Genomic DNA, 72,089 nt, shown 5'->3' with positions numbered 1-72,089 from the left:
CAGATTACCAGTGTCCTCCTCTCACCCTTATATTTTTCTTTTTAAAGATTTTATTTATTTGAGAGGGAGAGAGCACGAGTGGGGGTGGTGGGGGGGGGAGAGGCAGAGGGAGAGGGACAAGCAGACTCCTCGCCAAGCAGGGAGTCCCACACAGGGCTGGATCCCAGGACCCCAAGATCATGACCCGAGCCGAAGGCAGATGCTTAACTGACTGAGCCACCCAGATGTCCCTCCTCTTACCCTTATAAATGAAACGTATCCTTCCATAAATTAGAATGATGCCCAGACACGACAATTTCCAGGAATATATACTATACCTGCGTGAATCGGTCGCAGTCAACAATGCGGAAAGTTTTGCCATAAATTGTTATGTTTATTCCTCGATTCAGGTCTTTCCAATGGTAATGGTCTCCCTGGTTGTTCTTGGGTAGCCGCTGGCGTTTGATTAACTTGCCTTGAAGGATCCCAGAGTTTTCCACAACAGGCTCCACGACAGACATGCTGTCATCTTCCAGGTAGTAGTAAATGTTCACTTGGCGAATCCGATAATGTTCCTCAGTTGACATAGGAACATCTTCTTGGAAATAGGCATCAAATTTCAGCACCTATGACACACAAGGCAGGGAGAAATGGCATTGTATTAGTCTCTCATGCAAAAAACATCCAGTACCCTCCTCTAAAGAGAGCCGCTCGGGGAGAACTAAATACTCATCACTCCTATTTTCTAAATCGAAGGCTGCTAAACTACGGTCCGTGGGACCCATCTATCCCTGCCAGCTGAGTCTGTATCACCTCCAAGCTAAGAATGTTTTATTTACGTATTTAAATGGTTAAAAAAATCAAAAGGATAAAATCTCACAACACATGGAAATGATACAAAATTCAAATTTCAGTATCCATAAATAATTATGTAAATAATTAGCAGGTATTTGTCATGGCTGCTTTCCCATTACAAGGGCAGGATTGAGTAGCTGTGATAGAGACCACGTGGGCTGCTACTATGGACTGAATTTTGTCTCTTCCCCCCCCCCAAAAAAAAATTTGTATGTAAAAGCCCTAACCCTTAATATGACTGTATTTGGAGACAGAGTCTTTAGGAAGTAATTAAGTTTAAGTGAGGTCCCAACAGTGGGGCCCTGATCCAACTGAATTGGTGACTTTGTAAGGAGAGGAAGACCTCTCTCTCAGCAAACCCACCCTGAGGAAAGGCCACGTGAGGAAATAGCAAAAAGGCAGCTATCTAAAGCCAGGAAGAGAGCCCTCACCAGAAACTGAAGCAGCAGGACCCTTGATCTTAGACTTCCAGCCTCCAGAACAGTGAGAAAATTAATTTCTATTATGTAAGACAGCACCAGTATATGGTATCTTGTTATGGCAGCTCAAGTAGACTAAGACACCTGCAAAGCCCCAAATATTTACGATTTGGCCCTTTACAGAAAACGTTTGCTGACCTTTGCTCTAGATACTCAAACTACACATAGACTACTTAGTAATGTGGTCCTTGATCAGATGGCTTAAAGACCTTAACTGTACTAGCTTCACTTCTGTGTCAAAAATCTCTCTTAGAATTTCTGCAAAGAGGGCGCCTGGGTGGCTCAGTTGGTTAAGCGACTGCCTTCGGCTCAGGTCATGATCCTGGAGTCCCTGGATCGAGTCCCGCATCGGGCTCCCTGCTCGGCAGGGAGTCTGCTTCTCCCTCTCACCCTCCCCCCTCTCATGCTCTCTCTATCTCATTCTCTCTCAAATGAATAAATTAAAAAAAAAAATCTTTAAAAAAAAAAAGAATTTCTGCAAAGAGTCAAAAATTTGGGCAAGACTATAACCTTTGGTTTCAAAATGAAAACGAAGCCTCAAGTCCATTTCTTTAGAAGGAGAGTCCCCTGTAAATGCATATTAATGACATTTTCATCCTTAGAGAATTCATATGAATGAGACTCAAATCATCAATCCAGCACAGAATCTTTGGGTGGCATGTAAACACACCCTCACTGTACTCAGAAACATACATGATAGATGGAGCAAACCCTAGGTCCTCTGGGGAGCATCAGAGGGAAGCCAAAATGGCACATTCTGTTGCACGTTTAAAAAACATTTAAAAATACTAAAAGCTTGTGTTGACAAGCTTTGGGATTAATTTTAAAACTTTCTTTTATCCCATCTTTATTTTTAATATTTCCTCCCATGAAGAGAAAATATTAGAATGGTGTTGTAGGTAGACAAGAGTGTGAACCTAAACCTCCACTGGAACTAGAGGAACAAACCAAGAAGACCGTTTAGCGAAGACACAGATATGGCTTGATGAATGGGAAGATGCATAATTTTATACATGAGTGCTGTTGCTAAAAAGGTGTAGTGTCTACTGTGGAAAAACAAGATTAAAAACCAAAGAGATCGGGCAATTGCTTATGTGAAATAAGCATATAATGGAATAAAACCTTAAAACTCTTAATAAAAAGATGAAATGCATGAATGGAATAGAATGTTTAAAGGAGAAAGATAATACAGTAAAAACCAAAGACAAAAGATCGTTTTCAAGTAACATTGTAGATCCACTACAAAGAACTGAAATGGAGACATGATCACTATAAGTGGGGGCATGATCACTAATTCATGCATGAAATGGTCTGTAATTTGAGCCACAGATATATAAATACACAAAATGTGAGAGCCAGAAATAATCAGCTAATTGAACCTCCCTCATTTTACAAATGGAGACTCAGGGTGGTAGAGTGACTTGCCTGAGGCCAAACTCAGGGTTAGGGGCACAGCTGGGGCTGAAACTATCTGTAGACTCATAGAGAAACAAGAAAAATGTAGAGAAATAGCCAACCATATATCTGATACTGCTTAGGTTCAGCTTCTGAATGGATATATGAATATGTTCCTATTGGATGAGTTCAATGAGATGGGGAAAGGGGGATGGTATGGGTTCTGGCTGAGACATTTAAAAAATTTTTTAAACTAAGTGATTAATGAATGTAAATGGTATAATTCCACCATCAGGTTATTTTCTATTTTCCAGCCTCTATTTTCAATAGGTACTCAATTAGGGGTGCCTGGGTGGCTCAGTCGTTAAGTGTCTGCCTTCAGCTCAGGTCATGATCCCAGGGTCCTGGGATCGAGCCCCGTATCAAGCTCCCCGCTCCGCGGGAAGCCTGCTTCTCCCTCTCCCACTCCCCCTGCTTGTATTCCCTCTCTCGCTGTGTCTCTCTCTGTCAAATAAATAAATAAAATCTTAAAAAAAAAATAGGTACACAATTAAAGTTGACTAGCTAGATGAACACTATAGACATTTAACAAAAAGAATAAAATGAAAAGAAAGACAAAAAAAAAAGACAGAAAGAAAATAGGCTAGGAGTAAATTAGGAAAGCTAACTTGTAAAAACTGGTCAATGGTTCTCAGACTCAGTTATACATAAAAATCATCTGGAAATTAAGATCGATGAGGGTTAGGGTGACATCTCAGTTTCGTAAAAGTCCCACTAGGGATTCTGTTGCATGGCCAGAGTTAGGACAACCTCACCTTAAAGAGGAGGCCCACTGACAAGGAGAATCAAGGATGATATGGAAATGTCAACAGATGGAACTAAAATAGCTCACATTACAAAAGCATAAGGGTAAATGAGACAGAAATGAAAATGTTACATATCCTTTGGTTATATTATGCCAAACCTGAAACATTCCCTGAAAAATGAAAACTTATGAAGACAGCCTGGAGAAAACTGACAAAAGATGGAGTTGTTGTCGTGATGCATTTCACAAAGACTAAGGGTTTGCCATCAGTACAGATAAGACTTCCAAAAAGTAGGGGCACCTGGGTGGCTCAGTCGGTTAAGCGACTGCCTTCGGCTCAGGTCATGATCCTGGAGTCCCTGGATTGAGTCCCACATCAGGCTCCCTGCTCGGCAGGGAGTCTGCTTCTCCCTCTGACCCTCCTCCCTCTCATGTGCTCTCTCTCATTCTCTCTCTCTCAAATAAATAAATAAAATCTTTAAAAAAAAAAAAAAAAAGGCTTCCAAAAAGTAGACAGCACAGAGCAGGTAAACATGGAGCAATATGAATTCAAGAATTCAGAATTCACCCAACTTTTCTTTAACTGTATTTGGAAAATATTTCAGTGAAGTCTACAGGGAATTATTTTCTGTAATAAGCTTCCTGACTAAAGAAAGCCTCTTTCAATCCTGAGTTCAGCTGTCTATGACTAAAGGTTGAGGCATTTGAACAATTTTCTCCTCAGAGCCCTCTGGAAAACCTGTGGTTTGCTGTTGACTTTTCTGCAAACAGTTGGCTCTCAGAAATCTGAATTCAAGGGGTACCCGGAAATCCCAGATGATACCTTTTTGTCAAAAGCCACATGTGCAGGAATAAATTCTGCAGGTGGGGCCTGCTTAGGTTGGCCATAAGTTAAAATCGGTGCCTTGTTGGCCAACTCATCCAGCTCAGCCTGGGACAGCTGGTTGACCTGGAGCCGCTCCCCGCCTATACCAACTGTTGGACGTCGAACAACTGCATAGCCATTCCTGTAGCCCAGAGTCTGGCTTCTATGAAATGCTGTTTTCTGAAGAACAAAAGAAGTGTTTCATTAATAATATTTTATAAATATGTGTTAGGTAAAAGAGCTAACTTTCAAAAACATCATAACTTAAACCTGCACTTAAAAACATCACAAACCTTGTATCAAAATGCTTACCTGTATTAGAAGGTTCTTATATTTTAAGCTAAAATACCTGGTCAGGAACAGGGAGAAGAGCAGCAGTCTGAGCTTAAAATAAAACTTAAAGCCCTGCTCCAGAATGCCCAATATAATTACCAGCTCACTTTTCATGAGAAACTAATATATTATCTTATCTATACTCAATCTTTCACTTAATTCTTTCTGTGTTTTTAATCTTATCCAGTGTTCATAAACCATGGAACCTAGAAGATCTGACTCTGAGAAATGAATTTTTGCCTAAAATAAAAGGCCTTTCTTGTTATAATAATACTGATACATTCATACAACTCTTTGGAAAGCAAGTGAGTATTATACGTTTAAAGTCTTGAACACAATAAATTCTACCCTAGATACTTTATTTTAAAAATATAATCCAAAATTATGAGAAAGAACAATATGCCTAAAGCTGACCATTGTAATGTTAATTACAATAGTAAAACATTGGAAACAATATAAAAGACAAACATATGAGTTAATGATGGAAAACTCACTTAATGGACTGTGATGCAGCCATTAAAATATTGGTTTTAAAGACCATGTGGCAATCTGCAAAAAATGTTTATGATTTAATAAGCCCAAAAAAGCAGTATATAAAATTATATGTACACCATAGGGCACCTGGGTGGCTTAGTTGGTTAAGTGTCTGCCTTCGGCTCAGGTCATAATCTCAGGGTCCTGGGGTCGAGCCCCACATCGGGCTTCCCACTCAGCTGGGAGTCTGCTTCTCCCTCTCCCTCTGATCCTCCTCCCCACTTGTGCTCTCTGTCTCAAATAAACAAAATCTTAAAAAAAAATTAAAAAAAATAAAATTATATGTGTACTATAATTAGAAGCATGCAAATACGTGCACAAAAAGAAAGTGGATTTGGATAATGTTCTCTGTATTCTTTCTGAATTAAGTTGATTTTTTTTATAATGAACATATTTTTTTTTTTTCGGAAATTGAAAAAAACAAAAGATTAAATAAAAAAAGAAAAAAGTGGAAAGGAAATATTTTTGAAGGCAGAGGAGAGACCAAAATGGTAACATAGGACACCCCAGCCTCCCTACCCTTCCACAAAGATCAACAATTAGTTATCCAAGGACAAAAACAGCTCTGGAAGAGCTTTGGAGTCCAGTGAGGAGGTTTTAGGAACACAGTGGAACAAAAAACCTGAGAATAACTACAGAAGGAGAAGGAAAACGTCATTTTGCTGCATCATCTCATCCCCAAGCCAGCACTGCTCAGTGTCAAGAGGGAACTTCCTGGCCAGAAAGAGATCCCCTGGCCAGGAAGGAAGAGCAACCAGCTTCTCCAGTCTTTTGGGGCAGTCCACAAAGGTCCCACTTCAGTTTCCTCCCACCCAGACCAGCAGAGCTGAAGTGTATAAGGCCAGCTAGGAACACGGATGCAAAGCAGGGGCTATTGGCAGCAGCCCCTCAGTCGGAGTGACTGTGGTATGTAGACACCTGCTCTGCAGACAAACCCGGCAGATCTTACCACTGAGCCAAAGCCAAGGGCCAGGATGGCTACGGCCACTGGGTACCCCCTGCAGATTTCATCAGTGTTCATCCCACAGGCACTCATGATGCCAAGCATCAGAGCCCCTTGCCCAGCCTCCCCTCCTCACATCCTCGCCAGAGCCTGGGAACCACGCCGGCAGCCAGCTCGGGCCTCTGCAGCTGCTGGAGTGCAAGAGGCCAGCACAGACACCCTCTGGCTGACCCCTCCCCCGTTCATGCACTTGGAACTAGCCCCTCCAGCTGTGCATCTGCACACGGCCCAACCCTCATCACAGGCCTCCACTGCAGTGTGCATGCTGGGGGGGAGAGTGTGCAGCCACAGGAGGACACACCAACAACCAGGGCCTCGTGCAGCTGCCAGTGAGCCCATAGTTGGCCCTGGCCCTTGCCTTCTCTGCTTCCCACCACCATGTGTGTGTCTGCAAACGGCCCCTGCCACTACACAGGCACCCACAGTTGGCACCCGACAGCCAATTATGTGTCCCAGCTCCAGTCACCACTGCTGTTTGCCCTGCTCCCTGGACCTGGAGGTCGCTAAAGACCCCCAAAGCCCTTGCAGCCACTATGGACCCCCTGTAGCACCTGTCAAGGACTACACAGTTGTCAGTGCCAAAGACCCCAGTGGCCTGGGCCAAAGAGACATCATGTCCCCTAAACCTAAACCCAGTGCCGCCACAAAGCCCTGCACTTGGTGCCCTACACCACCAGGCCCAGGATCACAGCAAGCTGCAGCATACCTCCACCCACAGGTGAAAGTCATCCCTTACCAAAATCAGTCCATAAAGTCTGGAAGAGGTAGCTGCTTCTTGATGTGAAGATACCTAGGCAAGATACAGGGATCATGAAGAATCAGGGAAACATGATTCCACCACCTATAGTAACTGGCCCCAAAGAAATGGGGAACCAGGAATTGCCTAATGAAAAAAATTCAGAATTGTCCTAAAGATGCTCAGAGACCTACAAAAGAACAGAGATGGGCAATTTAATGATGTCAGGAAAACAACAAAGGAACAAAGTGAGAAGTTCAACAAAGACATAGAAAACATAAAAAAGAACCAAACAAATTTTGGAGCTGAAGAACACAATGACTGAACTGAAGAATTCAACTATAGCTTCAAAAGAAGATCTGAACAAGCAGAAGAAAGAATCTGTAAGCTTGAAGACAAATAACTTGAAGTTAACCCACAAAGGAGCAAAAAGAAAAAAGAATGAAAAGGAATGAAGAAAGCCCATGGAACTTATGGGATACCAACAAGAAAAATCATGTATGTATCACTGGATCCTTCTCTAGAAGGAGAATACAGAAAGGGGTAGAAAGCTTTTTATTTAAAGAAATAATGGCTGAGAATTACTCAAACCTGGGGAGAGATTTGGACATTCAAGTTCATGAAGCTATTGGTACTCAAAACTTCAATCTAAAATAATCTTCTCCAAGACACATAATAATAAAATCAAAGACAAAGAGAGAATTTTAAGAGCAGTGAAAGAAAAAACCTCTCTCATACAAGGGAACTTCCATAAACGATCAGCAGATTTTTCAGCAGAGATCTTGCAGGCCAGTGTTAAAAGAAAGAAACTGCCAACACAGGATACTTTATCCAAAAAAAATGTGCTTCAGAAAGGAAGGCAAGATAAAGACCTTCCCTAATAAACAAAGATGAGAAGATTTATTACCACTAAACCTGCCTTATAAGAATGCTGAAAGAAGTTCAAAGCTGAAACAAAAAGGCGTTAATTAGTAACATGAAAATATACAACACATGGATAAAGTGAGCATATAGTCGGATTTAGAATACCCTAATACTGTAACATGGTGATGTGGTCACTTCTTAATTCTAGTACAAAGATTAAAGGACAAAAGTACTGAAAACCTCTGTAGCTCCAACAATTTGTTAGTGGACACAAAATATAAAAAGATATAAATGGTGACATCAAAAAACCTATAGCGAGGAGGGTAAATAAGGATAGGGTGTTTATATGTGATCAAAGTTGAGCTGCTATCAGTGTAAAATAGACTGCTACATATATGTTTCATGTGAGTTTCATGGTAACCACAAAGCAAAAGCCTACAGCAGCTTCACAAAAAATAAAGATAAAAAAATCAAAGATACTACTATGACCACTCATCAATCCACAAAGGAAGACAAGACAGGAACGAGGGAACTACAAAACAGCCAGAAAACATTAAATGGCATTAGTAAGTCCTTACCTATCAGTAGTTACTCTAAACATAAATGAACTGAATTTTCTAATCAAAAGACAAAAAGCTGGATGATTTAAAAAAAAAAAAAACCCACAAGATCAACTATATGCTGCCTATGCTGTAAGGGACTTGCTGTGGCTTGAAGCACGTACATAAGCTGAAAGTGAAGGAATGGAAAAAGATAATCCATGCAAGTGGGAACCAAAAGAGAGCATGGGTAACTATGCTTACAACAAACAAAAGAGACTTTAAGCCAAAAATGGTAACAAGAAACACAGATGGTCATTATATAACGGTAAAGGGATCAATTAATCAAGATATAACAACCACCTGAAACTAATATAACACTATGTTAATTATGCTGGAATTAAAATAAAACAGAGGGGAAAAAAGATATGATCATAAATATACATGCACCCCACATCAAAGCAGATACTAACAGATCTGAAGGGAGAAATAGACAACAAGACAGTAATAGTAAGGGATTTCAATAGATGACTAAATCAGATAGGAAATGAACAAGGAAAGGTTGGATTTGAACCATTCTTTAGACCAAACAGACCTAACAGACATAAAAAGAAAAATCCATCTAACAACAGCAAAATACACATTCTTCTAAAGTATATCAACATTCTCCAGGATAGGTTATATGATAGGTGACAAAACAAGTCTTAGCAGATTGAAATCATACCTAGTATGCTTTTGCACCACAATGGTATGAAACCAGAAATCAGTAACAGGAAGAAAACTGAAAAACTCCCAAATATGTGGAAATTAAGCAACACACCCTTGTACAACCAGTGGGTCAGAGAAGAAATCAAAAGGGAAATCAGGGCGCCTGGGTGGCTCAGTCGTTAAGCGTCTGCCTTCGGCTCAGGTCATGGTCCCAGGGTCCTGGGATCGAGTCCCACATCGGGCTCCCTGCTCAGCGGGAAGCCTGCTTCTCCCTCTCCCATTCCCCCTGCTTGTGTTCCTGCTCTCGCTATGTCTCTCTCTGTCAAATAAATAAATAAATAAATAAAATCTTTAAAAAAAAAAAGGGAAATCAAAAAGTATCTTAAAACAAATGAAAATAGAAGCACAACATATGTAAACCTTTGGGAACCTGCAAAAGGAGTTTAATAGGGTTTTTTTTGGTTTTGTTTTGTTTTAGACAGCAAGAGAGAGAGAGCAGTGGGGGTAGGGATGGGGGTGCTGAGGGAGAGAGAGAATCCCAAGCAGGCTCCCCGCCCAGGGCAGCACCCAACACGGAGCTCCATCCCACAACCCTGAGATTATGACCTGAACCAAAACCAAAAGTCGGATACCCAACCAACTGAGCCACCCAGGTGCCCCAATAGAGGATTTTATAGTGATAAATGCATGCATTAAGAAACAAGAAAGATCTCCCTGATATCAACACCAGATAAGGATACTATAAAAAAAAGGAAGTTACAGAGCAACATCCTTGATGAATATAGATGCAAAAATTATCAAAAAATATTAGCGAACCAAATTCAACAGCTCATTAAAAGGATCATACATCATGACCAAGTGGGATTTATTCCTGAGATGTAAGGATGGCTCAACATACACACATCAGTACTTGTTATACAACACATTAAGAGAATGAAAGATAAAAATCATATGATCATCTCAAGAGATGAAGAAAAAGACAAAACATCCATTCATAATAAAAATTTGACAAACTGAGTATAGAAAGAACATACCTTAACATAGTAAAGGCCATATGTGACAAGACCATAGCTAACATCAAACTCGATGGTGAAGGGTTGAAAACTTTTCCTCTAAGATCAGGAACAAGACAAGGGTGTCCACTCTTACCATTCCTATTCACCATAGAACTAGAAGTCTTGGCCAGAGCAATCAGGCAACAACAAGAAGTAAGAGGCATCCAAATAGGAAAGGAAGAAGTAAAACCCTCTTTGTATGCAGATGACATGATCTTACATTCAGAAAACCCTAAAGACTCCACCAAAAAACTGTTAGAACCAATGAATTCAGTAAAGTTGCAGGATACAAAGTCAACGTACAGAGAAAAATTGTGTTTCTATATACTAACAATGAACTATCTGAAATTGAAATTAAGAAAATAATTCTGTTTACAATTCTATACAATTCTGTATAGCATAAAAACAATAAAATACTTAGGAATAAATTTCAGTACATGAAAAACCTATACACTGAAAACTATAAGACACTGATGAAAGAAATTAAAGAAGGCACAACCAAATGGAAAGATACCTTGTGTTCTTGGATTGGAAGAATTAATACTGCTTAAATGTTCACACTATCCAAAGTGATCTACAAATTCAATGCAATCCTTATCAAAATTGCAATGGCATGTTTCACAGAAATAGAAAAAACAATCCTAAAATTTGCATGGAACCACAAAAACCCCCAATAGCCAAAGCAGTCTTGAGAAAGAAGAACAAAGCTGGAGGCGTCACACTTCCTGATTTCAGACTATCATTACAAAGCTACCGTAATCAAAACTACGTGGTACTGGCATAAAAAGAGACACATAAGCCAATGGAACAGAATAGAGCCCAGAAATAAGCTCATGCATATATGGTCAACTGTCTTTGACTGGGTGCCAAGAATACACAATGGGGAAAGGACAGTCTCTTCAATAAATGGTGCTGGGAAAACTGGGTACCCAGGCAAAAGAAAGAAACTGGATCCCTATTTTATAGAACTCACAAAAATTAACTCAAAATGATTGAAGACTTAAACATAAGACCTGTAACTGTAAAACCCCTTGAAGAAAAAAAGGGAAAAAGCTCCCTGACATTGGTTTTGATATAATACCAAAAGCACAGTCAGCGGAAGTAAAAATAAACAAGTGGAACTGCATAAAATTAAAAAGCTTCTGTACGGCAAAGGAAATAATCAACAAAATGACAAGGCAACCTAGGGAATGGGAGAAAATATTTACAAACTGTCTTAGTCTGTTCAGGCTAGTCTAACAAAATACCAGAGACTGGGCAGCCTCCCCGCCCCTCTTAGTCATTATGGTTCACCTTCTGAATGCTTTGAGTGTTATACACACCTAGTTCTTCAGTGCTGAGTAAAGATAGTGACCAAATAGGCAAATAGGTTGACACTTGGACCGTGTATTTAAAATAGAAAATATGTCCAGGGCACAGTTCTTCTTATATGAAGTACAGCAATGTATATTCTCAGAGCCTGGGACCTACAGTCTGCACATTTGTAATCCCCCAAATCGACTCAACCCTGCCTTGTGGGTAACCCACACTCACCAACACCAAATGCTTAGGCTGCTCCTGCACGGGACAGGAATGTGCCTACATTTTCTAACTTACATAGAATGAAAAAGCCCACTGAAGGAAAAGCTCTATGATGCTGTGTCTTAATGCAGGGATAATTATGAAGAAGAGGCTCAGAATCCACACTCCCTCACCAAAATTTCAATTTCAGTTCATTCTCCCAAAGAAAATAAATGGACTACGTATTTTATCTTACCTTTATATACATGGAAAGGAGCTTACAGCTTAAATTACTAAGCTATACAAATACAATTTATTATTGTCTCATCTATGATAGTTTACTAAATAATTCTGTCAAGGGCTAAGCTATGTCAGGAGGAAAAAAAAAAAACAAGCTTTTTTTTTTTTTTCTACAGAATACAACTAAAAACAGTTACAGTAGGGAAGGAGCAAAATCATCTAATCAGGAATCTTTCATTAAAATGTTAGAAAAGAATAGGACCGGGGGAAGAAAAAAAAAACCAGCTAATCAATTGTGGATGAAAGGACTGGAATGGAATTATCTCCTACAAAGCAGGGAGGGATGGCTTGGGAGGAAGATAGGCAAGTGTTGAAAGTCTAACTTTTGGAGAAACAGCAATTGAGAAAGAAGATAAAACAGGACTGGGGAGAAGGTGGGACTACGCTGTAGACAAGTCAGAAGTGCTGAACGGAAAAGGGACGGGGCTAGGTAGAAGCATAAATGAGGAGGGCGGAGACTGCGTAAAAGAACCTGGAGGAAAGAGGAGAATGAGCATAAATGATTTATATAAGACAGGAGACGGAGCTGGGAGGGGGTAAGATTAGTGGGTCCAGAATAAGGAAGCGGAAGGAGGCGAGAGGGAATGATAGGCCTGGGGAGACGGGCAGGATGGGGCTGTGGGAAGGAGGACGAAGATGCAGGGAGGCTGATTGGGAGAAGGGGCTAGGCTGGGGGGCTGAGGGCGGTTAAGAAGGGGGCTGGGCAGAAAGGGGTACGGTGTGGGAGAATGAGCTCGGAGAGGACCTAGCCAGAGCTTGGGAGGAAAGTGGGGGAAAACAGAGATCCAGAGGGAGGAGAGGCCCGGGCTAAAGGAGCAGGGCAGGAGGAAGAAAGCAGCTAGGACGACGAGAACGAAGGAGGCCAACAGACTGCCAGGATGGAGTGAAAAAACTAGAGAGGATGGAGCGGAGGGCAAAGGCTGGGAGAGAGAGGGCGAGGCTGGAGGGGAGGACGCAGGAATTGTGGTGGCGGACAGAGAAAAGGCGAGGACAGAGGACGGGGTCTGAAGGGAGAGGGCGATCTTGGGAGGAGGAGGCAGGTGCACCAAGGGGCGAGCCCTCCGAGGCCGCCCGGGGGTGGGGCCGAGAAGTCCTCACCGTGAAGTCCTTAAAGGACGTGCCCGGGAGAAAGGGCAGGCCGTGCACAGGGTTGGACACCATCGCCGCCGCTTTCGCCGCCGCCACCTGGGTCGGGGCTTGGCCTCCCGGGTTGCCCGGGCGACAAGCCGCGGACGCCGGCCTCGCGGAGCTCCATGGTAATGCCAAACATCCGGAGCGCCGCGCGCGGGGGCGGGGCCTGAGGCGCGGGCGCGACGGGTCTGCGCGTGCGCCGCCCGCGGGCCCGGCGTTCTGACTGAGGTGGGGGCTGGTGGGCGTGGTGGCAGGAGGTGACTGCGAGGAGGCTCCCCTCGTCGCCTTGAGGTGCAGGGGTGGGGGCCAGGCTTTAGAGGGGTTACAGTGGAGGGAAGGTGCTTCCTTCCGTCCACCCAGCCCTCACCGCTCCCCGCCCGCGCCGTGAGCTCGGGCCCCGCCCTCTCCCAGCCCCGGGAAAAGGGCTCTTGTCCCGGTTCACACTGAAGTGTCAATGGTTGGTTCCGGCTGAAAGTGGCACCTCGTGCCCGTGCTTGTTGGGGGCAGGGGCTGCGGATTACTCAGGGTTGTATCTCTTGCTCAAGGATGTTCAGTGAACTAATGCAACCGTCTCGTCCCTGATCTTCCCATTGCTGCATTATCATTTTCCATCTTCGCCTCTCCTTATTCTACGGGTCAACACCTGCCGCTCTGCAGCCTCTCAATTCTTGAAGGCCTGGGCCTTGCCTATTCACCCCGGGACACTCAGTATGCGTTGACTGTAGGGCTATAGGGTGCTTATCTCAATTCTCTTGATCTCTATACCTATCTGCCGCTGCAGTGCAAAGATACGACCCACAGGGGGAAATGCGTCTCCTTCGAAGAGAAAACTAAGTCATAAAGACGCAAACAAGCGGGGTGAAATAGTGTCAGGATCGTAGGTATTCTCGCCTTTGGTGATTTTTATAAAACTTGTTTAAATTATTATGCCTTTAAAGAAATATAATCTCGTTCATGAAGCATCTTCAGGAAAGAAAGAAAAAACCTATCCATCAGCACTGAGGAGTTTAAAAATAAAAACAAAAAACAAACAAAACCCTGGTGCCCAGACATGGGATTCATTAGGTCTGAAATAGAGTTCAGGAATCTGATTTTTCTAACAGCTGTTCCTGATAATGAGCCAGTTTAGGAACATGATAGAGTAGCAAGCCTGCCACAGGAAGCATAGCTCCACGTCATGGGTAGTTTAGTGCTAATGCAGACAGCAGCTTTAGTTTTATTGCTGCTTGTCAGAGCAAATCCCCCTATTGGGCTTCACTAATGGGCATGAAGCTCAGGGGGCGAAGGACATGAATCCACTGATGGCACCTGAAGCAGTTATGTGGCTGTCTACCACATCCTGCCCAGTTTATTTTCCGCTAACCTCTCCTCTCTCACTACTTCTGTTTTCCTGTTCTTGTCCCCTCCCCCCCCCTTTTTTAAGATTTTATTTATTTATTTGACAGAGAGAGACACACCGAGAGAGGGAACACAAGCAGGGGAATGGGAGAGGGAGAAGCAGGCTTCCCGCGGAGCAGGGAGCCCGATGCGGGGCTCGATCCCAGGACCCTGGGATCACGACCTGAGCCGAAGGCAGACGCTTAACGACTGAGCCACCCAGGCGCCCCCTCCCCTTTTTTTACCTTTAAATTTTTTTTAATTTTCGATTAATCTATTACTTTAATGCAGGCATTTAATGCTTTAAAAATCGATGAATTACCATTGTTGAATTTACTGAAAACTTTAAAAGCATCTGTCCATTGCATTATATCTTAGCCACTGACCTAGGATACAAGCCAGCTACTGGAAGAATACTTCAAAATGGTAAGTTAAAAAAAAAAAAAGGTAAGTTCAACCTTTAAAGAGGTTGAAGATGCCTCTCTCACTTCTCTCCACCTCATCGATGCTGAGTATCCAGAAACACTGGTAGCTATAATCCTTGCTGACTCTTGATAATAACCTTTAACTCTTACCAGTTATATAATCCTGCCCTCCCCTCTATCTTAATAAAAGTAAATCCATGGCATTAGGATACACTTGAAAGAGCCCTTCTGGACTAACTGCATGGTTGCACTTGGGTCTATATTCCCTAGATTGGGTAGGGAAGGAGTCCATGGGGGCTGGAAAGGGTAAGTCATGCCTAAGCCTATTGTCCATTGTGTCATCTGTTTCTATTTGAGGAGTGGCCTCTGCTCAAATGCCTTTCTGTTCCAGAAGAACACAATAGTTAAATGGCTAACCAAGTGTGTTTTAATACTTTCAGACCCTAGAAGTGCATGGTGAGGAAAACTTTTCTTGGTCTATATTCTCCTAAAAATGCCATCACCCCTGAGGAGAGGAAGCTGGTCCGTGTTGCATCAATGCTAAAAAGCACAGGGACAAGTGTGTAAAGAAGGGTGGGAGGGATAAAAAAAAAATAAAGGTAGGGCTTCGGAAAACTGCTTGAACCCTGAAGTTTGGTATGATTAGGAGTTTATATCACAGGGCGCCTGGGTGGCTCAGTCGGTTAAGCTGCTGCCTTTGGCTCAGGTCATGATCCCAGGGTCCTGGGATCAAGCCTCTCATGGGGCTCCCTGCTCAGCGGGAAGCCTGCTTCTCCCTCTCCCTCTCCCCCCACCGCCTGGCTTGTGCTCTCTCTCTTGTTCACTCTCTCAAATAAGTAAATGAAATCTTTTTTTAAAGAGTTTATATCCCGTTTCTCCCAAACATGACTACTCAGCATGGAGCAGGCTTCAGTCTGCACTCACCATTTTCCACTTGGTACAATATACAGGAGAGAGCAGGAAACTGACCATCCCTGACAGCTCAAGTAAAAAGTGCCACGGTCTGAAGGCTGTGCATAAAGCCTGGACTCAGAAGACCACAGAAATATCACATGACTTTAGCAGGTGTTTCACAACGTGGGGAAAGGAAAATATGGAAAGAGCAGTCTGCCAGCAGACCAAACCCGAAAGAGGGCCTCATGCTGGTTGATGACTCCCAGGAACTGATGGGAGATAGCAGACTGGCAGAGGTTAAAATAAAGCAGTTGCCTAAATTAGGCATCTCCTTTTTCAGGATTTTGCCCAGAGCGCTGGCTTTATCCAGAATTTGTTTGCAATCCTGTGATATTATTCTTCAGTACCTAAAGTCACAGGACATATATCAAGCAGGCGTGTGTGTGTGTGTGTGTGTGTGTGTGTCTCATAGATATTTATGCAATGATTTTGGGTGCTCTACTTCCCTCTGCTGGATAAAAACGGTACAGCATGCTTTCTGAGAAACTCAATTCTACACCTGTAAGTTTGAAGTGCTGGGGGTGTGGCTAGTGTGTGACCATAGTGATTAAGACCTTGCAGGGGAGTGTCCCTCAGTCAGAGTGCTATCCAGCGTTCCTTTCCACTGCTCACTCCTTAATTTCTGGAACCTCGTATCCAAGAATGCCCAGTCAAGCCACCTCGATCTTTGCAAAGTATGGCAGAAGGAGAAACATCATCAGGGATTTCCAAGTAGTTATAGGGGCACTTTAGGTCCTAGATTTAGGACCCACAGGAAATCTTCATTTGACACAAACTCATGCAATTTGGGTTTAGTTTTGGCCTTTCAGTGGTTTCCTGCCAGGGGTTCCGAAAAACTTGTGTTTCTGCTGCTTTTTTCTTCCTTAAGTCAGACACATTCTATGACTTTAGTTGATTCAGATGGCATTCCCTTCTCTCTGAAAAAGCCTATCACACATCACCTCACAGAATCAGAGATTTCACAGGCTATAAGCATCATAAAGATAGGTTCTTTGTTTTGCTCACTGCCATTTTCCTGGATCCCAACACAGTGCTGACACCTCATAAATACTCAATAAGCAGTTGTACAATGATTGACCAACTAAGTGAGTGAATGACTTTTGAGTCACTGGAATGACCCAGTATTTTTAACTGCCGGTCTCCATTAGGAGGCGGTAAAATCAACTTAATGGATTGTGACAACAGTCAGAATTTTTCATTAAAAAAGGGAAGAAATAGGATATAAATTATCAGGATGTATCCCATATTATATGGGTAAGAATAATTTACTGAAAAAGTTTTCAAACAATGTACATACACATTCATATTCCGGGTATTTTTTTCATGGTCACAATCAAAAAACTTGGAAATCGATCGACACTATCCAGCCCACTCATTTTACTGATGAGAAATCCCCAGCCCAAAAGAGATTAAGAAACCATCAGCTAATGACTGGTTCGCAGCTGAATATTTCTTACACTCCACCTCATCTTCTCTCAGATGGAAAAGATACTCCTCCTTCATTGACCTTGCAATCCTGCTTGTCAGTCATCTCTGATCTAAGAAGGCTTTTAACAGTATGGACAAAGAGAAATATAAGAGTGATGTGGCAGTAATATCCACTATAGTTGTGGATTCCAAATGTGGGCAGGCAGGTGGAGTCCATTAATTCAGGTAAATGGTAACCTTGAAACAATGGGGAAATGCCTTTGATACCCCCTCTCCCATTGCACACCTCAAACAGTCTTCCTTTTCTCCTTTTATATATGCAGCATGGAACAGAAAATGAAACACCAGGTTGGGGTCTTAAGAACCATAGTCGTGTCCTCACTGTGTTATGAATATTTGTGTGAGCTCAAACAACTTACCTACCTGCGATTCTGTTTTTTTCATCTCTAAAATGAGAAGCCTGAACCAGAATTAATGATCACTAATTGTTTGGGGGTCATAGGGTCATCTTGAAAACCAAGTGAAAGCTATGGATGAAAAATATGCAGAACCTTAGGAAAATAAAACATGTATTAATTTGTTATGAGTAGAGAGAAATCCTTCCCGAGGACAGAGAGCTCCCATTCTTGGAGATACCTCCGAGAGCCCATGGAAAGGGTGGACACTTCTGTACAGAACCCACAGCACCCTGCTCTGCATAAAGTGATAGAAATAATAATAATTATGACAATGATTGCCACTAGTACTTATTGAATGCGAACTTTGTGCTGAGGTATTTTTACCACAGTAAAATTAGATTCCAAAATGACTTGTTCTTGCTGGAAAAAAAAAACAAACACTGAGTGGAGATGCTTTGCATGTTTCCATAGTTGTCTTTGAGAAAAAGAAATTGCGTTAGCCCAGAATAGTGCTCAAGTTCACTTTAATGAATAATAGGATATATTTAACAGGTCCTGAAGATAAGGAAGGATTCACTAGAGAAGTGTAGGGAAATAATCAGGATAGTCGGTGGTTCTTAAAGCTGGTTTGAGTCCTCGAAGTTCTTCCAGACGGTCACAGATGGCTTCTGAGACTGACATTTGTCATGTGACTAGGTCTGCATTGGATTCTAGCACAAAAATACATTTAAGAATTTTACTATCGGTCCTGCTTCAGCAGTAACAGCCTGAGGACTTATGCTTGGCTCAAGTGTCTAGAAATGAAACAAGAACTGCGTCTTTAGGTTTATTTCATTTATGAGGGCACACACACACACACAAATCCGTATTACCTTTCCTTCCCAATTCTACACTTCTATTTCACACAATTGGCAGTGGGGAAGTTAGACCAAAAGACCTTCTACATTCACTTTGTTTTGGTTGTTACGAATACGGACTCTGGATTCAAAGTCCCAAGTCTCTGTGAGATTGCATTACTTACTAGCCAGGTAGCCCAGGACAAACTTACCCAATCTATCAGTTTCCTCATTTGTAACATGGAGGCAACAATAACATCTATCTCATAGGGTTGTATGAAGGGTTAAATGAAAGAATCTAAGAAAACAGCTCGGCTAAGGACTTGACAAGGAGTGAGCACTAGCTAATGTAAACTGTTAATGTTATCATTATTCCTAGTTTATAGACTTTGCCCTGGGTGTTTCATTGCATTTTTGCCCAGAGGATTACCTAGAGTACAAACCAGTGTCGGGAGAACAAGGAAACATTCAAAGCCTATCTGGGAAGTGGAGGTCAGTGTTCTGAGCACTTAAAAAAAAAAAAAAATGCTAAGAAGAATCTGGGAAGAATCCTCCAGGCACCAGAATGTGTCCACGGGAACCGAGTCCATGTGGCCAGGACCACAGATGGAATTACTTAATGATAACCTGGTTTTGTGTAGATTGAAGGCAACAAGATTTACTCTGTTTTCTATGGGCAAGGTAATGTGTAATTAGTAATTAGTCCATGTAGGTAAACAATGACCCTGAATTTTCTCGAACAGAATTCTTCCCCAGCATACCCTGTCCTGAAGTCACAGTAAGAGCCAAAGTGCTTACAAGGCTCTCACAATCTGCATCTCCTACTGCCCTCCCTCTCTCCATTCATGCTGGCCTCCTGCTATTCCTAGTGTACTCTGGCCTCAGGGCCCTTGCACTTCTTCCCTCTGCCTGGGAGAGAAACAGAGCCAACTCTCTCACCTCTTTCTGGAGTCTTCCCTGATCCTGCCCACCCTGCCCCTCTGGCCTATTCTTCCTTGCTTTCTGTTTCTTGGCACCATCGCCTTCTAATATTCTATATAACTTACTTATTTGGTTCATTGTCTGTCTTACCCCTACCTCCAGCCCCTGAATGTAAGCTCCCCAAGGGCAAGGATTTGTGTGTTTTGTCCATTGCTGTATTCCTAGAACAGGGCTTGGCACCGAGTGGTGGTCAGAGTTTGTGGAGTGGCTGCCAGTGAATCCGGATACTCACCAGTTCAGCAGGTGAGGCCTCCCCTCCAGTGAAGGTCTTTCTAGCAGGGCACTCTCAGAGGGCTTGAGTCAGGAGAAGCGTTTCAAAGAATTCTTTCAACACAAGATAACGTATCAACGGCTTTGTCGTGAGCCAATATCTCAGCCACAGCATCATCAAATTACCGACATAGTGTAATGTCAGAAGGGGGTGTAATGTAACTATCTTGGTATTCCCGTAAATCGAGCCAGAGACCGTTGATTTTGTACTTTATAGAACGAAAGTATTAGGTTGCTTAAAATTTCTCGTTCCCAATTTGTTTTTCTTCAGGAAGCATAATTTTATGTGACACTAGCTAATTTACCTATCACTGATGACATTTCACCATAGCCTTATTTTTCCCCTGGAGAGATTTATTTTCATGATGGGCCCGTGGATTATCTTTTTCCCCCCATTTTTCTGCATTTTCTTTAATTAGCACATATTACTTGAAAATGAGAAATTAGGACTTTTGGGGGACTTTCTGCTAAGTCTGTATAACTCTTTTATAAGGCAGAGAAGAATTTTTTTTTTAAATCCCATATTCAAAGTCAAACCACTGTCAAAGTCCCTGGGAGAACGGATTGTTTGAATAACTGACAATCCCTAGGGAAAGAGGAGAGGGAGGGTTTGCATAACCCTGGCAAGATTATCAATACCAGATGAATTTCTTATCCAAGGAATCAAAGTATTTTCAAGAATCTGTGACTGGAGAGTGAGATTTGATGTTATACTCTAGGCCAGCAAGGGCCTGTCGCCAATTGGGCCTGTCGCCTTTGGGCTCTAAGAAAACTGTGAGGTGCAAAGAATGCTTTATTTGGCATCCAAGGACACAGTGTGAAGTAGGTCACTTCAACCTGCAAAGAAACAATACAACCCCCGCTATTCGTGAGGTATTTAGGAACAAAAGTTAAAATGAGATTAGGTTAAAGTATGCACAATAGTAAAAGTGCTTACTTTTACTATTTACACACTGTAAAGGGCTCTGCAAATATTTGGGTGTTGATGTTTCTGATTAGCTGACCCTTGGATTTATCTGAAGGAAAAATGCGTTTGAGTTTAAACATTACAACGAGTTATGTGACTTTGAACCAATCATTCCACTTTCCTAGGGTGTTTCCTAGTTTAGTGGAGATCTTTTTAGCTTTGCTTCACATGATTATTTAGAAGCTTGAATGGATGTGGAAATGTTTTGGAAAGCATAATGCACGATGAGATCTGAGGTGTTACTCTGTAGCCTTTGAGTTGGTCAAGGCCTCTTAGAGTGTGAAATACAGTGCGTACCTCTTCCTATGAGATCCTGTTAGGTAAGAAAAGCCCTTACTTTAGATAGATATGCTCTCAAAATTAATGTTTAAATGAATTTTCCTTTTATTGCAAAGCTTTTCCTTCCATATTATTTTAGTAAAAGTTCCTTAAGGGATAAGATGATTATTTTTGTTAAAGGAGACAGCCAGAGTGTAACATGCTGTTTCCAATTTACTAAATCAGGAACTTGTACTCAGGTTGAAACCTTACATTCCCTGAAGGATGGCGCTTTAATTACCTGGGACTTTAACTACTGCCTGTGGAAATATAGGGCTACTCTGTGTCCAGATGGTGAGAAGTGTGTCTGAGACTGAATTAAACACTAGAGGACAGTGTAAAGGGCTAGAGAAGCAATGGGAGTAACAAGGGTTGAGGTCTGACCATAGGTGACAGCCTTGCTGGTGGGAGAGATATTTCTAGTCTCTGGGGGGCAAAGGGAGAGATCTCAATCCTTTTAAAAATGTTCTGGTACAGAGCAAGTCCCAGCCTCCCCTGGGTCTGGCTGGCCATCTGGCCCTCCGGTTGTGACTAGGAGACCAAGACCTAGAGGGAGATCCTGTGATGGCCCAACGTGGGAAGATGCTGGTTCAGTTAGCGGTCTGAAAACTCTGTGGAAGGGTCCCTGCTTTCTCTTCCTCACTGTGGTATCTCCAGAGCCAACATGGGTACCTGCCACCAATAGGTGCTCATAAATACTTGATGAATCAGTAACTGAAGAGTGGTTAAACTATTAATAGTGACAACAGAAGCATTTGCAAGCTGCCTACGGCCCCCATGGGTCATAAAAAGGGTTAGGGCAAGAGGGATATCCATAATCCTATCAGTGGTGCCTCCAGCCAGACAAATGTTGTCTTCTCACTGTGGTGACAGTACCGTGGCTTGAAGCTGGAGCAGTCTGGAGAATGACTTTTTTTTCACAGCTATTAAATATAACAGGCTACAAAATCCTTTGGTAGATAGGTGCCACATTTCACAACACATTCATTATGGTAGCTATTATAGTACAATTATAATTCATAAGTTTTGTATTTTAAAAATGTAGTCCATCAATTCAAAATTTTGAAAACATTTAACACTATTTCCCATGAAACTAGAAGTATTTATTCAATTAGATGGAAATCCTCAGAGAAATCAACTCCATACCTTTTGTGGGGTCGGGGTGGCAATATGATCTTTTCACAAGTGGGGATTTAGGGTATGTGTGTATATTTGGGGGGCTGGGGTATGGAGATTTTTAAAGATTTTGTACTTTCCTACTTCTAGGTGGATATAAAGTGTCCTGACCTCCTCCTCCTGGCAATGTTTGTCTAGATAAAACCTTTCTTTAAGGTAGGCCTTGTCAAAGAAACAAGATAGTTGTTGACAGTACAACAATCCATATATACAAAATCTGTTTAATGGTCACTCGTGTAAGTAGATTTATATTAACAGAAAATAGTTCCATTTTTTCTTTGCCAAGCAATCAAGCAAAACACTAGGACCCATACAATTAATAGCCCAAAGACTTGGATACAATAGCCACGCCGAGTAAGACATGAGCGCCATCTGGAGGGTCCACTTGAACCTACAGTGCAGCATCTGAAGAACCTGCTAAGTATTAAGGTACCATTTGTGGATAGGAGTCAGGAATGAGCGACCTTCGTTCCACAACCTCAGCTCCTACTATTTCAGGCTTCCAACAGAGGACTGAGAATATTGTTATTCAGTGAAGTGCTTTCAGCAGAGGTGGGAAATGAAACTAACATCTGAGGAGTACTGACATTAGCTCATTAGTAAATATAAGTCAGAAAGTACTAGGCAAGAGGGAAATAGGCAAATATGTCCCCAGTCGGCTGTGTCCAGATGCCCCATCTCCTTACCTTGAGTAGGGCCTCATACAACTCCATCAGAATTTTTATTCACAAGATGTAAATGACTGATAGTTTAGGTTTTCCAGAGGCATTTACGTTTTAATATAGAGAGAGAACTGGCAGAATTTCCAGATGTCAACTGTAGGGGAGGCTATGGGGGAGTAAAACAATCATCTCCTTTATCAAATACTTAATTATTTCTTTTAATAAATTAGGTCTGTTCCTTGCTGATACACTCATTTTAATGAAAATGTTCTAAAAGGAGTATTTAGTCCCTCAAAAGTCTGAGTAACTTAAAACATTTGCATTTCCTATGCTTATATATTTCTAATGAGACACTGATTATTTTATTTGTTTGTTTTTTATGACACTGGCATTTTAATTCGATACCTAGTCCCCAATGCTCTCAAATATCTCTGGTAAAAAACTATTTTTAAAAAATTTCCCATCACGGGCGCCTGGGTGGCTCAGTCGGTTAAGCCACTGCCTTCGGCTCAGGTCATGATCCTGGAGTCCCTGGATCGAGTCCCGCATCGGGCTCCCTGCTCGGCAGGGAGTCTGCTTCTCCCTCTCCCACTCCTCGTTTGTGTTCCCTCTCTCTCTGTGTCTTTCTCTGTCAAATAAATAAATAAAATCTTAAAAAAAAAATTTCCTATCACTTGAGGGACCAATACCTGTGTAAATTAGAGTAATAATTTCATGGCAATATCTTAAAGAGTTTCATCTATCTGAACTTGTCACAGACCGTTTAGAGTGGGTCAGCTGACCTCGGTCTGTCGACTACATTTAAAGATTGCTGTTGCTGCCCTATTTCTTATTTTCTAAAAAATACCTGCATCTGGCCTGAAGATCTCTGTCCAGCAGGACCACCGCCATATTCAAGAGCCTGACTTACACTTTCCTCCCAACTTTTAGAAGAATATGGTCTTTGAATCCATAAAAATGAACATTTCAAACATTTTCTAGTCCCCATTTTAAACTGACCCTCTTCTTGCAATGTGTTTGTACAACTCCCCCACTCCCTTGTTTAGTTCACCTGGCTTCAGTTCTGCCAACTTTATTTGTGATGAATTTGGCCTAGACACCAGAAGCTTAGGTAAGACACTTGGGTAGCACAGAAGTTCAGGTATTTAAGGATTAACAGAGAAATCCATCTAGGAAATCCATGTAGCAGACAAGACATATGCTTTCTTGATATGAAGATTATAGGAAAGCTTCAGTTGAGGCTGTGTTTTTTGTTTTGCTTTGTTTTGCCAAATGCAGACTGACAGTGTCTTCTTTTTTTTTGTTTTTTTTTTTTTTGGTTGACAGTGCCTTTTGATTTATAAGTAATCCTGGTTTTCTGACGTTTCTTTCATCCACTGGCTCAAAAGCAATGCATTCTTTTTTTCTTATCCCAATAACCCAAAACTGAAAATTCCACATGGCCATCTATTAAGTGTTCGTATGTTTCCATTTATAAGGCACAAAATCCACAAATCGCTCAGAGAAAGGAAGAAAACAAAGACCTGAAGATAAAATAACCTATTAATAGAAGAGATTCATCAAACTGGAGTGAAAACAAAGTACTTCTCTTTGTAGTAAAAGGGACCTTATACTGATAGGAAACATAGCCTCTGAGAAGACTTCCATGGCTCCTCCATCAACACAGCCCCCTTCACTGGATTAGTACATAAATCGGTCCTCAGAGAGGGCTGTGTGACCAGAATACATCAATCACAAGTACCACTTATTCCACAGAAGCTACTGGGCAACAGAAAATTCTAGCTACAGGGTATCTGGTTCACCATTCTTACCCAAAGGAGCCTTCAGGGACCAACCCACAATGATCACACATGCTCATCTGTCCTGGGGTTTGATTATTTTAAGGATTCAGCTCTATGTTGGGGCATAACCTCCAGCCTGAGGACCCTGAACTAGGGTAGTTATGTGGGTCCTTTACATGGCAGCATCTAGTTAAGAGGCTGGACCTTGGGTTCCTCTTGAAATAATCAGATCCCTAGAAGGACCAGAACCAATTCACTCTATTAGGGGTTTTTTTTGTTTGTTTTGTTTTTTGTTTTTTAAACATGCTGGTCCGAATCTGGAGAAAACTCCCTAGCACAAGCCCCAGATTTTCTGGCCTGTAAGGCAGCCCTGATAGATCTCAAGTACTGCAGTCCACAGGTATAAAACAGAAGGGTCTCATGACACAAAACAGTACCCACGCTTGTTGGCTGGGCCTCCTGCTGGCTCTTGGCACTGTACTTTCTAGTACCATTTAGTAGTATATGAAAATAAACTTCCTGAATGTCCACATGGATCCAAGCATTTCCTGGAAATATGACGACTTCATAGTCCTCTATATTACCATGCAAGGTACAGATGGGAGTACACTGTAGAGAAAACAGCCAGGCAGACGTCATCCTGAGAAAAGGGTCAGTGTCAGAGTGGGCAAGACAGGAGGGACCAGAACTCAGATGAACCGAGTAATTCATTATGTCTAAGGGTTTCATTGAATCATCTTGAAGATTCTGACTTCTCCACCCTGGATCATCTGAAATCCAAATGAAACCAAGTTCTTGGGTCAGTTTACTCAATTACCAAAAACCAATATAGTAGGATGGCCATTCCAATACGGTGTGGACCAGCCACGTACTTACTTTCCAGTCCAACTTTGTTCTCCCTTTAGCTCCAGGACTTGCCCCTGCAGGCCAAAGTCAGAATTCCACTAAATTTTCAGGCAGAAAGATTGTCCTTAATTCAGTGTCCCATGAATCCTAGCCAACGTCCCTTCCTTTCCTGTATCTTGTAAGGCTATGACACGGAGGGAAAAGTAATACTCCTTTTATTAGCAACAACTATTAACAACAAAATTCTTGAATCCTTTGGCTTTCCCATTCCATAGCATACCCTTGGAAACTTGTGTTAATTGAAAAGCAACTCTTAAAAACAAAAAGTCAGCTCCTCTTGTTGCACTGAGTTTTCCCCAAATCAGACAGCCTGCCTCCACACCTCACCGCACCTGCCAGTCTCAGGAATCTTTCTTTGTCAGTCTGGCCTTGACTTTGTGTCTCAGGAGGGCTGCGGTGGCAGCGCTGCAGGCCGCCAAGAAGAAGAACGAAAGACAGGCCGTGTAGACAGACAGGGGGCCATGGCGCTGCAGAAAGATCTCCTGCCGCCCCTGGTAGTCCAGAAGGATGGCCTCCAGCTGGGAGAGCGTACAGACAGACAGAAAGGCGTGGAAGATCTGATGCCCATGGCCCACAATGTCACAGGAACCCGGGAAGTACTTCTCAGGAACCGGGCAGGAGAAGAAGTAGGCGCTGACCAGGAAGAAGAGGATCTGGAGGGTGTGGTACCAGGCCGCCTGCTCCTGGCAGCCAGCCAGGTGGCACAGGGCCACGCGGTGGGCCACGGGGCTGATGTCTAGGACGAAGGCCAGCCCTGCCGGCACCACTTGACAGATCTTCCTCATGACCGGGTAAGGCCTGCGGTAGCGGTACTTGGCATAGCAACAGCCAGCGCAAGACAGCCAGCCGCAGAAGGCAGCTGCGGGCAAGAAGAAGAGCCAGAACAGCTCGTACCAGGCCTGGTCGGAGCTGTAGAAGAAGTGCGCTAAGGCACTGCCGTACTGGTAGACGCTCACGCCCACGTAGTCCACGAAGTAGAAGGTGTAGTGCGAGAGCTCCGACTTGGACTGCAGCAGGTGGGCCAGAAGGCTGCACGTGAGGTAAGTGATCGACGACAGGATGAAGAGGAGCAGCGGCAGCGAGCGCGCGGAGGCCCACGGCAAGGCCTCGGCCTCGGCGAAGGCCCAGAATCGCAGGAGCACGGCCAGGGCGGCCAGCAAGTGCGTCCACACGTTGACCACCTCGTTGTGCTTCTGAAAGAGGCTGAAGAAGTAGTAGCGCCACTCGCGGCCCGTGGGGCGGTAGCCGGTGTGGATGTAGGGCTCCCGGAAGAGCTGCGGCACGTCGGTCTCGGGGACGGTGCAGGGCATCTTGGGAAGGCCGTCCTCCAGGAGCTTGGGCAGGCGGCGCAGCTGCTGCCCGCTCACCGACAGCGTGCTCAGGCGCTCCAGGATGGCGGTCGTCATGGCGGCCGGCGGGGCGACCTGCAGAGAACACAGGAGAATCGGCACCCCGGCGGACGGGCGCTGGAGGCGCGGCGGCGAGGGCTGTGGGGCTGCTCGGTGCTTCCAGGGGCGCCGCGGCGCCGCAGACAGCGGCTTCTGCGAGCCTCTCTGTCCCACCGGGGCGCCATCGAGTTGCGCCAAGACCCCTTCCCACCCGAAGGTTCCGGTTTCGTCTCCGCTACCCAGGGCGGTGTGACGCGAAGTCCTATCTGGTGAGATGTTGCAATGGCAGCCACGGGGTAAGTAGGGTGCCTTTAGAGGCTTTGCAGTCTCCTAGGTGTTATTACAATGTAGTCGTCAGGCTCTAATCGTATGAGGTCTTATTATGTGGAAATATAAAAATTATAAATATTGATGTTACTGACGATAGCCTACGTTGCTTGAGCACCCAGTCTTAAAATAGCCACTAAGTTCACCAGTAACTTGAAATGCTGATAAGCAAGAGTTAACTTGAACTTCAAAGTAACGACAGGCAAATGAGTCATGAATTTGGTTGGTAAAGACCAGTACGTATTCTGGGAAATACTTTAACAGTTAAAATGAACACATGGCCTAAACTTAACATAAAATCTAATTGTAAAGATTGATTTTCTTTTCAAATTATGCTCTGGAAGATAAGTAGTTTTGGATTTGTCTCTCCTGGGTACCTAAGTCAGTACTCAATGAATTTCAGACCTCAAAAATGCTTACTTACCCTACACTTGGAATTTTTCCATGACACAGATGAACCAGAGCACAGAAACTATTTCATAAAAAATTTCACAAAACAGCTGCAAATTTTCATGTGAATTTCTTGGGTAAAGAAATGGATTTTCAGCATATATACAGCTACCTTCTGTACTTCGTATTTCCCAGGCTCTTTTCTTCAGAGAAGTTCAAAACTTGATTGACTTATCTAAATGGCCCCCTCGCTTCAGAGACCTTCTGCTGGGAGAGATACAGCAAGTGCTTCTCAAGGCACTACTAATTTTAGTGAAGAAAATTTAATCTTCCTGCTCACATTTCTTAATCAATATTGAAAAGCAAAAAATATCAGGTCTAAAATGTAGGGCATGAAAATTAGTAAGATGGAAAAAAAAGTTCAGGGAGACGTGGACTCAGTCCTTGGTCTGGGGCCATTTCCTGGGTAACCTTGGGCAAGTTATAGAGCTATCTAGGCTTCAGTTTCTTCATCTGTAAAATGGGAGTAATAATTCTACATACTGTATGAGTGGTTGTGATAGTTAAATGCGAGACTCTAAAGTATAACATGCTTATTAAGGATTATGGAGTCAGAAGGACAAAAAGAGAGGGGGAGTGAGAGAAAGAAAACAGTCATCAGAATACCTTAATTTATTAAAACAGAAAAAGAGAAAAAGTTAAGCAGTGCTTCCGCCGTCAGCCAGCAGGGGGAATCCAAGAACCTGGGAGTTAAGTTCTAGATGGAGACTCCTCCAACTGACCTCCTGTGGCTGTTCCTGACAGAGCACAGCAGGGGTAAGGGTAAGGGAAAGGGACGGGAAGGTGGGAACAGGTGGAATATGCTGGCCCCAGAATCAAGTGGACCCACTGCATGACTGGGCCTGGGACATGGGACGATGTTTCAAGTTTCCCGTGGCTACTGGCTGAGAAGCATGTGGCTTGGGGGAGCTGGGCTTTGTTGGAGCTCTGGGGAATTAAAGAGCTGTATTCTTTGGATATAGGCACATCTCTTGTGAAGTGGAGAGGAAATCAGATAGAAATATTGGTGTGATTGGGAGAAACAGGTGAGTAACTGGGGGATATGAACTGTAGAGGAAGGAATCCCTAATGATGCTCCCCGGTAGGCCCCACCATAGCATTGCCATCTAAGATCAAGGGTGTTTCCATCATCTCTGGGTGACCAAACCAGTTAGAGACAATTCCACATCCAAAGTTAAATAACACATGACTGCACGATTTCTGCTCATGTTTGTCTCCTCAAAATAGGGTGTCTAGGACAATAGCTGGTTCTTATAAACCAGTAACACAAGCTCATTTCTAAGGACTGAAAACTTGGGTTTTGGTTGTCTAATGGTTGGAACCGAGCACAGTGCAGACCTGGGAATCAACTGGCATCTGTCTGTTCTGAGGGAGAAAGGACAGATCATGATGCTACTTTATTGTCATTTTCCAGAAAGCTCCATCTGCAGAGCTCTGACCCCAAGAGTTCCTCCAGTCTTCATATCACCAACTTCACCTCATGGCTTTATGTTGACAAGTTCTTTTCAGAAAATGATTTCTACATCTCTCATACTTACGGAAAATAAACTAGGAGAGGTTCCTTCAAAGGAAAGGATGCACAGGAAAAAAAATTGGCAGAATCATTATTTCTCTTGCAAATGAGGCTTTCTTTTCCAAGGATCTTTAAAATGCCGCCACACCAGGGCGCCTGGGTGGCTCAGTTGGTTGGGCGACTGCCTTCGGCTCAGGTCATGATCCTGGAGTCACAGGATCGAGTCCCGCATCGGGCTCCCTGCTCGGCAGGGAGTCTGCTTCTCCCTCTGACCCTCCTCCCTCTCATGTGCTCTCTCTCTCATTCTCTCTCTCTCAAATAAATAAATAAAATCTTTAAAAATAAATAAATAAATAAATAAATAAATAAAATGCCGCCACACCAGCCTCAGGGTCTCCTTAATTACTCCATCCTCTGGAGTGTGCAGCCCAACACCCACAGAGAGACCGGTTGTTGCTGGGACACTACGGTAATGGCCTCTGACTCAAGATATGATCCCTTATCTCTGTCAGTGATGAGAATGCTACCAAGATCTAGGTCATCTATCTGTGGGTGAAAAGGATCTAAATTCCTCTTTGGAAGTGCAGGTCATGAAAAATTCTAAACTAATGGTCAGAAAGAGAGGGGATTATTTCTTTGTCCTGTGCTTAGCAACTGCCCCTTCCCCTGCCATAAACTCTTCCCTTCATCTGAGAGCAGCCACCACAGCCACAGCAGTGGTGATAGGGTGTAATTTTTGTATCATTAACTTCAGAAGCTCCTGTCCAGTGGCTATCCCCATAGACAACACTACTGTCACTGGGCCAGAGTGTGCTGTGCTTCTAGAAATAGGCTTCAAAGGCCCAGCTGTAAAGTTTGAGAGCCTGTCTGGAAGGAAACCACATACTGGCCTCATGATGTTGGTGCAGGCACACATCTCCAGCCTTCCTGGTGCTGGCTCTGAGTAAGGGTCTCCCCTTCATTCCTGGCCTCTGTCCCCATGCACTCCTCCCTGAGCTGATGTGGCCATCAGTCAACCAAGATGTTACCTTAGAATGATCTCTTGTGCACAGGGTATGCCCCAGCTCCTCTGCTGAGACAGCCAAAATGTCATCTTCCTGAAGAATTCTCATGAACTGGCTAAGCTCAAGTCATATTTGGATCAACCAGAGAGCTCTTCCAGAGCCAAGACAGTCTGCTCAACAATACCGCAGACTACAAAGGCCACGAAGGAAGAATAAAAATAAGACCCTTACCTCAAACAGCCTACAAGAAGATTCACACTTCATGAATCTGTAGCCAGTACCATCAGACTGCATATAATTGGGTGTTAAGTAGAGTGAAATAGAAACAAGTCTCCAGAGCAGAGCACTCGGGGCATGCTGGGGCTGAGACACGTGACGGGGTGAGGAGCAGGGCATTCTGGGAGAGGGGTGAATATGAGTGAGGGAATGCAGGGGCTGCTTTGTGGGTCCATGGGCAGAGGGGCTATTGGGGAGTAATAAGGCCGCGAGTGGGGTAGGTGCCATGGCATTAGTGAAAGTTTAGATTTGATGTTGCAGAAAGCTGCTAGCTTGATCAATCCTTGTCTCACCTGAGCTGTGGCGATTCATACTGCTGACCAATGCCCCCTCTCTTGGCTTAAGTGATACAATGCTCTCTGGTCTTGCCTGTTTTTTTTTGTCCCACCACCCCTGTCAACTGTGGTGTTCCCAGGGGTCCACCATCTGCTCCCTTTTCCATATCCACAGTCCCTCTCATGCGGGTACTTCTCCCACAGCCTTGGCTTCAGCTAGCACCTGTATCAGATGATTCCCACACATACATCTGCAGCCAGATCTTCCCTGAAATCTGGATTCAATTATCCAGTGGCTCTGAATTTCCAACTGAATATTCCCCAGGCACTTCAAATTCAACATCTTCAACTTCTTCAACCCAGATTTGACCTTTCGCCTACATCCAGTCAGTCATTTAGGGTCGGTTGATTTTATCTGAACATTTCTGGAATCCATTCATTCTTTCTATTTCTACTGCTCTCTATTCAGGCCTTCAAAATGAACTTATGCAGAGGATAACAGCAGTGTCATAACTGACCTTTTTTTCTCAAGTTCCCCTGCCTCATGTCCCCCAGACCCTCTCTTCTCCAAAGCACTTCAGGGTGATAGTTTAAAAATGGAAATCTGATCACCACTCCCCTCCACCTATCCCCTAGCAGCTCAGCATTGCTTGTTTACAACACAAACTCTAAGCCCTTAACAGGCCTACTTCTGTTGACTTCCTTCCACTCCCAGCTTCCTCTCCCAGAGAGGATCCACACCCCCAGGCCACAGTTGATAGCCTGGATGATAATACTGGGAGTTTTTCAAAAGTGCCACACTCGGGGCACCTGAGTGGCTCAGTCGTTAAGCGTCTGCCTTCAGCTCAGGTCACGATCCCAGGGTCCTGGGATCGAGCCCCACATCGGGCTCCCTGCTCCGCAGGAAGCCTGCTTCTCCCTCTCCCACTCCCCCTGCTTGTGTTCCCTCTCTCGCTCTGTCTCTGTCAAATAAATAAATAAAATCTTAAAAAAAAAAAAAAAGTGCCACACTCATTATCTCCAGTGCCTACTTCTGCACACAATGACAACCCTCCAGTCCAGCAACCCCAGCTCATCAACGTTCTGCCCAGAAGCTCGCCAGGAAGTCTTTCCTAACCCCTAGGCCAGGTTTAAGACTCTCCCCAGCAACCATCTACCCTGGCCTCCTCCCCTAGCACAATTCTGTCCTGGGGTCCTGATCGTTGGTTTACTCCACTCACTCCCCCATTCGTGTCCAGCTCCGTTCTGTGTAGTGTACAGGTTCCCATGTCTAAAATGATACGCAGCATATAAAATATTTATGCACCTAATCATTATTTACTGAATGAGCAGTTCTTTAGGCCCAGATGTATGGCACCAATTTCCTTCTGTTCAGCAAGGTTAAGGGAAAAGAGAATGGTCTGGGAGTCAGGGGGTCTGGCTGTTCCATATTTGCTCTCCTCAATTAGCTGTGTGGCCATGCCTGATGAGGGAACAGAAGGCTGGCTGAAGACAAAGCATAAGCTGACACCCTGCAACCTCCCCCCAACCCCCACTCCTGGGTGGGACATGTGTGACATTCTTCCAGGAAGTTCCCAACTATCGAAATGTTAATGCCTTACTAGAGGGGTAAACAACCTTGACGATGGCAAGGCCTCCGGTATCCTGTGAGTCTTCTTTAACATACAAAAATCCTTTTGAAACCTCCCTTTTCCTAACCTTCCCCAACCCCATGGTATATAATCAGCCACCCCTCATGACCCTGGGCCAGCCCTTCTTTCTGCCCACAGGTCCTGTCCCTGTGCTTTAATAAACCACCATTTTGCACCAAAGATATCTCAAGAATAGGGCTTCTGTCATGAGTGGCACACGTAGGGCAGCTCCATTGCTCTTCGTGTGGAATCGACATCAAGAATTCTTTCTTAGGGCACCTGGGTGGCTCAGATGGTTAAGCGTCTGCCTTCGGCTCAGGTCATGATCCCAGGGTCGTGGGATCGAGTCCCGCATCGGGCTCCCTGCTCCTTGGGAGCCTGCTTCTCCCTCTGCCTCTCTCTCTCTGTCTCTCATGAATACATAAAGAAAATCTTTAAAAAAAAAAAAAAAAAGAATTCTTTCTTAGTCGTCGGCTCTGGACTCCACCCCGTTGAACCTCACCTATATCCCAAAACCCCATCATGCCCAAGACATTAAACTACTCATTGTAATTTTCTTCATGAAAAAAGGTGGATGGGAGGTGATTTCCTGACTTTCCATCTCTCAATTTAAAAAGGATAAATACAAAAATGGACAGTAGTTGGACAGCGCTTTGAAGAGAAAAAACATGGACATTAAAGTACTAGTAATATTTTAAAAACTCACAAAAGGATTCTAACTTAGTAATATATATTTTTTCTACCTTATATTTGATTTTAATGCAGACTTTGAAAACTGAAACGGAATTTAAGATTTTTGGTTCATTTCTGGGAATCCTCATAATACCTTTCCCAACTGCTTTACAAAGTTTTAATTAGATTACAATGGAATTGGAATTTAAAGTTCTATCTTAATATGAACTATTATTTAACTCTATTTTAATAATATGAGTATGATATCTGTACCATGAATTCAGGTAATGTTTATATAAGAAAGCGTTAAAAATGTTACATCGTGTTTTGGACTATTTAGGGGTCCAATCTTAAAGTTTTATTTCAGATGCTCCTTTAAGATGATTTAGAAAAATTAAAGATAATTACTGTAAGAAAAAATAGAGAAGAACAGGTAAAACCTACATTATAGCAATAATTTGACATTTTAGTAAAAAAATGTATATTTACATTTTCTTTTTAAAAAGAAATCACAACCAAAGTATGCATTTTTAAGGTTTGGTTTTGGTTACCTAGTTTTGAGGGGTGAAGACTACCCAGAATGCATCTCCTTTTCGGTAATGTTAAATAAAATAACGAAATGACCTGTTTCTGTGAGTGTTGTGGTCCCCTGAAGCATACTGCAAACAATGTCAAGTGTCCATAAGTAACCATTTCACTTTCGGAGAGGAGCTGTATGGATGGATGAGCAGTGCGGTGCCTGGGCCAGTCTCCCATCTCCTAGTACCAGATGTAACTGCTTATACCAGGTATGCCCACTGCCCTTCTTGCTCCTTGCAACCTCCTCCACCTGCTGGGTTCCCTCTCTGTTGGGGCTCAGGAGTGGCCTGGCCACTTCCTACTCTGGGTGCTCATTATCTCCTACAGGCACCTTTGTAGGATACGGGAGACCTTTCCTCTGGTCCCTACCTGTGTGTCTCCATCACTATTCCCAACCACCGCCTAACCCTGCCACTTTTTATGTATTCCATTAATTCTGCCATTCTTTCAGGCCTTTGTGCTTGTGTACATGCCTGGAATGCCCACCACTGATGCCACTGGCCAGCTCCTCTTCATCCTTCATGCCCCAGTTCAGATTTCCCCTGGGGAGCCTTTCCTTTCAGGCGCTTCTTTACCTATTTTTTTTTCTCCAGATTTTTATTTATTTATTTGACAGAGAGAGAGATAGCGAGAGCAGGAACACAAGCAGGGGGGGTGGGAGAGGGAGAAGCAGGCTTCCTGCCGAGCCGGGAGCCCGATGTGGGACTCGATCCCAGGACCCTGGAATCATGACCTGAGCCGAAGGCAGACGCTTAACGACTGAGCCACCCAGGCACCCCGCTTCTTTACCTATTACACCACTGCACTACCCCCCACCATAGCACTCTCCTTTCTGTACAATTACAGTGTCCTGGTTTGCATTACAGCCATACCTTGTTTCACTGTGTTTTGCTTTATTGTGCTTTGCAGACACTGCATTTTTTAAAAGATTTTATTTTTAAGTAATCTCTGCACGCAACTTGGGGCTCAAACTCACAACCCCAAGATCAAGAGTTGCATACTCTACTGACTGGGCCAGCCAGGCACCCCCAGATACTGCATTTCGACAAATGAAGGTCTGTGGCAGCACTGTATCTAGCAAGTCCATCAGTGCCATTTTTCCAACAGTGTTTGCTCACTTTGTGTCACATTGTGGTAATTCTTGTAATATTTCCAACTTTCTCATTATTATCACATTTGTTATGGTGATCTTTGATCAGTGATCTTTGCTGTTACTATGGTATTTGTTTTGGTACCATGTACTGTGCCCATATAAGACTGCAAACTTAATAAATGTGTCTGTTGATTGCTCCACAGACTGGCCAGTCGCTGGTCTCTCTTCCCCTCCTTAGGCCTCCCTGTCCCCTGAGACATGACAATATTGAAATTAGGCCAATTAATAAATCTACAGTGGCCTCTGAGTATTCTGGTGAAACATCTCTCACTTTAAGTCAAAAGCTAGAAATAATTAAGCTTTATGCAGAAGGCATGTTGAAAGCCAAGACAGGCCCAGAGCTAGGCCTCCTGCACCAGACAGCCAAGTTGTGAATGCAGAGGAGAAGTTCTTAAAGGAAATCAAAGTACTACTTCAGTGAACACACAAATGAAAAGAAAGTGAAACAGCCTTATTGTCAATGTAGAGAAAGTTTCAGCAGTCTGGATAGAAGATCAAACCAGCCACAACATTTCCTTAAGCCAAAGCCTAATCCAGAGCAACGCCTTAACTCTCTTCAGTTCTATGAAAGCTGAGAGAGGTAAGGAAGCTGGAGAAGAAAAGTTTGGAGAAGAGGCTGGTTTTGAGGTTTCAGGAAAGAAGCCATCTCTGTAACATAAAAGTAAAAGGCGAAGCAGCAGGTGCTGATATAGAAGCTGCAACAGGTTACACAGAAGGTCTAACTGAGAGAACTAATGAAGGTGGCTACACTAAATAACTAAATAAATTTTCAGTGTAGATGACACAGCCTCTTGGAAGGAGATGCCATCTAGGACTTTCGTAGCTACAGAGAAGTCAGTGCCTGGCCTCAAAGCTTTCAAGGACAGTCTCATTCTCTTGTTAGAAGCTAATGCAGCTGGTGATTTTAAGTTGAAGCCAGTGCTCATTGACCACTCTGAAAAACCTAGGTCCCTTAAGAATTATGCTCAGTCTACTTTCCCTGTACTCTCTAAATGGAATAGCAAAGCCTGGATGATAGCACATCTGTTTATAACATGGTTTACTGAATATTTTAAGCCCACTATTGAGACCTACTACTCAAAAAAAAAGATTCCTTTCAAAATATTACTGCTCATTGACAGTGCACCTGATCACCCAAGAACTCTGATGGAGATGGTTAATGTTCTCATGCTGGCTAACACAAGATCCATTCTGCACCCCTTGGATCAAGGAGTAATTTCAACTCTCAAGTCTTATTATTTAATTCTTAATTAAATTCCATAATTTAGGGGCACCTGGGTGGGCATCTGATGGTTGGGCATCTGCCTTCGGCTCAGGTCATGATTGATCTCCAGGTCCTGGGATAGAGCCCCATGTTGGGCTCCCAACTCAGTGGGGAGTCTGCTTCTTCCTCTCTCTCTGACTCTCCCCCTGCTTGTGCTCTGTCTCTGCCTCTCTCAAATGAATAAATAAAAAATCTTAAATAAATTCCATAATTTATAAATTAAATTATAAAATTTATAACATAAATTAAATTAGATGTTATTTAATTCACATTTCACAAGGCCATAGATAGTGATTCCTCTCATGGCTCTGGGCAAAGTAAACTGAAAACCTCCTGGAAATGATTCATGATTCTAGATGTCATTAAGAACATTCATGGGAAGAGGTCAAAATATCAACACTATCAAACAGAATCACATACTACAGAGAAATCCTTCATGAATAGAAGAGTCCATTGATGAGGCAAACTTCATTGTTATCTTATTTTAAGAAACTACCTTTAAGAAACCCCAGCCTTCAGCAACCACCACCCTGATCAGTCAGCAGCCATCAACACGGAGGCAAGACCCTCCACCAGCAAAAAGATTACGACTCACTGAAAGCTCAGATGATGATTAGCATTTTTTAGCAACAAAGATTTTTTTTAAAATAAAGGTATATACTTTGTTTTTTTAAAGACATAATGCTATTGTATACTTAATAGACTACAATATAGTATAAATACAACTTTTATATGTGCTAGGAAACAAAAGAAGTCATTTGACTCATCTGATTGCAGTATTCACTTTACTTGGTTGTGTGGAACCAAACCTACAGTATCTTTGAGGTGTGCCTGTTATATTCTCTGCCCACTAAACTATAAGATCCTTTGAGGGCTTGAGAATCTTTTATCACCTACCACTGTGCCTAGCACATAGGAGATGTTCCAATAAATTGTTGAATAAATGACTGAATGGAATGAAAATGTCAGAATAATAACAAACACTTACATGGTGTTTATCACATGCCCAACAGTATTCTAGGTACTTTGCAAATATTAGCTCATTTAAACTTCCTAACAACTATCTGGCATTAGTACTATTATCATTATTCCCATTTTACAGTTGAGGAAATAGAAGCACAGAGACATTAAGTAACTTGCCTAAGGCTACACAATAAGTCCCAGAGCCAGCAGGTAACCCAAAGCAGTTGGCCCTAGAGTCTGGGGCTCTTAACCATTATGTCCTCAAAAACTGCGCTCTAGGGTGCCTGGGTGGCTCAGATGGTTAAGCGTCTGCCTTTGGCTCAGGTCATGATCCCAGGGTCCTGGGATCGAGTCCCACATCGGGCTCCCTGCTAGGCGGGGAGCCTGCTTCTCCCTCTGCCTCTGCCTCTCTCTCTCTCTCTGTCTCTGACTCTCATGAATAAATAAATAAAACATTTAAAAAAATAAATAATTAAAAAACCTGAGCTCTAAGTCCAAACCCAAAAATGATGATATGCAACTTCAGATACACTGCTATAAAACTGCTCTGCTCCATTAACAAAGATAATTTGCAGTTGGCCTTACAAAAGCCCTCAGTATCACAAAGCTCATTTCTTTGCCACTGAGTTTATTTGTAAATCAGATTCCAAGAGAAGAAAATGTGACTTCCAGAAAATCTGATTGAAATCTATCAGACAATCCAAGTGGGTCTATAACCCAGGTGAAGTGATCATAAACCCAGTGGGCCTGTTTCATCTTAGAGACATACCATTTGTTATGGCTGGCTTTGCAGAACTGGTGTGGTGAGACATTCCAATCATAAACCTAAAGACCAAGGTCATTTATCAGCCTGTTGGAGGAAAGCACACCAACATTGAGAATAGTCACCGAATTCTGCTCTGTCTGTAGCATGCTATTTAAAAAGTCTTTCCCTGATTAACAAAGTAGAGAATTAAATGAAAAGCTCCATATTTGGCAAACAGAGTTTGGTACTGATGATACTGTATCTGGAGGCCAAAGAGAAGTGCTTCAAAGCAATGATGTTCCCTGGTCTATTACCTACTTTAATGGAACACAATCTTGGAATAGCTGATTCCCTAGAAAAGCACCAAATGAGGATGCAGAAATCCCAACTTCTAGGGGTGCCTGGGTTGCTCAGTCAGTCAAGCGTCTGATTTTTTATTTCTGCTCAGGTCATGATCTCAGGGTTATGGGGTAGAGCCCTGTGATGAGCTCTGTGCTTAGCATGGAGTCTGCTTGAGATTCTTTCTCTCCCTCCCTTTGCCCCTCTCCCCACTCATGCATGTGCTCTCTCTTTCTCTTTCAAATGAATGAATGAATGAATGAATGAAATCCCACTGCTTGTTCCAGCTCTATCACTAACTATGGAACTTTAGGCAAATCACGCAACGTCTCTATACTTGGTGTCCTTGTTCATAAAATAGGGTTGTAATCTCTAGAAGCTATAAAATTCTGCACTTCATCTGGGCTATGTTTTGCTTTGTATGGAAGATCAAGCAGTGTGCTGAAACCACCAACAAACAGATCCTATGACATCATCTCATGTCACTGTGTGGGGGGCTCACACAGATGGCAGGAAGGTGGCCTGCTGGTTGTTGGACAGAGAACAAAAGAGTGGCAATTTCCATCAAAGAGAGCAGAAGAAATGCTTCCAGAATCCATAGAAGCCCAGCATCACACATCACTGCATACCTATAAAGGGTTGAGAAGAAACAACGCCAAAATGCTAAGTTAGGGTCCACTTATAAGGACTGGAACCTTGCTTTGAGCAGCCTTTGGCCTAATGGAGACAGATGTGAAGTTGCAAACAGCCTGAAACACCTCCAGGATCTCCAGGCACCCTTCAAATGAGAGGCTGCTGGGCCCACATTGGTCTTTGTAGCCACATCTGCCATGTAGCATATCAGTGTTTATAAAATCATTTTAAAGTGGCACTACCAGCAGAATCCTGTTTTTGGCAGAGATAATTTTGACATGAATTCAGATTCACAAATGGTCAATGCATAGTCTCTTCATATTTAAGAAAATCTAACAATCATAAATAACATCTCAATATCCCAAAACGGGAGATCTGATTTCATAAATTCTGATAAATCTATACAATAGAATACCATGCGCCTGTTAAAATAATTATGTAGATATTTAACATTGTTGTTCTAGAAAGATGCATGTGAAATATGTGTGTTTTCCCTTGTTTTTTGTTTTTTTTTTTTCAAGATTTTATTTATTTGCGAGAGAGAGAAAGAGACAGAGAGCATGAGAGGGAGGAGGGTCAGAGGGAGAAGCAGACTCCCCGCTGAGCAGGGAGCCTGATGTGGGACTCGATCCCGGGACTCCGGGATCATGACCTGAGCCGAAGGCAGTCGCTCAACCAACTGAGCCACCCAGGCTCCCCTCCCTTGTTTTTTTCACTGCAGTGTCCCCTGCACTTAGAACAGGGACTGACTAGCACATAGTAGGTGCTCAACAGGTATTTACTGAATAAATAAAATGAGTGAAAGACATTGTTACAAGAAAGAAGCAAATTAAAAGAATATGTCCCATTTTTGTAAACATATACATGTAGCACAGAGTTAAGTATGAGATTCCATATAATCAAAATTAATACAGACATTGTTAAGTGGTGGGCTTATGGAGAATTTTACTTTTCTTCTAGGGTAGATACTATCATTACAGAAGGTTTTTTTTTTTTTTTAAAGATTTATTTTTGAGAGAAAGCATGCACGCGCATGCGTGAGTGGGGAAGGGCAGAGGGAGAGAGAAATCCTCAAGCAGACTCTACACTGAGTACAGAGCCTTAGGTGGGGGCTCAATCCCAGGCCCTGAGATCATGACCTGAGCCAAAATCAAGAGTCGGGTGCTTAAATGATTGAGCCACCAGGCGCCCCTCATTACAGTACTTTTTAACAATGAACATTTACTACTTTTGTAATTGGAGAAATGGCTATTGCTATTCTACAAATAGGAATATTTGACATAAGTATGTAAAACTTGGTAAAACATGATTTATTAGTACAATGGATCTTAAGACCCTCTCCCTAATCCCACCCCTCCCAAAATACCCCAGCATTACAAAGAAATAAACACTTACTCGCATTATTCTGTGGATTTTGAGCTTGACTAGTTAGGATTCCATACTAATAAAATTATTATTAGAAGCAACCTATCTGTAATGTCAGCTAATGGTCATGGAGGGTTTGAAGGGGAAAAAATGTATGTAACATCTACCGTTAAGGTGGCAATCATGTTCTCTTAGATCGGGAAAGGCAATAATATGCAATATTGTCTAAAGACTTAGTCACCGCACACAAATCCACAGAATTAATACGCCAGTCAGTCCCTGACCACGTGGGAACCTGACATGGCTGAACCCTGCCTGTAAAAAAGATGAGGTGCTCCTGTGTGCCACAGATATGCCAGAAACACATGTCACCTTCTGGGTTCAGTGACCTTTCCACCTCTGAATCTCTTCCTCTGTGCATCCCCATAATATTGACAGGAGAAAGAAAAGACCACATTAATTTGCTGCTGTGCTCTGGGGAAGACGAACAGAGCGTATTTCCTCCTAGTGCCTTTCTCCCTCTCCAGCTGGAACCCTCTGGCTGCGATTCCTGCATTTTCTTTATTCCTCCTTCCTGTACTTCCCACATCTCAGCTCATCTCACTTGAACAGGTACTGTTTTCCAAATGCATCATTACAGACACAGAACACCCCTTCCACAAGCAATAAATAGTATCTGTGTTTAATTCTAGTGGGAGGATTCCCGGGAGCTAGGAACAGTTTAGAACAACAGTCCGAAGTCAATCAACAGGTTAGCTGGGTGTGATGCTTTTCTTCAGAGACTTCTTGTTTGGGTAGAGGTAAGCTCTGCCGTCTGAAACGCCTTTTAATTAATGCCTAGGGACAGGAGTCCCCCCAGACTTTCCCTAAGAGTGTAACTACCGGCTTCATTAGGTATGGTCTGGCACAGTAACGCAGCCTCTCGGCTTGGTCCAGCCTCTCGCCTGCAGGAAGCTTCATCACCCACCCGCAATCCTGCTGGGACTGGGGCCAACCCAGGTGAACCCTGAGGAGCACCACAGATTCCACTGGCAGGAAATCAATCTGGGAAATGTACTTTCCATAGCAGAAGAATCTGATAACAAATTAAGTCCAGGCTGGAGCAGGTTGTAAGGAATGCAGTTTCCCTAGCAATGAAAAGTTAACCCTTTTGCAGCTAATGCAGTCCACTCCGTTGGTAGTCCCAAGGCCCGGACTTCTTATTTGCTCCCAAGAATCAAGAAAGTCGGTTCAATTCTCAGTTTCTCTTTAGATATCCTCAAGGCCTTAATTCAATTCCACATTGACCATGAAGCCTTCTCCAGCCACCTTGATTTCTTTTCTCCGTGAACACTTACCTACCTATTCCACAAGTTTGGTAAGCAGAACATCCAGGCTGAAGCACTATTTCACTGCTGTGTGTGTAGAAAGCCTCGTCTTTCCTCTGTATTGGGTTGCAAGCTCCTTGAGACATGAAACACTGACTTACTCATCCTTTCTCTCTCCTATCAGCAACTATCCGAGTAAAGGTGCCCCAGCATGTGTCAATAGATAACTGTTTAAGACAAAGTGAAATAAGATTCCCCTTTTGGCCCTTTTTGCTTCTAAAGGTAAAACGAGTGAGATCTTTGATAATGAAAATGTGAGGTATTTCAAAAGGAAACAACATTTGAGTTGGATGTTGTTTATCTGTGTGTGGTTCATCTACGTGTTAACTGATTTCCAGCCACCAGCTCACTTTTGGTCTATCTTACCATTGGTACTTTTGTGCTCAAGAATGCCTAAGCAATATAAATGGCTTACAGACACATGAAAAAATGTTCATCATCACTAGCCATCAGGGAAATTCAAATCAAAACCACACTGAAATACCACCTTACGCCAGTTAGAATGGCAAAAATTGACAAGGCAAGAAACAACAAATGTTGGAGAGGTTGTGGAGAAAGGGGAACCCTCTTACACTATTGGTGGGAACGCAAGTTGGTACAGCCACTTTGGAAAACATGTGGAGGTGCCTCAGAAAATTAAAAAATAGAGCTACCCTATGACCCAGCAATTGCACTACTGGGTATTTACCCCAAAGACACAGATGTAATGAAAAGAAAGGCCATATGCACCCCAATGTTCATAGCGGCAATGTCCGCAATAGCCAAACTGTGGAAAGAGCTGAGATGCCCTTCAACAGATGAATGGATAAAGAAGATGTGGTCCATATATACAATGGAATATTACTCAGCCACCAGAAAGGATGAATACCCAACTTTTACATCAACATGGATGGGACTGGAGGAGATTATGCTAAGTGAAGTAAGCCAAGCAGAGAAAATCAATTATCATATGGTTTCACTTACTTGTGGAACATAAGGAATAGCATGGAGGACATTAGGAGAAGGAAGGGAAAAATGAGGGGGGTCGGAATTGGAGGGAGAGATGAACCATGAGAGACTATGGACTCTGAGAAACTAACTGAGGGTTTTAGAGGGGAGGGGGTGGGGGGATGGGTTAGCCCAGTGATGGGTATTAAGGAGGGCACGTACTGCATGGAGCACTGGGTGTTATATGAAAACGATGAATCATGGATCACTACATCAAAAACTAATGATGTATTGTATGGTGACTAACATAACATAATAAAATTAAATTAAAAAAAAAAAATGAATGCCTAAGGAAAGATGCAGGAAAGAGAGAGGCCAGGCAGAAAAAAAGGAAAGTAAAATAACATTGGAACAGGATTCACAGATTAGGAGACCTAGTTTTTTTTGTTTTGTTTTGTTTTTAATCCTTGTTGTATAGAAGTCAGAACAGACTGTCCTGGTTCCCTGAAAAAGCCACACGCTTCGCCAGTGTTAACTGTACCCCTCTCTATGCCTTGCAAAGCCACATTCCCGCTCAGATACAACCTCTTCTATGCAGTTTAGCAACAGCCTCAAGCAGAATTCATCATGTCCTGTGATACCCCCCCTCAGCGTTATGTTGTAACTGGTTGTACACACGTCTTCCTTTACATTAAATGGTGAAATTCATTAAATTGCACAAGGACATTATTCAAGACATTAATTTTATTTATTTATTTATTTATGTAAGTTTCTGTTACTTGATTGTAAGAGTAACAGGCACAAAGAATTTAAGTGATCTATTCAAAGCCCTAAACCAAATCAGCCCTTAAAGTAGGGGCAGGCCCTATTGCTTCTGAGTTCTGTGTCCCAAGAGCCAGCTACCCGTGTCTCAGAAAAAAAAGTCCCGCAAACATGAATGGAAAAAAAAGAGCTGGATGAGACGCTGAGTGTTTGTGTGTCTCCGACCTGATGACAGATGAGGAATCCTGGCTCCCTGTAACATCCTAGGTGTGTTATCCAGAGCCTCCTCTCCTAGGACTTTCCAGGAGGACTCTCACATCGGGCTCCCTGCTCTGAGGGAAGCCTGCTTCTCCCACTCCCACTCCCCCTGCTGTGTTCCCTCTCTCGCTGTGTCTCTCTCTGTCAAATAAATAAAATCTTAAAAAAAAAAAAAGAGTCTGAAAAATTCAGATCAGTAACTATAAACTGTGCGGTAGTTCCAGTTTTTCTCTCCATTACATGACAACTGCCCACTTACCTAGACTGCAATTTCTCCCAAGGTAGTGACTGTTTATCATTCAGGATGGCTTTAGCTCCAAGACCTCAGATTTGAAGCTCCTCCTTCCCGACCATAATACTCCCGACGTCCACCTGTATTACTGCCTCACCCTCTAACACGCTCCTCTGAACCTCTGGTCCCCCAACCTTTCTTCTCTCTTAGCCCACCCACCTCATTTGGTCCCACTGCCAGCCATTTCATTTCTACCTTGACCAGCACCCTTCACCTTCCACGCTGGGTCAGTCTGCATGGCCCCACCTTGATTATACCCAATTTCTCTCTTTCCTTACCAGCTGTGTACTGCTAGAGACACTCATGAAATGTTATGAGATCATTATGAATCCTTGCCTTTTAACCTCCAAGACTTTACAATATACATCTGGATGTCCCATGTTAAGCATTTGTGTGTTTAAAACCAACTACTGATGAACCTAATGATTTAGAGCCGAGTGCAGATATTTGCCCAGAGCGGATCCATGGGGAATGCCTGTAGAAGCCATTGAGCTTTCCTTCTTTAGCTACCAAGCACTGCTATCACCATCTAATGACACAGATCTCATGACAACAGTATACACTTAATGGTTGCTGCATTCCTGTGCATTACCGTTTCACCATGAGGGGAAAGAGAAGCCCATCACTACCATCAACACTGTATATTGGGGGAACTGGAGGTACAGGGGATATCTTGAGCTTGATAACTTTCTGGGGCTAAATGACCACAGGCAGTGCCTATGTATAAAGATCAAAGCAAATATATTCAGATGTAAAAGAAATCAAACATTGAGCAGATAAGCATGTGACAAATCAGTCAACCAATGCTTAGTGCCACCAGCGTAGGCAGGACTTAAGAGGGAATCCATTTCTCTTCCTTCTGCCTAGCCCCTAATAGTCCCTAGACCTCAGCAATCACTGCATGACTCCAGCCTGGGAAGAGAGGCACTGACAGTGTGTGTGTTTCCAATGGTTGCCAGTGTAGCTTCAGAATCCTTGACCAGGGACAGGATTGTGGAGAGGCAAGGTGCCTGTCCACCCACAGATGTTCATCTCCCCTCCAAGTTCAGTGGTGTGGCAATGAGGGCATCATGAGGGACTTCTTCCTGACTCCAAAGCAGAGATAAATTCTCATTATACTTCTTTTGTTTTTACTAGACATGGAAAAGGTTAACAGATGAGATGTGGAAAATCAGTTCAAGAACTCAATGCTGCAAACCTCCATTTCCATTTTACTCATCAGCACAAAGTATTGGCTTAAATGATGGCAAGTTGATACCTGTTTATACCAGCCTCATAAATTACTAATAAAACATGTCCAGGTCACGGGATTTTTATAAGCAGCTCACCATTCCAAGCCATATGACCTACCAGAGAGACAGTAACTAAAATAAGTACTCTTGAGCTGCCCACCCCTACCCCCCCAGTTATGGGTTGACAGAAAGGTCAGCTGAAGCCCTGAAAATCCTAGTCCTATGAAGGAGCTTAAAACTCATGCTGGAAATGGGCTAAACAAGACGCAACTTAGGAGGCACTAAAAAATCCAACTCCTGATTGCTGTTTCTAGGTTATGGAGTTTGATTTTAGAGAGGGCCAAGTATGAGAACAACCATTTCTCTTTACTGTAACATGACCTCGAGTCTCAGATGACATCTGATTATAATCTGTGCAAGTGCCACCTGAGTGCCTGGATTGTTTTTCCAATTGAGTTGAGGTGCCCACGGCCACCATTTCTGTGTCAGCTGCCCGCCAACATAAGCTTTCCAGCTATGCACCACTTGGTCATTGCCTTGGCATAGCTGCATACCACCTGTGGGCCCTGGAAGATGGAGACTCCTCCATCTTCTGTAACAGCAGCCAAGACGAACAATTCCTCCAGTCCTCGTTCAAATGGCCCCTCCTCAAGGAGGCGTCCCCGCCACCCTACTGATTTAATATCATTTGCACCCTCCCCAGCCTTCTGGGGCCCCTTCCTCCGCTCTATTTCTTGTTTTCTGTGCCTTAATACATTACTTTCTTTCTTGTAAGTTTTTTTTTTTTTTTTAAGATTTTATTTATTTATTTGAGACAGAGAGAATGAGAGGGAGGAGGGTCAGAGGGAGAAGCAGACTCCCTGCCGAGCAGGGAGCCCGATGGGGGACTCGATCCCGGGACTCCAGGACAATGACCTGAGCCGAAGGCAGTTGCTTAACCAACTGAGCCACCCAGGCGCCCTCTTGTAAGTTTTTTTAATTGTGGTAAAATATACCCAATTAAATTTTCCATCTTAACCCTTTCTAGGTGTGCAGTTCAGTAGCATTAAGTACATTCACATTGTTGTATGACCAATATCCAGAACCTTTTTCAGCTTGCGAAACTGAAACTCTATAGCCATTCAACAGCAACTCCCCATTTCCCCTTTCCTCCAGCCCCTGGCAAACACCCTTCTACTTTCCGTCTCTATGAATTTGACTACTCCAGGTACCTCAGATAAGTGGAATCAGGCAGCATTTGTCTGTTTGTGACTGGCTTATTTCACTTAGCATGATGTCCCCTGGATTCATCCATGTTGTAGCATGTGTCAGAATGTCCTTCCTTTTTAAAACCGAGTAATATTTCATTGTATGTATATACCGTATTTTGCTTATGCACTCATCTGTCAATGGACATTTGGGTGCTTCCACACTACATTCAGTAGGGTGAATAATGTGGCTACGAACATGGGTGTGCAAGTATCTCCTCGAGACCCTGCTTTCAGTTCTTAGGGGTATAGAGTAGTCCCCCCTTATCTGCAGCTTTGCTTTCTGCAGTTTCAGTTTCCTGCAGTCAACTGTGGTTCAGCAGCAGTCAACAAGTGTTCAGAGGCAGATGATCCTCCTTCTGACGTATCCTCAGGAGGTCAGTAGGAGCCTAATGCTACATCACAGTGCCTGCATCATTCCCCTAACTTCATCTCCTCATGTGGGCATGTTATCCACTCACATCACAAGAAGGGTGAGTATGGCAAAACAAGGTATTTTGAGAGACAGAACACATTCACATAACTTTGTTATAGTATATTGTTATAATTGTTCTATTTTATTATTAGTTATTTTTAATCTCTCACTGTGCCTAATTTATATTAAACTTTATCATAAGTATGTATGTATAGAATATATATAGAGTTTACTACTCCCTGCAGTTTCAGGCATCTACTGGGGGTCTTGGAATGTAGCCCCTAGAGATGAGGGGGAGACTACTATATACTCAGAAGGGGAATTGCTCCATCGTTGATAATTCTATTTTTTTAAAGATTTATTTATTTATTTGAGAGAGCGAGATAGAGAAGTGGGGGGGAGAAGCAGAGGGAGAAGAAAATCTCAAGCAGACCCCCCACTGAATGGGAAGCACTTTGTGGGGCTCGATCTCATGACGCTGAGATCATAATGTGAGCCAAAATCAAGAGTCAGACATTTAACTGACTGAGCCACCCAGGCACCCCAGTAATTCTATTTTTTAATTTTTTGAGGACCTGCCATACTATTTTCCATACTGCCTACACTATTTTACAATCCCACCAATAGTGCATAAGGGCTCTAATTCTTCAGCATCTTTGGCAACACTTGTTATTATCTGGCTGTTTTGTTTTGGATTTTTTTTGTAGCCATCTTAATGGGTATGATGTTAATATATTATTTTTATTTATTATGTTTATTGTCTGTCCTTCCTGGCCCTGCTGCTAGGGCAGAATATAAGCTCCATTACCAGAGGGATCTTTGTCTATCTTGTTCACTAATGTATCCCTGCACCTACAATAGGACTTGGCATATAGTAAGTGCTCAGTAAACATACACTGTAAGAATAAATAAATGAATCGGTGAAAGAAAGACACACTGACAGTATACTGGTCTTTAATTCCCTTGTTTCTATATCAAAATCTCAATCTGGCTATCTCTCTATCTGTCTATCCATACATCCACACATTACCTTTATGCAAGCTACATAGCACCTTATGAAAGCAACTATTCTTTGAACAAATATTTGCTGGGTGTCTACTATGTGCCATTATTATGTTCAATATTGTTCAGATGGAAATTCTGAAGCACATGGAATTCAGTTGTTTTTGGAGAGCTCACAAGAAATCCCTAAGAAAGCCAAGGAGAGAATCTGTAGTACACAGAAAGCTTAGTTCTTATCTGTCATATCCATTTATTATTGATGTCCATTTGAGATCTCTGCTCATTTGTAACACAGTACCTCAAAATGAACACAACCGAACAGAGCAGTGCTTCTTCCTCCACTGACCTTGCTTCTGTCCCATGCTCCTTGCATCTCAGTAAATGGCTCCCAGAAACCAGAGATATATATTTTCCCTCAGCCTAACCTGGTACTCCTCTTTATCCAGTTGCCAATAATAACTATTATAACGACTGACATATATTGAGCTCTTACTCTATGCGAGGAACACTTCTAAGTTCTTTGCACGTTATTAACTTATTTATTCCTCACAACTCTATGAAATGGAGTACAGGTCAAGTCTCTTGCCCAAGGGAAGGGACCACGCAGCTGGGAAGTGGGAGAGCCAGAATCCATACCCAGGTAGTCTTGTTCCAGAGCCTATGCCCTGAACTTCTACTTCCTTCTCAGGAAGTGCTGTTTCAACCTCATTTATTGAAAATCATTCTAAAATGTATTCGTTCACTTTCCTAAAAGCGTAAGTGAAAATAATTTGTGTAATAAAGAACTGTGCAAGTTCTTCAGCTCCTCTGGATATCAGTGATCATTAGGTAGCTTGGATAACAGAGGTACCAGTGGTCAGAAAGATAGTGGACAGTTATCTATGGTGAGCCTAGAGCCTTACTGGGAAGTTGCTCTTAAATAAAAGTTCTTTTTTTTTTTTTTAAGATTTTATTTATTTATTTGTCAGAGAGAGAGAAAGCAAGCAAAGCAGGGGGAGCAGCAAGCAGAGGGAGAAGCAGGCAAGGAGCCCAATATGGGACTTGATCCCAGGACCCTGGGATTATGACCTGAGCTGAAGGCAGACGCTTAACTGTCTGAGCCACCCAGGCGTCCCTCTTAAATAAAAGTTCTAATAGGACTTTATTTTTCTGCTTTGATGGTTTTTTTTTCAAAGTGGAATGTGTCACTAGCAATTAGCTTAACTGAGGACTTTGATTAGTCAAAGCTATACTGTAGTAGATGCATTGTCATTAATGTAAACAGGGCCTATCCATTATATAAACACTATTAAAAAATGGACAACTTTTTCTACTTTGAGGTTGTATTGATCTTGGAGGCCAAGGGAGCCAGAAGGCAGAAGGCCTAAATCCTACTCAAATTAAATGAATCACAAACTTAAAAATAAACCACAATCCTTCTGGCACCAATAGTGCCATCTGTAAAGGGAGAATAATAAAGGCCAACAACTTGTGATTTCTGAATTAAAGTTGAAAAAATAAAAAAATGAATGTAATTATAAGCCTAAGACAAGATGATTGCAGGTCCAGAAAGTGTCACTTCCAAGTTTTAAGCCGATTTCGTGTGTAACAGCCCACATTATGTAAGTGCATCATCCATTTAACATTCAAATGAGATGCTTTTAGATCCGATGATTTTAACCAAAAAGGATGCACTTTAACATCCCCAGAGTGCCTTTAGAAAACAAAAGATGCAATACCAGCCAGAAGCTCTTCAGGCGAGTTGCACAGATCATATGGTCTTGGGAGGAGACAAGCACTGATTGTTACCAGAAAACTCAAGGTCAGTATTTACAGTTCCATTTCCACCACCCCAGCGCTCGCTTCCACAAAGGACAATAGTATCTACTGAAAAGTTGCAATTATTCCCCAGCTCGCTATTTCAGCCTCACCACCCATTCATCCCCGCCAGAGAATTCAACTACTTCAGACATCCCCAAATAACAGCAGCAAATGATGTTTTGGGGCCCTTTTTGTTCTACGACATCCAAAAAAGCAGAGAAGGTAAAGAATGTCGTAAACCAGAAGCAACTGCAGCTGAAGTATGATTTTTTTAGATAAGCATAGCTAGATAAAAGTAGGAAGCAGGGCTCTAAACCTAACCTGATTTTTAAAAATACCTTTAAAATACTTGGCCGGGGTGCCTGGGTGGCTCAGTCGTTAAGCGTCTGCCTTCTGCTCAGGTCATGATCTCAGGATCCTGGGATCGAGCCCCACATCGGGCTCCCTGCTCCGCCGGAAGCCTGCTTCTCCCTCACCCACTCCCCCTGCTTATGTTCCCTCTCTCGCTGTGTCTCTCTCTGTCAAATAAATAAAATCTTTAAAAAATAAAAAATAAAAAAATAAAATAAAATATTTGGCCAAACTAATGCTTTGTTGACCATGTGGTTTTTCCCTTCCCTGCCCTTTCCCCCCAACCCCCATATCCAGTTGAGACTTCTGAAATGGAAAAGGGCCTCTGCAGGTCCTTGCTAGTAAATCAGAGCATTCCAAAAAGATCCTTGGTTTGACTTTTGCTTGCAAAAGAATGTACTGTTGGGGTGCCTGGGTGGCTCAGATGGTTAAGCATCTGCCTTCGGCTCAGGTCATGATCCCAGGGTCCTGGGATCGAGCCCCACATTGGGCTACCTGCTTGGCGGGGAGCCTGCTTCTCCCTCTCCCTCTACTGTTCCCTCTACTGTGCTCTCTTGCTCTCTCTGTCAAATAAATAAATAAAATATTAAAAAAACAAACATTCTCTTTAAAAAAAAAAAAAGAATGTACTGTTGGTTAAAACAAGAGAAAACCACACTTGAGAATACACAGCCTGATCTTGACCACCCAGAGGGCTGCCTGGCATCCTCTGTCAATCTTCCTGGAGACACCCAGGCCTGGAGCAGCCCTCACAGCCTCTACCCACACAGTTTATCAGATGGTAATTTTTTCTGGTGACTACAGACTGGCCCAGGCCATTCCTACAGTCTAGTACATTATCTATAACATGGTAGTGAGTACTTAAAACATCTGTCAAGGAAGTCCTGTTGCTTCACAGGCATTAACTTAACAACCTCCAAATTTCTTCAAAAGTAAAAAGAATTGTGAGTCAGCTGAGAGTAAGTTAATTACAACTAAGCACTAAGTTTCTTGTTTTCACTTCTCATTCAACTACACTGAATCTAAATTCAGCTTAATACAACTGGTAGACCAGATTAGGAGCTTTTTTTTTTAACATTTTATTTATTTCTTTATTTGAGAGAGAGATACAGAGAGTGAGAGAGAGAGCACAAGCGGGGTGAGGAGCAGAGGGAGAAGCAGACTCCCCACTGAGCAGGGAGCCTGACGCGGGGCTCGATCCCAGGACACCGGGATCATGACCTGAGCAGAAGGCAGACGCCCAACCGAGCCACCCAGGCGCCCCCCAGATTAGGAACTCTTAAAGACAAGTTCTGGGCTGCCATTTAGTTTCTATACCCCTTAAGCATTGAACATTCCATTTCTCCCATGAAAAGAACGACTTTAATTAGTCTTACTGACTAACCAACAATCTACAAACACAACCTACTATGGGTTTGTGTTACGTAAATCCACACGGACCTACTATGGGTTGAAAAAGGATAGTCACCGCCTCTAAATCCTCCATGAACCATCAACATTTAAAACATTTTCCTCTCTCATCTGTTTTCCAGATGGTGGTAACATCTCCCTCCTCCCGACCTTTGATCTGATTCTGGCTGAGAGCTGGTCCCTAGCTGTTAAGGACCTAATGTGACTGCAGGCAGAAAGGCTTAAGGGATTTTAGTGTGGGAAGAGCTTTAAAGACCATTTACTTAGGAAACAGCAAATAGATTTCAACCCTCATGTCAACCTCTTTGGGAAGGGCTTCCTAGAGTCCTGTGCTGAGAGGCATTCTAGGTGTGGGCCAAACTCAGAGGGAAAGGTGCTGTGATTGATTTACTGCCACAGGCTCTTGAGGGACACCAGGCCCAGGAGGGAGCCTAGCACAGAGCCATGTATTTGCTATCCCTGAGTTGATTCTACAGTAGAGAGCTAAGAGACCTGCAGTCCACTGTCTTCCCCACTTGACTGTTTAAAAAAGTAGAAGTCGCAGCAATCATAAAAAACTATTTTGAAATATTCACGACAATAAATATTTAAAGAAAATCCATGCTCCCTGAAAAGGACCCCAGCCAAGGTCCTTGCTGGCATGTCCCAGAGAGAGCCAAAGGCGGAATGAATTTACTTACTTACTTACTTACTTACTTACTTACTTACTTACTTACTTATTTATTTATTTATTTACGAGAGCGAGAGAGAGCACAAGCAGGGTGAAAGGCAGAGGGAGAAGCAGACTCCCCACTGAGCAGGGAGTCTGATGTGGGACTCGATCCCAGGACTTTGGGATCATGACCTGAGCCAAAGGCACACACCCAACAGACTGAGCCACCCAGGCACCCTATTTTTTATTTTTTAAAGATTTTTATTTGAGAGAGAGGGGGAGAGGGAGAATCTCAAGCAGACTCCGCACTGAGAGCCGACCCTGAGATCACGACCTGAGCTGAAACCAAGAGTGAACGCTCAACCAACTGAGCCCCCAGGTGCCCCCAAAGGTGAAATTTCTAAGTTCTTGCTCACCTGCACCCTGACAGGTGCCACCTTTTAGAGCTCCATGAGAGAGGGTTAAGTAGGAGCTGAGTAGTTCTCCAGCGGTTATGTAGCTTCTGTGATAGGACTGCATGGGGAAGGAGGAAGAAAAAAAAAAGACTGAGGTTTGAGAGTCAAGTAAATGTCAGTGATCCCGAAGACAAAGGAGAGAATTAAGAGAAAAGTCAATGCGATGCTTGTTTTGATAGGAAAAATGGAGAATCCATTTCTTGAACTTGAACCAGCAAAGCTCTCATCTTCACTCAATCAATAGTATTTACTTGCTTTCTGTTCTGCTCTTAACACTGATGGACCAAGTGGGTGCAGACAAGGCAAACGACATGGTTCTTTTCATAGCCAGCTTATATAATCTCTCTCCCTCTCCCCTGAGGTGGGCTTGTATGCCAGAAGCCAAGTTAGCCCTCTGGAGAGACAGAGTTGGCCTCCGAACATCTACTCTGTGTTGTCAGCCAACTGGCTCCCAGGTGAGGAGAACATTTTTGGCAGTAACTGTAGTACAAAGCAGGCAAGAGACCTTAAGAAAAGGAAGGGAGAGGAGGCAGGCATGTGATTCTGGAGACAAATAAACACAATTAGCTGTGCTAGAAACAAACTGAAAAGCCTCAGTGGGAAGACTGATTCCCTCTGCCAAGAGAGAAAACCAAAGGGAAATTCATTTTAAAAGAAACCTTTTACTTCCCTTGGCAGCCATGGCCCAGTGACGTCATATTTTCTGTCAAGTCCTTTTACTTGTGGGTTTCTCTAACATCTCAAATACTATGGCAATGATGGTGCTTTACCAGGTTTGCTGATCAGACAGAATCCACTCATGTTTCAGGCTGGTCATGTCATTCATGGAGATGACAAGTCCAAGCCTTTCAGAGCTGTTCTGTCCCTCTGTACCTAAAGTGACTCAATTTGCAGCCGTGGTCAGGTGGTAGAATTCACAGAAATCATAGTCACATCCCTGGACGTCTGTTCTTCCAACAGATCCAGTTGTTGTGTAGGATTAGCTACAGCAGAAAGGTCTAGTGGTAACCACCTAGCATGGCGGTTAACAGGACAGGCTCTGGAGTTAGGCAACTTGTAAGATCGCCACTTACAAGTTGGGTGACCTTGGGCAAGTAATTTAATCTCCTTGTGTCTCACTGTCTTCATCTATAAGGACATAATAGTACCTGACTAATAAATAGGGTTGTTGGGAATTTTAAAGAATTATAATAAAGGAGTCCTTATCTTTCTAAAATGCTCACAAATAATAATATGAATTCTGGGATTTGCTTCAAAATCATTCGGAGGTAAGGTATATATACAAAGAAGTTAGCCATGAGTTGATAATTGTTGATATTGGGGGATGGGTACATGGGGGTTTATTATACTATTCTGTGCACCTCCGTCTTTTTGAAGTATTTCTATAAAAAGAAGTTTGAAAGAGAGAAAGAGAAAAAGATAATATGTGTAAAGCACACAACATGTGCTCAATAAATGTAATCTGTTATAGATCAGACAGGGTCTTGAAGGCACTCTTGCTAGGTCAAAGAGGCCCAAGGATAGCAGCCTGCCTGTCTAGAGACATGGATGGGTCCTGGGGTAAAGGGGAGGGGGAAGTCAGACAAGCCCTGAACTTCACTGTCACTCATCCATTGTTGCCCAACCTTTTCATCATCAAACCTGTTTTAAATTGATTATTATTTGGGGCGCCTGGGTGGCTCAGATCGTTAAGCGTCTGCCTTCGGCTCAGGTCATGATCCCGGGGTCCTGGGATCGAGTCCCACATCGGGCTCCCTGCTCCTTGGGAGCCTGCTTCTCCCTCTGCCTCTCTCTCTCTCTGTCTCTCATGAATAAATAAATAAAATCTTTAAAAAAAATTGATTATTATTTGTTCCCTATGCTTTGAAAGTTTACTAAATCAACCCCATCCAATAAATAGTCATTACCTCATATCTTTTAGTTAGATACACAAGTCAGGGTTTGAGTCAGCTTTAGATGAACTCGTGATTGGCTCCGAACTGAGCTGCCATCACCCCAGCCCAAAGCAAAGCACTTCCACGCTGTAATGGCCTGAGCAGCACACATATATGCAGTTCTGCAGGCATAGGAGTAATGAAAAAATGCTCAATGTACACCTCCACCACCACCTCCCACCCCCTGCCACCAGAGCTATGCCTCCAATAGGTTCAGGAAACTGCATATATACATTCAGAGTCAGTTCCAGAAACTCCCAGCTCCTGGAATCCCTTAGATAGGGTGATGAGCTGGATGGACAGGAAAATCCACCCTGGATTTTCATTTCACCACTCTAAGGGAGTCCTTAATTAAACTCACACTCATCTGCTCCATGCCCTCTCACAAACAAGGTATCAGCCTCCCCAGCTCTGACACTTACTAACCATAAAGGCCTTGGGCCAGCCATTTCATCTTTGTCTTCTCCTTTGTAAACCGGGATTATCTCCCTTCCAAGGCTGTTTTAGGGATTAGAGATAATGTAAATAAACTGCAATGCACAATGCCAGGCACATGGTAATTCCTCCGTACATAGGAGCTACTTTGTCTCTCTATGCCTGTCTGTATGCATGGGTGTATTGTTATTATCTCCTTTGGAATTTGGTTAATATTTAGACCCAGTGGTTCCCCAGGCCATGAGACATACCAAGACCACATAATTATAGTTTAATATTTTCTTTCTCTTTCATTTGACAAAATTTTGATGTAGCTGCATTCAATCTCCTTCACAGAGCTGATGTATAAGTAACTATGTTACTGTCATCAATACCTACATGTCCTCTCCTGCGTGATTCCCTTTTCTCCTTCCGTAAATATCTTGTGACCATATCTTCTAATTAAAAAAAAAATTACAAAAAGTAAAAAGGAGAAAAATGTGGTCCAATTCAAGTCTAACAAGGCCATTCTTATTACTATTGTGAAATGCTCGCTGAATGTCCACCATATATATATTATATATACATATGTATGTATAATATATATATGTGGTGGAGAGTCAATGGATGAGATGAATATAAATAATAAAGCCTAAATTCCATTAGCAAAGACTTCAGGCTTCTCTAGGGAAGTTTAGGGCTAATCGGAAATCTTTATCTTGTCCTTAACCTCACCTAAAACCAGCATTCTCTTTCCCCTTATCCTGAGTTATTTTTCTTCATAACATTTTTCACTACCTCAAAGTATATATTTCCTGATTTACTTGTTTATTGTCTGTATCCCCCCAAGAGAATACATGTTACCTGAAAGCAGGAATCTTGATCACGTCTGTATCTCTAACAACACTGTAGAATGAGTGCCAAGCACGGAGTGGACCCTTGAAAAATATTTTGTGGGGCGCCTGGGTGGCTCAGTTGGTCAAGCGACTGCCTTCGGCTCGGGTCATGATCCCGGGGTCCTGGGATCGAGCCCCGCATCGGGCTCCCTGCTCGGCGGGAAGCCTGCTTCTCCCTCTCCCACTCCCCCTGCTTGTGTTCCCTCTCTCACTGTCTCTCTCTCTGTCAAATAAATAAATAAAATCTTTAAAAAAAAATATTTTGTAATGATTTCATTATCTTTTCCTCTCTCCAAACACCCAACGACAAAAAGGCATCTAGATCTGTAATCCTGCCCTATGTATTCCTCACATGGCTGACCACTGGGACCCAGTGCAGAAGACAAGAGTGTTATGAAGTGGTGCCATGAGAGGTGAAGAAAAATGAAGCAGAGGAAGTGATTTCCTCAGGGCCTTACATGCACCATATACAGGTACCATTCTGATTTTTGCCCCTGTGCTTTTGCTTAAGCTGTTTCTCCCATCAGAAATACCCACCTCTCTACCTAAATGTTATCCCTCTTCCAGATCCCACTCAGGCTATTTCTCCTGAATTATATGACTTTAAGAGCTCACAGTGACTCTGCCCTTTGCTAAACTGAGGGGAACACCCCCCCCAGTGCTTTACAGCCCTGCATGTAACTATAAGCAGTTTAGAGTTTTCTGTCTTTTTCATGAGAAAAATTTGACGCTCCAAATGTATTATAGGCTCCTTAAGCACAAAATCATGCTTTATGTTTCTCTTGAATCCCTCAAAGTAACTAGCACAGTGTTAGGCACTTACTGCGTAGTCAAAAAAATCCCCACACGTGAACTGACAGATTTCCCATTTGAATCTCACCTCTGCTGCTCTGGCAAGATGCCATTTACTCCCCCAAGAATGTCTGTTTCCTTTTTCTCCCTCATCCTTCCAAGTACTCTCTATTAGAATGACTCTCCAGCTGCAAAGATCTAAAATATGACCATCTCAGGGCGCCTGGGTGGCTCAGTCGGTTAAGCGACTGCCTTCAGCTCAGGTCATGATCCTGGAGTCCCGGGATCGAGTCCCGCATCGGGCTCCCTGCTCAGCGGGGAGCCTGCTTCTCCCTCTGACCCTCCTCCCTCTCATGTTCTCTGTCTCTCATTCTCTGTCTCAAATAAATAAATAAAATCTTTAAAATATGACCATCTCAGATGAGACAAAAAATTGTTAAGGACCCTGACAGCAGCAACTCAGGAGGTGACATTACGGTCCAGAGATGTAAGCCATAAACAAGTCATCATTCAGAATGTTTTCAAGAAGAAAAAAAAAGGCCACAAAACCTAAGAAATGCCTACAGCACCTCATGAATGAACCTGAACCCTTCACCAAGCTGAGATCTGAGGAGTCACTTTCTACCTGAATGCTGCCCAGTTTCAGTGACATTCCTGCAGCTTTACCTGAACCTGGCTGGGTGATGTTCTATTACTGCAGCCCATTCCAAGCTCAGCATTAGCATATGCAGGAAACTACCTCCACATTCTGAAGTGCTCAGGGTTCCTGGCAGCTCAAGGGAATAGCATCAGTGCCTTTATTTTGCTTAAGTGCGGGAATAAAAAAGCTAAGATGGAACTCTTGAAATGAATTCTTTGGACAGACTTAAATATACCATGGAGAATATAAATTTTCTAATTCAAGAGCCATTACACCTCAACATTGATTTTACATCATCCTCCCTTTTCGTCCATTTTTTTATTCTTTACCAATCCTCTGCAGAGTCTAAAAGAGAAACGAGAAGGTAGTTTTCCCCAACAAAAGTTTTATACCTCACAAAATATGATCTAGAAGCCATATTCAGCAAAGTATGTGTGTTTTAATTCAATCTTCAATTGGTTGGGGTAGGTGTAGCCCTCCTCCAGTTTCCCACCTACAGACTTATCTTTAACCTTTTGGGTATTCTCTTAGACTCCAAAGAGCAGGTGTCAAGGATAAGACAAATGCAGTTTCAAGCTACTGATGAAAAGCAACAAATTCTTTATTCCTTGAGAATAGAAACATGTTTTCTTCTTTGCTTTTCTTAATCTTGGACTACATCACCCTAGAAAGATAAATGTCACTGCCCTTAATACTAGCTACATCTTAAGACCAACAAAAACTCTTCAAATCAGTAACCTTTGCTTTGATCTTCAAATCCTAGGACTGGGAATTGGCTAAAGTCAGATGTCAGCTCAGCCTGGGGGCTGAACTCTCCAACTCTCCCAAGGCGGGAGAGCTAGCCTTGGTACTTCTCTGGGTGTATTAAAACTTTTGAAGTCTCCACGATGGACTCTGAAAAACAAACTGAGGGTTCTAGAGGGGAGGGGGTTGGGAGGATGGGTTAGCCTGGTGGTGGGTATTGAGGAGGGCACATTCTGCATGGAGCACTGGGTGTTATGCACCAACAATGAATCATGGAACACTTCATCTAGAACTAATGATGTAATGTATGGGGATTAACATAAGAATAAAAAAAAATAAATATAAAAAAAAAACTTTTGAAGTCTCCAATTGCTTCTATTATATATTAACATTCATCATAATTATTATTAATTCACTCATTCAACAAATATTATTCTGATAAAGTACTGAAGTCATCATTCAGAATGTTTTCAAGAAGAAAAAATACTAACATAAAAATACTAACAGTTTATTGACTATCTAGATGGCTTGGAAGCTTATACCTTCCCAGATATGCAGACAAGAAAAGTCTTCCTTAAGCCCTAGGCTTTTTTTTTTTTTTTTTTATCATTTATTTATTTGAGAGACTGAGCATGAGAGAGAGAGAGCACGAGCAGGGGAGGAGTAGAGCGAGGGGGAGAAGCAGATTCCCCACCGAACAGGGAGCCCGATGCGGGGGCTCGATCCCTGGACTCGAGCCAAAGGCAGACGCTTAACCGACTGCGCCACCCAGGCGCCCCAAGCCCCGGGCTTAACTCAACCTGATCATCCAACCCAGTTGATTTACAACAGAGAGCAGCAGTTCCCCACTTTTGCGGAAGTGTGGTTTCTGAACGTCATGTAGGATAACGTTTAGTCTAATCTTCTACTCAAAACTTGTCAGTAGGTAACCAACCAGCCCCCTCCTATTTCCACTTGGCCTGAACTTTGCTTTGGTCTGGTCATTTTAGCCCTGTGTACAGGTATTAGAAAGCCATGATTAACACTCCCTCCCCCCAGTCTTTAAAGGGAAGCGTCATCTCTAAAACTTACCTGCAAACTGTATCCTCCATTATATTTGATGAATGAATGAATGAGTCCGTAATATTTGATGAATGAATAATGAATGAATGGGTGCATGCATGAACAAGGTATCTTTTGGTTTCCACACCACTGAGAAGTCCATCAAGATCTCACTCCACAGGGTTAGTGCTCAGGTTCCTTCTCTGCCAGGACTACCAAAGCCCCATCATGAATTTCAGCAATTCATGGTACTGAGCATCATAAACAGCCTGAACAAGGATGCATAAAGTAGATTAGGCAGCTGAGAGGGCTTTCCTCACTTTATCACTGTGGGGTGTGGGCTTCTAGCCACATACACAAGGAAAGCTGAGTGGAAGCTTTAAGTACTAGACGGAGTGTTTGTGTTCCCCCCTAAATTCTTATGTTGAAGCCCTAACCTCTTGTGTGATGACTGATATTTGAATGTGGGGCCTTTCGGAAGTAATTTGGTTTAGAGGAGGTCACGGACTGGGTCTCCATGATGAGATTAGTGTCCTTATACATAGAGGAAAAGAGCTCTTGCTCTCTTGCCCTTCCCCTCCATCATGGGAGGACACAACAAGAAGGCGGCCATCTGTAAACCAGGAAGAAGGCCTTCACCAGGAACTGAATCTGCTGGCACCTTGATCTTGGACTTCCTAGTTTCCAGGAATGTGAAAGATAAACTTCTGTTGTTTAAACCACCTAGCCTATGGTATTTTGTTATGGCAACCTAAGCAGATTAAGACATAGGGCCATTTCCCTGTTATTTAAACTCTCCCTGGAGGCAGGAATCAAGAAGAGAAATGGCAACAAGCCAGTACTGGGGCAATAAAGAGCACCCATAAAGAATGTGGGCTTGCTGTCAGGGCGCAGCTCTGCTCCTTGGGCAAGTCACAACCTGTCTCCTCATCTGTGCAATGGGCTCATCGCAGTACCTATCTCATAGGATTGTTCTGAGAATTAAGTAACACAAACATACTTCCTGACGCTAGCAAGTGCTCGGTCAACGGTTATTATTTTTACAGTGCTGAAGCCAGACACATGCTCTGGTTGTAATTCTTTCTCTTAGGGTCTGCTAATCAGAAGAAGCAGAAAGATATGGTAGATGGAGCCATGTAGCAGTAATCAGAAGCCCTGGAAGTTTGAGTCCCTGTTTTTGACATTTTCTCACTGTGACTTTGACAAATGCCTTACCCTCATCAACCCCAAGTTGCCTTCATCTGTAAAAAACAAAACAAAACAAAACAAAATATGATGATATCTGTTCTCTAGGCCTCCATAGGATGGTTGCAAAAGTTGTATTTGACAAGGAAAATAAAAGCACTTTGAAATCTGTCCAGCAGATGCTCACACAGGAATACTGGAAGAGGTGAATTTGTCAATATTAATTAAATACCTCTAAGGCTCTAAAACAATGTTTTCAAACTTTTTGATTGTAACCCATTAAAAGAAACGTATTTTACATTGCAAACAGGCACACATTCATCACTAAAGCAAAAGCTTAACAAAATAATTCTTTTTTTTTTTTTTAAAGATTTTATTTATTTATTTGACAGAAAGAGAGAGAGCAGAAGCAAGGGAAGCGGCAGACAGAGGGAGAGGGAGAAGCAGGCTCGCCTTTGAGCAGGGAGCCCAATGCAGGGCTTGATCCCGGGACCCTGAGATCATGACCTGAGCTGAAGGCAGACGCTTAACCGACTGAGCCACCTAGGTGCCCCTTAACAAAATAATTCTTATGTTTGTTATTTTTAATTAGAATCTTTCCCTTCCTTCCTCCCTTCCTTCCTTCCTTCTTTCTTTCTTTCAATGCAGGTCAGTAATTGCACAAGGCTTGGTCCTAACTTCCAACTCTCACTAGGCATCAGAATAATTTTAAAAATCTGATGCCCACGCCCTACCCATTGAAATTCTGAATCAATGGTTTATGGTGGGGCTGAGGTGCATTCTTAAGAGAGCCCCAGTTGGTTTTATTGTATAACACAACTAATGGTTTCTAGCTCACAGCTAAAAAAACCACTGTGTTATTTATTTACATCTTGGTCGGCTAAATACTCTCTGCATCCAGAAGGCCTGCCCCACCCCCACAGGGCCGAAGCTCTGCTGCTGACAGTGAGTGAGTGCATTACTCACTCCGTGGCTCCAGGGTGCACGAGGTAAACACAGAAAGGCAAGATCAAAGCAGAGCAGGCCTGGCCTTTATGGGAGGTCTCCTATCTCTGCACAGATGGCTGATAACTCCATGCAGAGCAAAAACCGGAGTGGATCTGGATGATTCTTTAAAAAGTAAAGGGACCCGGGCGCCTGGGTGGCTCAGTTGGTTAAGCGACTGCCTTCAGCTCAGGTCATGATCTTGGAGTCCCGGGATTGAGTCCCGCATTGGGCTCCCTGCCCGGCAGGGAGTCTGCTTCTCCCGCTGACCCTCCTCTCTCTCATGCTCTCTGTCTCTCATTCTCTCTCTCTCAAATAAATAAATAAAATCTTAAAAAAAAAAAAAAAGTAAAGGGACCCCTAAAGAACTTGTTGCTTGAGTAGGAAGGGCTAAGGAAAAAAAAAGGGAAACTGCCAGACTTTGCTCATAGCCTGCTAACATAGCAGAGCAAGCTCTGACCCTGGCATAGACAAGGGTCTCAGTAGATTCTGGAGATTAGCTCAGTTGGAGGGGGCTTTCCCAGCCTAGCTATCTCCTTCCCAGTTTAGCCCAGATGAAACAGAAAGCTCCACCCCCAGCTCACCGTTGGTCCACACAAGAGAAATGTCGGGGATTGACTGTCCTGTTCACCTGGCTGGAGTCATCTTCAGCCTATACTCAGCTACCTAGCAGAACCAGGGCAGAACCTGGGCCAGAATGCAGAAGGAACCACGGGGGCGGAGGTGTCTCTGCCCTACTATCAGACACACAGATGGGATCAGGAAGCCTGGATTGGTTCTGTATACAGTGAATTAAATAACCAAAGCTGTCTGTCTGAAGCCGAGTCCCTGGATTTACTAACCAGACATAATACTAAGAGACTAAGAGTTGCCATTTACTGGGCACCTTCTGTGCATGAAGCACTTTATATTCATTGTCTCATTTAATTCTACAATATCTCTTCAGACACGAGTTATACAAAATCTCAGGTTTAAGGAACTTACCCAGGGACATGCTAGCATGCTAATGCAGGTTGATGCCCACTCCAGATCCCATGCTCCAGTCCAGAGTGTCTTACCACTACTGACATTTCAGTTGGTCATTCTTTGTTTTGGGGGCTGTCCTTTGCATTACATTATGCTTAGGAGCATCTCTGGCCTCCACTTACTACATGCCTTAACATCCCTCTCCTCTCCAGCTGTGATAATAAAAAATGTCTCCAGACATTATCAGATGTGGGGAGGAGGGGAGGGGTCACTACTCTAGTCTAAACCACCACTGTGCTGTCTTGTTTCCTGGTACTTTTGTAAGTACATAAACAGCTCTTCAGAAGAGAGACAGAGCTGGAACCAAACACTACTATGGACGTGATAATCAGAAGACTCTAGGAAAGTATTGTACAACAATAATACCACCTTATGCTACGGTTATATATCATTTACAATTCACTAAGTACTTTTATAGTCATTATCTCCTTTCATGGCATATGACTGCACAGCAGGATCTAATTCCAAGAGTTAATCCACCTCAAAAATATGAACACTACTAAGAGATCCGTGTATTTAGCCTTCTCCAAGAAATTGAGGGAAAAGAACATGTAGTGAAATCCACATGAATTCTTAGTGCCATAAGCCATTAGGAGAAAAAAACTTTTGCACTCCATGGTCCTAAGGGAGCACCTTATGTGAACTCTTGGAGGACGAGTCTGTTTCTACCTCTCTCTCCTGCACACACCTGCCTAAAACAGAGAACTCTCACTAAATGTCGAAGATTTCACAAAACATCTATTTCACAGCAACCTCTAGCTATTTCATTGATTAAAACTAAGATAAAATTCTTTTCCCACATTTCTACATCTCCCTAATTTATATTACAATAAAAATCATAGAATCAGAAAAAAAATTAATGTCAATATTTATGAAAGAGCCAAGAGCTTAGTGCCAAGTTATTCTTCCCTGTCATTTAACAAAGCAGATCAAAATTTTAGTTTAACTAAAACAAATGTGCACCAGAATCATCCCTTTCAATACATGCCAAGAGAACGGTAGCTATTTTTTTTTTTTAAGATTTTATTTATTTATTTGACAGAGAGAGACACAGCAAGAGAGGGAACACAAGCAGGGGGAGTGGGAGAGGGAGAAGCAGGCTTCCCGCGGAGCAGGGAGCCCGATGCAGGGCTCGATCCCAGGACCCTGGGGTCATGACCTGAGCCGAAGGCAGACGCTTAACGACTGAGCCACCCAGGCGCCCCGAGAATGGTAGCTATTGCATTAGAACAGTATTCGACCGATTAAGGAAAAGAATTATAGGAGGAGCTTCGGATTTTCATCGAAGTGTTATACCTAATATACAATAAAAATAAGAATGTTCATTTAAAAAACATCTGAATTTAAAATAAAGCAGCTAGCAATGGTTGTTTTTTAAGGTCACTTTAAAAATTCCTGAGAAGCTAGGAGAATAAAAACAAAATGTTCCCATTCACATATTCATTTGCAAAGCCCAGCAGAAGGAATATCATTATCTTGGAAATGGTAAATTTATACATGGTGTCAAAGGAATTTTAATATAAACCTATCAAGAAACAGTATTAATAACAAAAATAGCGAGACTCTCTTGGGCACTTATGTGTCAGGCACTGGATTCAGTGTTTTACGTGCAGAAATCTCATCACAGCCTCGTGGAGTGCACACTCATTAGCATCTTCATTTTAAGGTAAGAAAACTGAGTCTGAAAGAGATGAAATCACTTGCGCAAGATCACAGATCAACATTCAAGCCCTGGGTGTATGAAGCTTCATGTTACATAACCTTAAAAAAAAATTGGTAATTCAGGGAAAAAATGGAAAAAGGATATGTTAATTTTTCACACTCTGTGCCATGGAGTCCCAAACCTGAAACACATTTGCAGAACTCACTCTCTTCCCTTACTTCTATATGGATCCTTTCACATAAAAACTCAAGTACCAGGCATTTCTGGGTACCTTTGTTTGGTGAGAAAACAAGTCTTTTTGTTTGTTTTGTCTTCTGTAAAAATGCACAGTGATGGAATCTGCCTGGTAAAGAGCACCTTGAAAGAGAAAAGAAAGGCTTATTTTCTCCAGCCCAATAGGCCATAAGGTATAACAATAGGTGATGGGACCAATTCTTTTACATGCACATGAGAGCATATACATCCAAATAAAGGTTGCTTCAAAGCAATTACTTTCCAATCCTAGACACATTTGCATACCTGTACTGGATGCCCCTTTTAAAACTGCCACTCCTGGAGCGCCTAGGTGGCTCAGTCGTTGGGCGTCTGCCTTCAGCTCGCGTCGTGATCCCAGGGTCCCTGCTCAGCGGGGAGCCCGCTTCTCCCTCTCCCTCTCCCTCTCCCCCTCCTTGTGTTCCTGTTCTTACTGTCTCTCTCTGTCAGATAAATAAATAAAATCTTTAAAAAAATAAAATAAAATAAATAAAACTGCCAGTCCTTCAAGAGGACTTGCATTAATTTAACAGGCATACTTCCTATTACAACCTCAATTCCTCACCTCAGAAACCAGAGTTGATCCCACTTGGTATTTGGCTGTTTCCCAACTGAGGAAGGTTTGCCATCATGGAGGCAATTCAGTAAATGTGTTACAAACTCTGAGGGTAACTCCAAGGCAGGAGCTCCAAAATTATGCTCAGCAATGACAGCATCAGTAGAAACAGTCCACAGCTTATCAAGATGAGTCTCCCGAAAGGGAGAAATACGCATTTGAATGTATAAATACAGGCATATTTATTTTAACATTTGGATAAAGAATTGAAAGAATCAGCTAGCTATGTCCAAGTAAATAAATATGCTGTGGGGGCGCCTGGGCGGCTCAGATGGTTAAGCGTCTGCCTTCGGCTCAGGCCATGATCCCAGGGTCCTGGGATCGAGCCCCACATCGGGCTCCTGGCTCAGTGGGGAGTCCGCTTCTCCTTCTCCCACTGCTCATGCTCTCTCTCTATATCTCTGTGTCTCAAATGAATAAATAAAATCTTTAAAAAAAAAAAATATGCTGTGCAATAATGATAATGCAGATTTTGGTGCAAGGTTCTGACCACCCCCTTAATGAAAAAAAAGGATGTCCTGAAATGATAGTTGCAAAATGAGTAAATCATTTTTCCGTTAACTTGCATAATTATTGAAGAGCTTTCCTTTTCACGAAGAAAAAAAAGAGGCCCAACATAAACTAGTTGCCAAAAGAGTCTTTGGTCCTCCCAGGAAGGTTAAATCTCAGTGTGTGTCACAATATGGACCTATATCTACAGCAGAGAAGGAAAGCAGTGAGCATCATCTCTCTCCCCCTGCCTCTCAAAGCCCAGGAAACTTCCCTGGGAGAAATCCACTCAGTAGGATTCCTGGGGCCCTGGGTAGTCCTGAATTAACTGTTATATGAAATAATTAAACTAATTACCATACAAAACCAACCATATGGGTAAGTTAATACACAATGTCAGTATTACTTAACTAATTGAAGGGAGCTGGATACTCAAAATTAACAACAGGGAAAACAAACAAACAAACAGAAAATGTACTGGTCGTTTGTTCACCTTTGGCACACTTTTGGCTACCCATTCACTGAGGTACGAAGCAGCCTAGGGTCCTGCCAGTGACCTGGTCAAGGGTGTAGCAGCACAGGGTGGGTACCGGCTGTGAATATCTTAAGAGGGTAGTCAAAGGCCGTCCACCTCCCATGCAGCTAACTTCCTATTCACTTCAGTAAAGGAAGTCCATGCCAACACAAACAAGCCAAAACTGTACAGTATTTCTCGTGTTTACTCGGCTGTGGAACGCAGTGCATTTGTGGGCGGTGTGTGTCGGGGTGCGCGCGTGCCTGCACGCCCCCCACCCCTTGCTGATTTTCCTCCAGTTTTTACTCAGAAACAGCTTCTCACAGGGTATAGGAGAGTGGGGAGCAAATAACACAAGTGGCTCTAAGAATTAAACACACCTTTATGATGAATTGTGCCTAACGCACACACACAGGTAGAGTTTCTCTGCACATTGGAAATCTCACTCCTTAACTACTCTTTTAAGCCCAGACTGTTCTCAATGGGTCCCTAGGCAAAATCACTTCTAACCCAGCTTAGAAATAGGAGATGCAGCACAGACCCCGTCCGAGCCCGCGGATCTGCCCTCGTCGGTCTGTGCTCCAGGGCCCACAGATGCACTGGAAGCTGCGGTGCCCCCGCTGCCTTCAGGTCCCCGCGCCAGTTAGCGAGCTGCGCCCCTCCCTAGTCCCTCCCGCCCCCCGTCTGTGGTGGCCTGGTCGTGCTCTCCGGAGTGAATGCCCTCTCGAGGTTTCCATGGCCCCATTCCACGGAGAGGGTATGGCCCCTAGGCCGAGACGTTCCGCGAGCCCCTGCCCCCCCACCCCCGCCCCCAGCCACCCGGGATCCTCCGCCGCGGCGTTCCATCCCTCCGACCCCCTGTGCTCCACAACGTATCTCCCGCTTCCCGCACAACTCCGCTTCCCGCGCCCCCTCTAGGAGATGTCCCCTCCCTCCTTCCCCCAAGAAGCCACAAGCCTTGCCACCCCCCGACCCTTTCCGGGGCTCCCCTCCCGCCCCGCCCGCCTCGGGCTCCCTCTCCTCCGCACTCCCCTCGGGTCTTCAGTTCCCCTCCGCCCTGCGGAGGGCGCCCCAAGAATGCCGACAGGACACCCTCGTTCCGGCAGCGGGCTCCGGGAGTCCCCAACGTCTGGATCTTGACCTGCCGCCTCACTCTCAGGGCTCGGGCTCTGAGACTCCCCAGCACCGGCGCACTGACCCTCGGTCCCCGGGCTCGGGTTCCTCAACGTCGCGATTCTGGACACCCCTCGGGGCTCGGGGTCTGGGGCTCTCCAACCTCGCTGTGCTGACATTCCTCCCCACCAACCCCGTGCTCGAGCCCGAGGGCTCCCCAACGGCGAGGTCCTGACCCCGCCCCCGCGCCTGCCCGCCGGCTCGGAGCCCCCGACTCACCGGCAGGGGCGGCGGCTGAGCCCGCGAGCGAGCCCAGCCCAGCCCAGCCCGCACTCCGGCTCGGGTTCCCGGCTACCCGCTTCCCGCAGGCTGCTGTGACTGCGGCGAGCGCAGCACAGGGGAGCGGCCCGGGGGAGGGGACCGCCGGGGGGCGGGCACCGCCCGGCTCCGCCCCTTCCCGGCCGGAGGCGGGATGCGCAGACCCGTGCGCCCACCGCGGCCGGGTGCCGCCTCACCGAGGAAGTTGACTGACACCTCTTCCTTCCACCCGGGGTCAGACCCACACAGCCCCCTTTCAGCTGGGGAGGCCCGAGGGCTTGAGAGAGAGACACGTTAATTACTGTCCTGTCGGTTCGAAGAACCCACTCCAGGGGGCCGTTTCCGAGGGTTTTTTGCTTTTTGGGTTTTTTTGGAGGTGTTTTTGGAGGAGAGAAACGGCAACAACAACAAACTTCATCTTCGATCTCAAGACCGATTCATATTCTGGCCTCTCCCCCCGCGCTCCTGTGACTTACGCACCACACAAACACACCTCTTACACTGACATGCAAGGAACCGACGTCTCTTCCCCTATATCCTCAATCCACAGCTCCCTAGCCAGTCCCCAATATCAATGATCTGCACTTACAGGGGGACAGGGCAGGAGAGGAGATTCCACATCTGGTCCCAGACTTGCTCTCCTCGCCCACAATGTCTGTATTTCACCAGGTCAAAAATACACTTAAGATGTAGGAGCATCAATTAACAAATCAAATTGGCTTTGCTATTAAACAGCCGTCTCCATTATCTGGAAAAAGAAGAAAAACCGATCAGATTCTGAAAAGATGGCCTGAACCAATGCTCCCGGAGGAAGAAAATCATTACTTTTCTGAGACACTCAGGCCTAGCTCTGGATTGTTGAAACCTGGCACTTTGCCATTAGACCACCCCTGCTCCTGCAACATGTTTAACAACACCTCACATTTGCACTGGGTTTTCACTTTTCAAAACATTTTAAAATCCATTATTGTCTTTATCTTCAGCAAAACAGCATGAAGCAAAGATAGTAGGTTTTCCAACAGGGGTTATTTGAACTTCATAAATAAAGACTTTTAGATCCAGCAGTTCAAGGGCCAGGTTTCAAGCCGAGTCAGGATTAGGAAAGAGTAAAGGGCCTGGTCTTCAGGGCCACTGGCCTTCCCACAGAATCACGGGCCCAGCACACATAGATATTAGTGGAAATGTCACAGTAGGCCTTTGGTAGATTTGCCCTCTCTGTCTCTGCTTCACCCCAAAGATGTCAGGGAATTCTCCCGTAGTCACAAAAACCTAAGCCCTCAATATTAACAGGCATTTATTTTTCGGCCAGAGATCATAAATGTACAGCAGAGCTGACTGACAGGGGATAAAAAGTCCCTTTTTTCCCTCTCTCTGCCACTCTAGAAACAAAATTACAGGTCAGCAAATATGAAGGCCCAACCATGGGCTCAGTCCAGCTGAAGCAGGCTGTCAGTGAGAGCTGAGGACCCTTGTGAAATGCATGTTGATTATGTTTGCAGCTTTTCTTCTCCCCTGAGAGTCCCTCCACCTGGAGCGTGGAGAAGGGTTCTCTTGTCTTAAAAGAAGACCAACAAGTCCTTTAAGGCTTTCTCAGTGTCACAGTAAGAAAATGGTAAATGGGGACACCTGGGTGGCTCAGTCGGTTAAGCATCTGCCTTCGGCTCAGGCCACCATCTCAGGGTCCTGGGATCAGGACAGAGCCTGGAGTCGGAGTCGGGCTCCCTGCTCAGCAGGGAGTCTGCTTTTCCCTCTCCCACTCCCCCTGCTTGTACTCTCTCTCCTCTCTGGCAAATAAATAAATAAACTCTTAAAAAAGAAAAAAGAAAAGAAAAGAAAATGGTAAATGTTCTTTCCTATGAACCTCTATCTAGGGGGCAGGCATGAAAGTGCAGACTGAAGTGTAATGGGCGTCAGGCATTTTCATCTGGGGGCAGAGAGTTCTGTTTACAAGTGGTGCCGTCCAGACCCACGAGATAAGAGAGGTGGTTTCTCATTCATCTCACCTTTTTTTCTTTTAAGTGTGGTAAAATACTCATAACATAAATGTTACCATCTGAACCTTTTGAAAAAACTTTTAATTGTAGTAAACATAATATAAAATTTGCCACCTTAACCATTTTTTAAATGTACAGTTCAGTACTGCTAAGTACATTCACATCCTTCATGCCTTTTAAAACTACTTGGATCTCACACTAGCTTCTTCCATTTTTTACTTGGAGGTGATGGCCCACTTCAGTTTGGGCAGTACAAGTGACATTTTGATAATTCTGGAAAAAAGAGTCCTAAAGTGACCTTACTATTTTTGAATTAGTAAAAGCCTCCTGGATCTTTCATAAAGGATAGTAAGTGTGGCCTTTAGTATATAGAAATTCACGGCCGGGGCGCCTGGGTGGCTCAGTCGGTTAAGCGACTGCCTTCGGCTCAGGTCGTGATCCTGGACTCCCTGGATCAAGTCCCACATCGGGCTCCCTGCTCAGCAGGGGGGTCTGCTTCTCCCTCTGACCCTCCCCCCTCTCATGATCTCTCTCCCTGTCTCATTCTCCCTCTCAAATAAATAAATAAAATCTTAAAAAAAAAAAAAAAGAAAGAAATTCACGGCCAACCTCCCTCCATGTAACACTTTTCATCTGGCAACAACATTTTGACTTGTGTTTTTTCCAAAAGCTGAAAACAGGCAAGATCTGGGATATTAAAGAATTTCCTCAAAAAAGAGAACACTAAACTGCTAACCCAATCAACATTCTATCAGACTCATTCCCCGTTCAGATTGCCCTTGAGAGCCACAGACACAACCAATATGCGGCGTAATTAAAAAATAGATATGCAAGATTAAGGAGCTATTTTTGTCCCAAACTCTAACAAAACAATTTGGTCCATTTTATGTTGTATACATACCACACTGACGCTGTTTTTCTATTGCTTTCACAGTGTGTTTACATAGCATTGTTTTCCAAGAAGCTCAAAGTGCATGCGATGACATTGTATCCTTAAACTTCACATATTTTATGTGAAGTAGGAAGGAGATAGGAACTGTTAGCTTTACAGTGACATGGAGAAATTGAAGTGTGCTATAGTTAAATCATCTGCTGGAACATCTATACTGGTTTATACTGGTCTATCCTAAAAGACCTACTCCTGAAAACTCATACAAGGAACAGCGTTATTTAAAAACACTAGTTATTTTTGTTTTCTCTTTACATCTCATGGACAAACTGAGGGCTGTGAGTTTTTTCACTATCTTGGCAGAGAAAAGGAGAAGCACTTTGCACCACTAACTTATACCATACACAAAAATTAACTCAAAATGGATTAAAACTTGAATAAGACCAGAAACCATAAAAGTACTAAAAGAAAACATAGGTGGTAAGCTCCCTAACATGGCACTTGGCCATGTTTTTTGGATCTGACTTTAAAGGCAATGGCAACAAGGGGCGCCTGGGTGGCTCAGTTGGTTAAGCGACTGCCTTCGGCTCAGGTCATGATCCTGGAGTCCCGGGATCGAGTCCCGCATCGGGCTCCCTGCTCAGCAGGGAGTCTGCTTCTCCCTCTGACCCTCCTCCCTCTCATGCTCTCTGTCTCTCATTCTCTCTCTCTCAAATAAATAAATAAAATCTTTAAAAAAAAAAAAAAGGCAATGGCAACAAAAGCAAAAATAAACCAATGGGACTACATCAAACTAAAAAGTTTCTGCAAAGCAAAGGAAACCATCAACAAAATAAAAAAGCAGCCTACTGAATGGGAGAAGATATTTGCAAATGATATATCCAATAAGGGGTTAATATCCAAACTACATAGAAAACTCATACAACTCAGTAACAACAACAATATCCAAACCCCAGATAATCCAATTTAAAAATGGGATTTAAAATGAGAAGGTCTGAATAGGCATTTTTCCAAAGAAGACATGTACATGGCCAACAGGCACATGAAAAGATTCACTAATCATCGGGGAAATGCAAATTCAATTCACAATGAGATACCATGTCACACCTGTCAGAATGGCTATTATCAAAAAGACAAGAAGTAAGAAGTATTGGCAAGGATGTAGAGAAAAGGGAACGCTCATGTGCTGTTAGTGGGAATGCAAACTGGTGTAGCCAATATGGAAAACAGTATGGAGGTTCCTCAGAAAACGAAAAACATAATTATCCTATGGTCTAGCAATTCCACTTCTGGGTATTTCTCCAAAGAAAATGAAAATACTAATTAGGAAAGACATATGCACTTCTATGTTCATTGCAGCGTTATTCACAATAGCCAAGATATAGAAACAACCAAAGTATCCATCAGTGGATGATTGTATAAAGAGGATGTGAGATACACACACACACGCGCGCGCGCGCGCACACACACACACACACACAATGGAATACTACTCAGCCATAAAAAAGAATGAAATCTTGCCATTTGTGACAACATGGATGGATCCTGAGGGTATTACGCTAAGTGAGGTAAGTCAGGCAGAGAAAGACCAATAGTGTATGATTTCACATATATGTGGAATCTAGAAAACAAAACAAATGAACAAACAAAAACAAGCAGAAACTCATAGGTGCAGAGAACAGTTTGCCAAAGGGGAGAGGGGTTTGGAAGTAGGTGAAATGGGAGAAGGGAGTCAAGAGGTGCAATTGTCCAATCATAAAATAAATAAGTCATGGGGATGTAATTTACAGCATGGTGACTATAGTCAATAATATTGTATTGCATATTATGTAACTCTATATGGTGACAGAGGAAATGACTTATTGTGGTGATAATTTTGCAATCTACACAAATATCAAATCATTATGTTGAACACCTAAAAGTAATATAGTGTTATACATCAATTATACTTTAATAAAAAAAAGTTTGGGCTTGAAAGTCAGGCCATCTTGAGTCTGAGCCCTATTACCATCACTTAGAGCCTTTGGTACTATACTTCAGGCGCCATATTTGTAAAATGGAAATAATAATTATACCCACTTCATGTATTTATTGCTAGGATTAAATGAAATAACATATTGAGCACTTAGCATTGTGCTTATCACATAATGAGGGCTTGATAAATGTGGGTAAAAAAAGCAATGGCTTCATGTAAATGGTTGCTTGTAGGATCCTTGTTCTAATACTTTCTACTTGAAGAGAAGATATACTTATTCCAGTTGACTGCATCAGAGTAATT

At 43.3% G+C, this 72,089-nt stretch overlaps 2 protein-coding genes across 4 annotated transcripts in view; both read right to left on the bottom strand.

Annotated features, from left to right (window-relative positions):
• Positions 1-13,145, bottom strand: part of EFHC1 (EF-hand domain containing 1) — a 66,130-nt gene extending 52,985 nt beyond the window's left edge. Inside the window, exons 1-3 of the mRNA XM_034990840.1 lie at positions 13,049-13,145; positions 4,337-4,558; positions 318-605 (exon numbers count right to left, since the gene is read on the bottom strand). Of these exons, the coding sequence (XP_034846731.1) occupies positions 318-605; positions 4,337-4,558; positions 13,049-13,111 (573 nt within the window). The 5' untranslated portion in view covers positions 13,112-13,145. The remainder of the gene's footprint in view (positions 1-317; positions 606-4,336; positions 4,559-13,048) is intronic.
• Positions 13,146-23,672: 10,527 nt separating this feature from the next.
• Positions 23,673-67,066, bottom strand: PAQR8 (progestin and adipoQ receptor family member 8). 3 transcript variants are annotated; one of them, XM_034991229.1, is made up of 3 exons: positions 66,890-67,066; positions 58,799-59,037; positions 23,673-26,984 (listed from the first exon to the last, which is right to left on the bottom strand). In XM_034991229.1, the coding sequence occupies exons 2-3, from the start codon at positions 58,883-58,885 to the stop codon at positions 25,902-25,904; spliced, it is 1,170 nt and encodes a 389-aa protein (XP_034847120.1). In that variant the 5' UTR covers positions 58,886-59,037; positions 66,890-67,066; the 3' UTR covers positions 23,673-25,901. The 3 variants fall into 3 exon arrangements, with proteins under 3 accessions (XP_034847120.1, XP_034847121.1, XP_034847119.1); XM_034991230.1 differs by lacking the exon at positions 58,799-59,037; XM_034991228.1 differs by lacking the exon at positions 66,890-67,066 and having other exon boundaries at positions 58,799-59,435.
• Positions 67,067-72,089: the final 5,023 nt, after the last annotated feature.

This window comes from Mirounga leonina, unplaced genomic scaffold, assembly GCF_011800145.1.
Source record: "Mirounga leonina isolate KUSES-001 unplaced genomic scaffold, KU_Mleo_1.0 Mir_53, whole genome shotgun sequence".
Lineage (NCBI taxonomy): Eukaryota > Metazoa > Chordata > Mammalia > Carnivora > Phocidae > Mirounga > Mirounga leonina.
The sequence above is the reverse complement of the archived record's forward strand: the minus strand, read 5'-3'. Positions and strand labels throughout refer to the sequence as shown.

What these genes read in the sequence shown, in the direction of transcription:
- PAQR8 (XM_034991229.1), bottom strand. Translation starts at nt 58,885, where the DNA reads ATGCACCCATTCATTCATTATTCATTCATCAAATATTACGGACTCATT. An exon ending in ATGGAGGATACAGTTTGCAG is followed by an intron (nt 26,985 to 58,798) that starts GTAAGTTTTAGA and finishes TGTTCTCTGCAG; the next exon opens with GTCGCCCCGCCGGCCGCCAT.